This window comes from Melanostigma gelatinosum (assembly GCF_949748355.1).
Source record: "Melanostigma gelatinosum genome assembly, chromosome: 10".
In the NCBI taxonomy this organism is placed as follows: domain Eukaryota; kingdom Metazoa; phylum Chordata; class Actinopteri; order Perciformes; family Zoarcidae; genus Melanostigma; species Melanostigma gelatinosum.
The window spans coordinates 17545915-17606862 of NC_136643.1; the positions used below are offsets into that span (position 1 = coordinate 17545915).

At 41.8% G+C, this 60948-nt stretch overlaps 6 protein-coding genes and 1 long non-coding RNA gene across 13 annotated transcripts in view; 4 read left to right on the forward strand and 3 right to left on the reverse strand.

Moving 5' to 3' along the window:
- The window catches only part of myo10l3 (myosin X, like 3), a gene marked incomplete at its 5' end in the record, with an annotated part of 48156 nt that extends 31087 nt beyond the window's left edge, over positions 1–17069 (reverse strand). Inside the window, 2 exons of the mRNA XM_079276385.1 lie at positions 4471–4569; positions 17049–17069. Of these exons, the coding sequence (XP_079132511.1) occupies positions 4471–4569; positions 17049–17069 (120 nt within the window). The remainder of the gene's footprint in view (positions 1–4470; positions 4570–17048) is intronic.
- A 10309-nt stretch (positions 17070–27378) lies between these two features.
- Positions 27379–31992, forward strand: glb1l (galactosidase, beta 1-like). The gene is made up of 16 exons (XM_079277646.1): positions 27379–27562; positions 28150–28319; positions 28395–28545; positions 28736–28796; positions 28883–28977; positions 29059–29239; positions 29341–29399; positions 29496–29617; positions 29776–29816; positions 29913–30031; positions 30114–30188; positions 30275–30364; positions 30494–30607; positions 30769–30900; positions 31197–31424; positions 31520–31992. The coding sequence occupies exons 1-16, from the start codon at positions 27497–27499 to the stop codon at positions 31721–31723; spliced, it is 1908 nt and encodes a 635-aa protein (XP_079133772.1). The 5' UTR covers positions 27379–27496; the 3' UTR covers positions 31724–31992.
- A 120-nt stretch (positions 31993–32112) lies between these two features.
- ankzf1 (ankyrin repeat and zinc finger peptidyl tRNA hydrolase 1) lies at positions 32113–36700 on the reverse strand. Of its 3 annotated transcripts, none has more exons than XM_079277643.1 (16): positions 36635–36700; positions 36142–36283; positions 35900–36051; positions 35711–35813; positions 35425–35636; positions 35243–35352; positions 34885–35038; positions 34246–34468; positions 34046–34144; positions 33779–33943; positions 33547–33675; positions 33178–33445; positions 32948–33059; positions 32698–32865; positions 32548–32618; positions 32113–32457 (listed from the first exon to the last, which is right to left on the reverse strand). In XM_079277643.1, exons 1-16 carry the CDS (start codon positions 36635–36637, stop codon positions 32331–32333), a joined length of 2238 nt encoding a protein of 745 aa, XP_079133769.1. In that variant the 5' UTR covers positions 36638–36700; the 3' UTR covers positions 32113–32330. The 3 variants fall into 3 exon arrangements, with proteins under 3 accessions (XP_079133769.1, XP_079133768.1, XP_079133770.1); XM_079277642.1 differs by having other exon boundaries at positions 33779–33946; XM_079277644.1 differs by having other exon boundaries at positions 33779–33946; positions 36142–36312; positions 36635–36672.
- Positions 36701–37673: 973 nt separating this feature from the next.
- LOC306783453 lies at positions 37674–41113 on the reverse strand. Of its 2 annotated transcripts, XR_013772298.1 has the most exons (5): positions 41068–41113; positions 39658–40009; positions 39360–39514; positions 39133–39226; positions 37674–38992 (listed from the first exon to the last, which is right to left on the reverse strand). It is a non-coding gene; the product is annotated as an uncharacterized lncRNA (long non-coding RNA). The 2 variants fall into 2 exon arrangements; XR_013772299.1 differs by lacking the exon at positions 41068–41113 and having other exon boundaries at positions 39658–40665.
- A 3316-nt stretch (positions 41114–44429) lies between these two features.
- hce2l2 (high choriolytic enzyme 2-like 2) lies at positions 44430–46258 on the forward strand (the record flags this gene model as incomplete). The annotated part of the gene is made up of 9 exons (XM_079276634.1): positions 44430–44489; positions 44576–44618; positions 44692–44751; positions 44857–45012; positions 45138–45255; positions 45467–45645; positions 45828–45909; positions 45999–46132; positions 46239–46258. 9 exons carry the CDS (start codon positions 44430–44432, stop codon positions 46256–46258), a joined length of 852 nt encoding a protein of 283 aa, XP_079132760.1.
- Positions 46259–47370: 1112 nt separating this feature from the next.
- hce2l1 (high choriolytic enzyme 2-like 1) lies at positions 47371–48989 on the forward strand (the record flags this gene model as incomplete). The annotated part of the gene is made up of 9 exons (XM_079276635.1): positions 47371–47442; positions 47540–47591; positions 47687–47746; positions 47822–47974; positions 48064–48181; positions 48306–48484; positions 48586–48667; positions 48760–48884; positions 48976–48989. 9 exons carry the CDS (start codon positions 47371–47373, stop codon positions 48987–48989), a joined length of 855 nt encoding a protein of 284 aa, XP_079132761.1.
- A 4364-nt stretch (positions 48990–53353) lies between these two features.
- On the forward strand, positions 53354–57841 carry tra2b (transformer 2 beta homolog). 4 transcript variants are annotated; one of them, XM_079277473.1, is made up of 9 exons: positions 53364–53486; positions 54748–54880; positions 55327–55472; positions 55614–55776; positions 55908–56096; positions 56194–56309; positions 57012–57254; positions 57342–57412; positions 57500–57841. In XM_079277473.1, exons 2-9 carry the CDS (start codon positions 54839–54841, stop codon positions 57508–57510), a joined length of 981 nt encoding a protein of 326 aa, XP_079133599.1. In that variant the 5' UTR covers positions 53364–53486; positions 54748–54838; the 3' UTR covers positions 57511–57841. The 4 variants fall into 4 exon arrangements, with proteins under 4 accessions (XP_079133602.1, XP_079133599.1, XP_079133601.1 ...); XM_079277476.1 differs by lacking the exon at positions 54748–54880 and having other exon boundaries at positions 53354–53486; XM_079277475.1 differs by lacking the exon at positions 54748–54880 and having other exon boundaries at positions 53377–53495.
- Positions 57842–60948: the final 3107 nt, after the last annotated feature.

Below are 60948 nucleotides of genomic sequence, written 5' to 3' on the forward strand. Positions count from 1 at the left end.
CATCCTTCACATTCCCAAAAGCACTGGTTCAAAGTTACATTGAGGCGAATGTGGTAAAAGGACATGACAAGACAACAAGCAGCGAGGAGATGGTACACTCTCGATTACAGTGGGGACCTCAGGTTTCTCAAGAGGGAAACAAATACGGCTGCAGAAAAATATACAACAATAGAGAGGAATTGTCTCGTCATATCGTCGTGTGTGTGTATGTGTGTGTGTGCAGATACTCTGCAGTATGTCTTGTTTCTGTCTCTGTCTCTACATCATCTGATGTGACCTTTGTTGTTTTTTTATCTGCTCTGGATAATTTACCGTTCAGATTTCACAGAGCGTGCCTCGAGCGACATGTTCATGCCAGGAACATCAGAGATGCACAGAGAAAAAGAACTGAGCTGGAGTTTCCAGCTTCAAAAGAGGTTTCACATTCCTCCGTTTTTGGTTTCGTTGGTTGGTTTTATTCCTGTGAGATAAGTCACCGAGCTTTGTCCCAAAGCATTTCTCATCCATATCCATTTTTGTCTCCATACATTTGTTTCCAAATGATTTACAACACTTATAGCCAACAACAGCAGATACGGCTAAAAGGAAACTAAGATGTAATATGAGAGCAGATAAGGTCGAGACGCAGACTAATACTCTTTCCATTTCAATCCTTAGGAGGAACAATAATGTTCTGTTAGTGTCCATTACAAGTAGACACACTGGAACATTTTCCATACAAGGACTGTGGAACAAAAGCCTGACTAGCCCAACAGTGATGTAACACTGTGTCTACTGTTATTGAATTACAACTTCCCAAAAAAACATAAAACACACTTTGGATCTATGGAATTGCTCTGAATTCATGTTCAAAACACACTAAGTTTATTTTGAGCACACATTGGCTCTCATTAAAGTGGTTGTTTCATTTCTGCCCATGAGTTCAGTCAGTGCACGTCAGACAATTATCTCAGTGTTTGCAGCCTCATCAGTGTGAATGATCTGAGTGGAGATCATTTCATGCCACTTATAACAACATGTGACTCGCGATTGATAAGTGAAAATGTTCACTGTAAAAATCAATCTTCTCCAAATGGAGCCTGGTGTTGTACACTCGTACACTACGCCGCCGGCCACAAGGCTGGACGCAAAGCAGACAAATTAACAACACCACTCACTGAAGCTTTTGCTGCTGTATAATTCACAACTTTCTTTGAGTCTTGGATTTTGTGATGACGGTTTTTAAGCGTCTCAGCTGGGAGAGACAGACAGTTGTTTCTGCCTGTAATTTTATTCATTTCTCCTTCTGTAAGACAACAAAAAGCCACAGCCTCAACACAGCATGTAGACTCAGGGTTCATTTAATACATGCATCTTGAAATTTGTCATTTTGTACTTTACAACAGAAATCAATAGACAGATAATTATGATAAATATAACAAATTATGAAATTAAATATTTCCAGCACTGTTAGTATTAAAGTTAAAAAAATAAATAGCAAATAAAAGATAATCAGCAATTATTCCGATGATTTATCACCAAAGTCATTTTTCATGCAACAACATGAGCCGTTCTCTGGCTCCAGCTTCTCAGTATTGAACACTCATCACTCGTATTTGTAGATTGTGAAATGTTGATTTCAGTTGGAGCAGTTTTCCAGATGACAATGATGAAACGACAGCAACAATATTCATTTTAAACTTTGCTGCTGATGCAACGCTCTTCCCTTTTGTTCCCTCCTCCCTGAAACCACACCCTGCTGCTGCTGCTTTGTTCGACCAGCTCTGCTGAATATTCACATGTGGGCGGCGTCAGGCTCTGTCGCTCTGTGGCCTTTTACTGGCAGATATATTCAAACGACACATGGGCAGACACAGAATCACAGGCTTGTGAACACAAACACGGTCTTATTTATCTTCTTTTTTATTTTTTACTTTGACTCTCTCTCTGTCTTATGAATCCATCTGCTGATGGGAGATCCCACCCAGACCCCCGAGAGATGGCTGGATGGGGGGGGAGTTAGGCTTATTAATGGGGGAACTTGTAGAAACAAATAACAGAGAGTTTTACATAACATCCTGCTCACAAATCAGACGACATGGCATAGAGCTAGCCCCAAACCTAAAAGCATGCTCACAATAATGTTTGAGAGTGCATGCTATTTCTTGTGAATACACATCACTCGCATTAAGACTTACATAATGGCTCCATTGACCAATAATCCAGAAAAAAAACTGAGGGACCATAAAAGACCTATTTTAAAGCTCAGAGACTGTTTGGCTGCAGGCCGTGGACAACGTAGCACACTTAGTAAGAGACACATGTTGTAACGCAAGGCATCGACACAGAGAGTAACGTTTGTTGTGCAAATATTATTTTGTGCACAAGATGACAAGAACATGAGAACCAAAACCGAGGAGAGGAGCTCTTTTATCTGTGGTGTTGGCAAAATGACTGAATGAATGCATTTATTAAGGGCTGCAAATAACACTTCATTTCCTTCTCGATTCATCTGTTCATTACTCTCTCAAGTAACCGACTAAAATTTTTGAAAAAAATACAAAAAAGGCCATCGCCATTCCCAGCCAATTCTGTCATCATCAAATTGGTTGTTTTGTCCGACAAACAGTCAGAAACCCAAAGATTTTCAGTTTAATATCAAATAAGACAAAATTTAGAAACTGTAAGTGGAGGAAATTCATAGAATTTTTGATTGAAAATGTTCTTAATTGATGATTCAATTATCAGTACTTTAATAATAGATGAATCAACAAATGGTTTCTGCTTTGCATTTATTACAAATAAAGTCTTTTTTGACAATAAAAGCCACAAGACATGTATCTCAGCTTGAGTGTGTCTGCTGTATAATACTGGTCCACTCAGGTCTGTGGTGTACCGGGGATGAGACAGTGATGAATGCTGATATGATGGCTAATGTGACAGCAGCCAGGTCAGCCTGTAAAAGCCGATGCAGTGTGGGTAAAGACACACTATTGAGTCTGCAAGATGAGCACTCAGGCAGGGAGCTGCACCTTAGTGTGAGCATTGAAGCAATGGATAACGGTATATATCCCACCCCCACGAGGTAAAATGCTGCCAGGATACATTTACCAAACCACCTCTGACACTGCACACAGGAGTAAAGACACCGGGACAAAGACAAAGTGCGTATTTTAGTCACCAAATGAGCCTTTCTTTTAGGTGGCTAAAACACGTTCGGCTGCTTCCCCCGTCCACAGCAGTTCATTGCTTTGATCCCGAGCTGGTACTCCTGTCTATGTCTCCAAACTGGGGGCGGGCAGACTGTCATCTACAGGAGGTAATGCGCTGACTATGGATAATTATTACCTCGTACAACCCCACTTTAAAACATCCAAACTATCCCTTTCAACAGAGATTACAACTTCATCAGGAAATGCAAATAAACCTCAGCAGATACGTCATTCAGAAACAGGGGATCATATGAGGTCGGCCGGTGATCCTGAAGGTGGAGACGGGCTGTTTTTCAGTCTCACATTCCTGTCATTCCTGCTGCAGAGTCTCAGACCATATGCCTGGCCTGATGAACCAACACATCCCCAGCTTTACACGTGAGGGTCATATGAGACAGTCCAGCTTCAGCTCAGCTACATCCAGTCCCATAAAATGTGACGTCACGTCGACCAAATATTATTTTTTCTAATCCTACCGAGGGTGGTGAAAGCAGCACCCAGTGGTATTCTCCGGTCTTATTAAGACGGATTCATTTCTCAACCTCTAACCTGGTGCTGAGGATCCTCTCTAGCTTTGATAGATGGTGTTTCCATTGGTCGGAGTTATCCCCGTCCCTTTGAGAACACATGGTTGACTTCTCACACCACAAGAATCCCCAGTGCTGATTATAGAAACATCAAAACACATATGCTAAGGATGACTTCATATGTTCACTCTCTACCTTCAACCCACCGCCGTCAGCCTAAGCCTCCGCTCCAGCCATGCAGACCAACTGAGAGAACCAACATGCCAATGCTTGGCGACCTCTCTTTCATATGCCGCCAGTCTACATATGAGCATTCGAGGACTCCAGTGAATGAATAAAGCAGGACTTCTGCTTGTGGTTAGGACGACGGCCGTCTGGGTGTGGATATGATGTTGTAAGTTGAGATCCTGCAGAAAGAGTCCGTCAATACCCTACCCTGTTCCTTCCTGCAGCCCTGACCTCTCTCTCTCTCTCAGGATTTCCTCCAGACACAAAGACACCACCCTGCACTGCCAAACAGATAAGCTCGGGCCAATGACTTGACATGAGGAGCCCATTCCTGTCATTCTTGTTTTATTACAAAAAGGTGTTGATTCCACCGCTGAGCCTTTGAGATGAAACACGTGTGCAAACAATTAACCTTCTCACATGCACACTGGGCCACTCCTCTCCTACGTTACACTACAACCTTGTAAATTATAAATGAAATACGAGGGGAGGCTTCACATGTACATTACATCAAGTCTTCTTACCTTCCCATAGTCGGTGGTGAGGACCAAGGACGAGTCATCACAAGAGCTGACGGTGGAGGGGAGGAGCTGTTCTTTGTGTCTCAGCCAGACACGGGCCCCCTGCAACACAATAGCCAGAAAAACACATCCAGTTATCATATTGAAGTCATCGGTTTGAGGAAGAACTTTTACAATTTGAACATTTTAGGAACAAGAAAAGGCAAAGTTCAGTCAGAAGAGACTAGACATCTTCTAGTTTTCTTCCTTCTCTGTCTTTCCACCATTTTCTCTTTTTCCCAGCATTACTCACCACTCTGCCACACAGCAACTCCCTCACCACACTAAACTGGCACACGTATCCTCTTATTAGAGTGTCATTGCCTTTTAGTAGAGGAAAGATGTGTGCCAGGCCTGCATGCTGAGGGTGTGTCGGAGACTAAAACTACCACTCAGAGTCACACACTCCGTATAAAACTGTCAAAAAGGCTTTCAGTCTTTGGTTGTGAGGGCTACTTTACTCCATAAAATAGAAGCATATGTACCCAAATCAGCAAAACAATCAAAACAAGTGTGTCCTTGCCCCCCATTCTTTCATGTTTTTCTGTACTTCAATCAGGCAAACCACAACACGCTTCTTGCCACCGTCCCGGATGAAGTCCAAGATCCAGGTGGAGATTATCACCAGCACTAGCTGGTCTGGGCGGCCTGTTCCCCTGTGTTTGTGTGAAGTCACCGGCCTTCCCAGACATGTTTGTTAGCAGCTCAGTAACCAGGAGCAATAACAGGAATCTGAGACTGGTTGCTCAGACGGACTGTCATTTCCTCACAGTGTTGGAAGATACATTTATAGAACCGGCTGCATTTTAATGACCGTAGTGGAGGAGAGTGAACGCCTGTGCGGTGGAAATCGTAAATCTTTTAGGATGACGAAATCCACACTTGTCACGGTGAAAAACAATACATGTGGCCTTTGGTTAAACAACATAAATGACTGTAAACTATCTGATGATGAACGTATTACCTTTAAAGGAATATTTCTGGAAATGTGCTTCTTCTCTTGCTTGGCGAGAGTTAAATGAGTGTTGTCTGTTAAATATGAAGCTAGAGTCAGAATATCATTAGCTTAGCTTAGGATAAACACTGGAAACAGGAGGAAACAGCTAGCCTAGCCTAGCTACTTTGAAGGTAACACAATTCACGAGCATCTCTAAAGCTTACCAATGAACAAGTCATATCTGGTTTGTTTAAACAGTCAAAAACGGACAATTTGTGGTTTACGTAAGTGATCCTCTAACTTATCTTTCTGCAAAAAAGCGTGCTTTAAAAAATGTCTAACTTTTCCTTTAAGAAGCTTTATTTTCTTAGTTTATGGTCTCAACTCTAAATAACGTCACACAAATTGAATATGTTGGTTTTCAGTGTGACATTTATAGGATGTGCTCTTTGAAGAAATTCGGACTCACCCTCTCTTGTCTGACAAACTAAACACCATTAATCATCACCGGCATTGAAGTGGTCGGGGAACACACGCAGCAAAAAAGGGAATTGTGTGTCCAACAGAGCATAAAACAGAAGAGATCAATATGCATGGATTCCTCTAGGAAACCTGATACAAGGTCACTACATCCAGACATCAATCCTCATTAACTATTAACAGGCTGCCACGTGTGTGCACACATACTCTCATACGTGCAACACAAATGTGTTTGCCACCAGGGTCAGAGCAAGGATCGAGATGCTTTTGTTTTAGCAGTGAAATGCAATCTGCTCGTAACATTGCAGAATCACAGAGAAAAAGAGGAAATTGGTTCAGTAAAGAATTACTCAGAGTCCATTCATTTCACTTGCTCCACCGCTCACAGTGATGATTGGTCTCGATTCTCTGCTTTATTCTGTGATTTAGGTTTCCTTTTTGGACAAAGGGTCACTCAGTCCAACCAGGCAGTCTGCAAACCTACTTCCATCATCAAGTATTTTTTTTTTTTCCCTTTCAGTCGGCTAATGGAGCGCAGCTAAATGTAGCTCTCTCGAACCACGAGGGAGGGTGGTGAGTGGGATAAAGGGGGTCGTGTAAATTAGGAGGAGGCTGGGGGGGAGGGGGGGGGGGGGGGGGGGCGAGAGGGGAAAGAGGAAGGGTGCAGGCACCTGATAATGTCCCGCCTCCCATTGTCTGGAGAAAGAGGCAGACAAACAGAAACATCAGGGCACAAACAGAGGTATTCTCCAACACGTGGCCACAAAAATAACTCGGCTTCTACTTAATATGAGACGATTGGTGACTTCCACACTGGTACAAGCCTGGTATGCACGGCCTATTCAGGGAAAAGCTGCTTCACGTGAGTTCGCTGAGGTCCAGTGAGGAGATTTACTCTATAGATTTTAAGAAGATCACTTCTGTTATGTAACTGCAAATCACAGGGACTTGAAATCAGCAGAATATAGCTGGTACCAGCCGTCTCGTAGAGGTTGTTTGTACTCAAGAGTGCAACAGTGGAGCTGACAAAGTAAATAAACATGCAGGGAGTGGGTTATAACGAAAGGTAGATTATATGAGCTGTTACACAGTCTAAAGCAGCAGACAGGCCAGGACGTGGAAAGCAGTGTGACGGCTCATAATGCGGTGGTTTTTCTACACCACATGGTGGTTTTGCTTCATTTTCAGTGACGCAAATATTACAAGACAATTTTTCCAAGATTCGAATGGTTTTGTTGCTGAGTCAGAGTCTCATAGGTTTTCCATTCACATGAATATAGAGACGCCCCGGATACAATTTTATGGCTAAATTCAGATAAAACTCTTCACACAGTTCAGGAATTAAGAGACCCAATAACTCACATAATATCTGGTTAATTAAATGAGTCAACAATATATGGTGAAACAAAAGTCAGCAACGAGCTGGCCCATTAAGATGCCAATTCTGGCTTGGCTTGCTGCACCAGCGTCTGTGCAGAGTGACTTGCTCTCTGGAGAACTGCCCACCAGGCACTATAATCTAAATTGTGCTAAAAAAGCCACATCAGTAGTCGCCTAACAAACAAAAAGATGTGCTAGTACAAAAAGCTATGCTCGTGTTGTATCAGATTCAACCTCACATTTACGTTTTTATTGATTTTAACATTTGTTCACATTGTACCACATACAAAATACAGTCTTCTGGCTTAGTGATTGAAAGACTTTAAAATGTTATATATATATATATATATATATATATATATATATATATATATATATATATATATATATATATATATATATATATATATATATATATAAAATAATAATAATTATAGCTCACATTGATAACATTTCAACTCCAAAATGTGCACGGCTGCCACAAGCCATCGCAGAATGAGGAAGCATTCAATGCTTCGTCTCAGTAAGAGTGATCAGAAACGTCACGTTATCTCAGGAGTCAGCAAAACACCATCAGCTGTGGGGGATTGTCATTCACTGTAAAACTGTCTATTCCCAAAACATTTGGGTATTTAGGTCTTCCTCCAACATACGCAGGGATTTGTCTGGATGACTAAGAAGTGGTGTGGTTCTCCAGTGACCTCAGCGCTCAAGACAGACAACACCAGACGTGTTTGTCCATTTGTTTGCGTCTTTGTTTGTGAGAGCGTGTGTGTGTGTGCCAAAAGAGTCCGAAGCTGAAGGGTATAAAGTAGAGATGAATTGTCTCAGCAACAGATGGTCTCACCAGAACTCCTCCCCCTTGTGCCCTCCATCCTCAGGAGCTCCGTCACTAAAGTCAGGACAAAGGCAACCACCTCGGACTGAGAGCTCAGAGGTTAACCAGGCGGAAATATCCCAAACAAAAGCCAGCTGGGACCCAAAAGGGACATGGGTATCAGCTTCTGTTCAGTCCCCTCAACTTGAATCACCTGCTGCCGCACAACTAACCTGTCTGTCTAAACGAGTGAATCGGAAATGTTCTTGTTGCAGAAGAATCTTTGAAAAGTGCAGCGTTAATCTCATAATGAAACGCATCCTTCGCTGGATTTAATTACCGAGTTAACCCCCATGCCTCTGGTAACCAGATGTTTTAACAGCTCCATTAAAAAAGCAAAGCTGAACTGCTGCTGTGACATTTCCAGCCCAAGCTCATTTAAAAAGTCCTAATGCTGCACGTCACTGAGCCCGCGTAGCACTGCGAAGGCAGAACCCAGCTGACGATAGTAATCCAACCCACCAACACAGGCCGCACACTGACGTCCCATCATGCTCTCTGACACAGAAACCACCGGTTGGAGTCGGAGGCTTGAGTTTCTGCAGCCTGTCTCATGACATCCAGCTCAGAGATTTGCTAATGAACGAGCGTTAAATATTTAAGGGCACACACAGTAAAAGGTGCCACGGCTCTTTCGATGCAGTCTGGCGTAGCGTGAGCACAGGCGGGTATCGGGTGATCGGATCGGCCAGAACTAAAGAAAAGCTAATTAACTCATGCTGACTTGGACACGGTTGAACGGTTAGTTATGACAAGCCAATTTCTCGGATCACAGCATGGTTTCGAGGGGCGAGCGAGTGAACACCTGCCCAGCGGAACCAGCAGGGCAGCGGGTTCAGCTGACTGCTGGCCAGCACTGGTGCCTGGCTGAGGAGACGAGAACATCCGGCTGGATTCAGACCAGCATCTCATTTGTCGTGCCAAGATAAACGTAACACCGGAACATATTCGTCTCAAAGAAACTCGAGCTGTAGCTGCTTTCACTTGTCTCTCTCAAGTGTGCCTTCTTGTGTTCATTCAAGATTACTTGCGTTTGTCTAAGTTTGTCGGAGTAAACTCACATTTCTCAATGCCTCTCATTTAGAAGCAGATATTCAAAAACACATCTGGACCATCGTCCAGCACGTCATTTACACTTCAAATACCAAGACGTAACGGCATTATCATAACAATAAAGAGGCATGAGGCTGGGACCCTTTGTGACCTCACTTGGGCAGATGTGCAGTCCAGAACACTGGCTGGACGGATAGCCTGCATTTAAAAGGTCAAACGGCATATTGACACGTGCATGTTCCCTGTATGTGTGTGTGTGAGAAATAACTCTTTTTGTAGGAAAAATTATGATTTGATATAATCAGTATTTCCAAGGAACACCAAAGCCACATGAATGCATGTAGCCAGAAGAACAAACAACAGTTACAATGCAGGAGTTTATCGCTTTGTCCGTCAAAAGGGAGACGAGCCAAATTCAGGGATTGTAACCAAATCTCCTGCATGCCGAGTGAGTGGAATGAGGAAACGGCCAAGTAGCCGGTGAGATTAAAGAAATGGGCTGACGGCAGCTGAGAGGGGAATCTGGGCAAAGATCCCTCAGTCCATACGCGTTATCTGCACATTTTATATTTTCTACTGTTCTTCTGAGCAGCTCGTCTGGGCCAACCAAGGGTTGAGTGTCATTCTCAAGAGCTCATTAGTAGCAGTTAGCAACACGCTATCTTCTGTAACCATCAGGCAACTGTCTCATCACGTTGCATGTGATTACTGACCAGTATAAAAACGAAATCAAGAATAAATAACAGCGATGTAATACAACTGTGCTTCTGTGCGTCCCTCAAACATTTTCTTTGTTTCCTTGTTTGCACAGTGACGTCTGCCTGCTGAGGCCCACGACCAGCAGGAGGTGAGGGCGGGGAAGGGCAGGTTTATGTGCGAGCGAGGGCAGAAATCATATGATTAAAGGCAACCGTCAGCATCTGTGCTGGAAGACGTATGAATTAATGATGGAGGGAGCAGCTGATCAGAAATTAGCTAATGGAGGAGGAGGAGTCCCTTAGGGGAACAGGGCTTCCCCCTAGTCTGTGGTGGAGGGGGGGGAGTGAGAAAAAAAAAAAAAGGGTGCAGTTCATCAATTGTTCTCGTCTCCTCGAGGAGCTGCCTGTACCCCCCGCTGAGGAAGCTGTAAACTGATTTAAAGCAGGAGGGCCCCGGAGGCAGCAGCCTCACCAATTAAACCCATGCTTCATCTGCATATTCATAGACTGTTTTTGTTACAGGAGAAGCTCTCAGGGTGATGAAGTTATGAATGCAACTGTGTCACTGCGTTAATGGAAATCAAACACATGCAACACATCGCTGTCTTTTAAGCTATTTTCATTAACATACTAAATGGAATCACAAGAGCAAGTTAAGCAAATATGTGCAGGTTTGCGTGTGTGTGTGTGTGTGTGTGTGTGTCTGTCTCTGTCAGTGTGTGTCTGGGGGTTAAATAGCACCTCCCCTCTGTCATCGTCTCTTGTAGCTAATCTGCCATGTTGCTAATGAGTTTACTGAAGAGAATTTGCAGAACAAATCTTCAGTCTTCAGGAGCACATGAAGAAGAAGAGCACTTGAGACAAGCTTCTGTCACAGTGTCCTGCTTTACATGCTTATCCCGCACGCACGCATTTCCCTTTCACTACAGTGATCAAGGTATTCGTGTGATCCTGTGCTCAGGGTTATGATACATTTTCTAACAGCAGAATGGGTTCCAGGCTGGAGACGAAGAGGCAACAAAATGATGCGATTGCTGCAGGTTTGATTGGATTGTCAGCTAAGCTTCGATGACTTTGAATATATCTACACAGCCACCTGGCCTTCCTCCTCCTGTCGGACATCTACATATCTAGCCTCCTCTGAACTCATCTGTTGACTGTTGTGGGGGGGTCACACAGCGGGAATCCAAGAGCTATTCCAGGAATGCTGCTGTCAGGACTGTGTGTGTTTGACTGTGTGAGTCATCTGGAGGACAGACCAGTGGGAGGAGTGGTTGTTGAGGTGGAGTGGAGCCATCGCTGGAGGACCTGGGTCCTGTTACATTGACTTTAACCTTCACTCATACCTCACATTGTCCCGGATTGATCGTCATGGCTCATGGAGACCGTCCTGTCTTACACAGTTTATACATTTTGGACATGTGTTTTCTTGCCAACACAAATTACTGATGAATCAAATGACCAAAACTTGACGTCTCGCCTCAGCTCCTCAAATATGTGATGTGCTTGCTTTTCACCAAGCTCATCCTTTTTGCCATTGTGTTGACTCGTAGCAATACATTTACACACTCAAACACAAACACAGACATGAGTCAGTGATTAACTGCTATTTTTTATCATCAATTAATCGATTAAGTTGATGAAAAAGCCAAACACAGTCAAGCTTCTTAAATGTTAAGATTTGTTTTATTTCCTTATGTGAAAGTAATCTGAATATCTTTGGATTTTTAACTGTTGGTCGGACAAAACAAGCGATTTGAAGAAGTTACGTCAGAAAACTTAGTTGTTTTTTTGTCATTTTATAAACCAAATGATTAATCCATGTAAAAAAAAAACAAGTCGGCAGATTAATAGATCATGACAATTATGAAAATATAGAAACTACTTCCAATACTTGATTGGACACAGTGGAGATGTGCATGAGCTTGTGCAGCATTTGGAAATGCGTGTGCTTTCTTTAGGAATGTGGGGAGTATTTTATATGTAGGATGAGGATGTGAAGGAAGGTTTGGGCCGAAGTGGGAGAAATAAAACACTCAACATTGCTCCACATGCCCGTCTGAGTATCTCCGCGTACGATCCTACAAACAACCTCGAGCCAAACCACACACACTCACGTCTAATAAAACAAACATGGGAATGGATGGGAAAGCTACCCGGTCATGGCTGTGGATTGTGCCATGCTGCGTTGTTTGCCTCTTTAAGCACCAAGGTGCCAGTTAGACTCTCCAGGCCATGGCAGTAAAGGCTCATGCAGTGTGGGATGTATCGTTGGGCCCAGCGGGGTGTTCCTCCTGCAATTAGTTCTGAAAATACAACTGTAGCAGTCATTTTCTTTAAAGAAATCCTGCCGTGCAAAATTCAAAGCACGCTATTCTGATAAAAAGAGTCACCTGATTACTGGAAATCTTATCGAGACATGAAGCAGAGAAAGAACAGCACATTAAACACAGACAGAGGCCAAACAGATAACATGAGCGGCATTTTGAGAAACACATTCGCTGAGAGTAAAATGAGCAGATCCAAAACTCCCTTATGTCTGCATATGTGCAAATATGAGACAAGAGCCAGCAGCCGATTAGCTTAGCTTAGCAAGAAGTTAAACGAACGACACACAACATGTTAAATAGGTGGATTTTGTTACCGATGGCTATAGAGCCAAGCTGTTTTTGAAGTATTTGTGCTAAGCTAAGCTAACTGACCACAGGCCTCAGCTATTTTCATTTAACTTTCATGTCAAACTATTCCTTTAATTCGTTCACAAGTGTTTACAACTGGATTAAAATGTAAACAGCGGCATCCTCTCAAATTGTTGTTTTTCTTAACTCCCTTGAAGAAATACGCCTCCATGTCGCTGTGACACTGAACAAGGTGAGCGCAGCAAACCATGAGCTATTGCTTTCATAAACAAGCCCAGACGTAACTCTGCATGACTGTACAAACACTTCTTCGTGTCACAGATATAGCAGACGATGGTTGAGGATGTTCTCTTTCATCGTGACCTGAGATGACAGAAAGTTGCCAACTTGCGCAAGTGCTCCAAGTAACCTATGATGAATTATGTTTCAGAGGATGACACACCCAGGACTGCCCTGATATGAATACACACACACACACACACACACACACACACACGGGACGGCAGGAAGGATAGGTGTTGGAGATGGAGAGTAGATTGAACATTAATAATATGTTTCATGAGCTGCGTCTTGTGAACATATAGTATGTCAGTGAAGGTCAGCTGAACTGTTTTCTTCAGAAATAGAATAATTCTCTTGATGATGAAAAACGTTGTCACAGCACTTCAAAGAGCAACTGTTTGTCCATCATCATGAGCTCATAGACAGGAAGACAAGCTCCTGCGCTGCGTTATTTGTCATTCGTGAACAAACTCTGGAAAGGTGTTCTTTTCCTTCTAGCACAACAAATAGACAGCTTTGTCTGAAAAGCTCGCTAACGTCGCAGGTTGAAGCTAAAGTCAACAGCGCGGTGTCAGCGGGAGGTTATCACAGCACTGAGCTGTGTGACGGTCAGCTCGCTGATAGACAGGACTCAGGTTACTGATAGACACAAGAAATGCAAACACAAGGTAGCGAGGGGAAAAGGCTTCACACTATCACCAAACAGCTGATTCTAGTTTCAAAGCAGACCTTGAATGTAGAAAACTCTGTTATGTCAAAATGGAAAATCCAACTTTCCAACAAATTCCAAAATGTCATCATTCATCATTTTCATTAACCGCCTCCCCTAATAGCACGCATCTGCGTCATTATGAGAACGGATTATCCATGTTATTTTGCGTGTGGTCAGACAAATGGCTGTTGGTAATGAGTGCCAGCGTTCTTGTGACAGATTAAACCACCTCCAGACTGTTCCAAAGCTGCAGGAGTTCTGCTGACACACATAAACCAACTCCCTAATAATACCTCCCTCTGTTTGTTCATGAACAACCAGCGCTGTTCATTCACCACAACTTCAAGACAAGGCCACATCATTGTTTGAAAAGCCCCCTCGTTTGACGTGACAATGCACACAATAACCCCTTCCAAGTATAATTACATGCCAAGACAGGAAAAAAAGGCAGGATCCATTAGCCATTTGTGTACCTTTCCTTCCTTTCTTACATCCTATACTTCCTGACTTCCTTCCTTACTCCATCCGCCGTCTGCGTGGTTGGAAGCGGAGAGCGATGATCTCAGATTCTCAGCCCTCTAAAGTGGCAGCTGGAGGAAGTGACAACTGGGTAGAAAAGACCCCGGGTAGAGAAATAGTCCAGCCTCCGGAGCAGGGTGGCCTTTCTCACGTTACCCATTTCAACGCAGAACGCTTACCGAGCATGCGGACCCACGGCTCCGGCTTCAAAGAACGAGACATAAACAGCACATAGGGCTGTGAGCGATGTTTCAGGATGGGGAGAATGTGTGTGTGTGTGGGGGGGGGGGGGGCGATGGTGTGAAACCTAAAGCCTTGTCACAGAGGCTCCACAATGCAAGGCTGACAGGCCGGCCATGACCTGGGAATTTCAGGAGTCAGGGCTGGGAATCTGTGCTTCCCTCTGTCAGAGTATCTTTAAGAGAAAGGTATTCGGTGTGGAGTGCAGGGAAGTAGTTAACGGGTGTGGAAAGGTCCTTGTGTGGCTTTACAGTGTGTAACAGCTGATGCTATAAAGGAACTGATTACCAAGTTTAGAAAATTCACATAGCTGGGATTTTACTTCATCAACAGGAGGCTTCACAAAGACGTAAAGATTATATTTTCAAACGCGCATTAAAAAAAGCCACAGAAGTGGGAATATTACCGCAGGGATTCCTGACATATGAAAGTCTATGATGACCAAACCCAGCAGCCTGGCAAACGTTAGAAGGCAGGGGACAAGATCTGTAACACACTCCAGGTATGTGTGTGTGTTCAGTGGGTCGTATCCAGTCAGAGGACGGATTGGGTGTGGAGTGGAGGCAGCGCCGCTGAGGGTTTTACGGTGTCGTGTCAGCTCCTGAGAGGAAAGGCTTGGACAGGATGAGCTTTCAGGACAAACCTCTGAGCACACACCCTCGTACCTGCCACTCCTCTTTCTCCATCAGCACCTTCACCATCGCCAGTGACATGCAAGGATAAGCTCAGGATTAGGCCGAGATAAACTGACTTTTGATCAAGGCTGCATGGTCAACGTTTATTTCAATTAACCGGATTTGCACAAGAATCTCTTATCAGATCGAGAAGCAGGTTCAGATTCACACGATCATATAAGTTATGCGTTGACATCAACATCATGTTAGCCGTCAACATCAGACCGACTGATCCACTGGATGCGCAGTAATGAATCACGCCTGCTGCACTGAGTCTGGTTTAATCCTCGTCTTACTTCACTTCCAGAATTCCTCCTTAACTAAATCCACACTGGTTGCACTGAGGAGTTCAGGAAGCTGATTTCTTTCCTTGACCCAGAAGTCATTTTAAAAGACAGGCCAGTGCATTTATTGATTTTGATGCAGTTCTCATAAAAATGTGAAACAACCACCAGAAATACCCGTTTTGCTACTTTTTCTACAGTTGCTGCCAATAAAGACACGAGGCAAAAAACATTGATGAAATTTAACCAAACTACACGTTAAGACTTTGTCCTTTCCAAATAAATTTAAGGCACAAAACACCGGAAAGCATTTTTGGGTTATATCACAGGATAAAAAGCTAAACATATACTACATTACCACATTAGGAAAACAATAAAAACAAATGCACCCTGGATGAAATTCAAATACATGTTTGGGGATATCAGTTATTACAGAATGAAGGACGCACACCAAACAACAACAATGCTCTATGATGATCTGATCTGAAATCATAACCTTCCTCTGGAAAGCATATCACTCAAATAAAATCTGATTATGACCCAAAATCCAGTTCACCTCAATCTGTTCGCTACACAGTTGGTTTATGCAACAAAATATTGAAAACTAGAGTTTGCACGGGCTTTTTAAGGTTGATGTTTTTAGTTCTAGACTGAAGTCACAGAAAGACGCTATTTTGCAGGGAAATATCACTCAGTTTAACCACTTTCTTGGCAGAAAATGACACTGAATTTCACTGAAACAGCAGTTTCTAGAACTCAGTTGGACACCATGATGGCATTTTGTGAAGGTTGGTAAAACTCTGGGACTAATTCCTTGCTGTAATTATGAAGATGACCTCAGTTAGTCTTATAATGTCCCTATATATCGCTTTTAGAGCAATGTTTCATTGTGTGTACAGTTGTAAATATGGAGCAGCACAGTGGGAAACAGCATGAACCAGGAGTCCCCTCTGAAACGCTGTACCTACACGAGTCACAACACAGCTCATCACTGAGGGCCAAGTGCAGTTGATGGTAGAGATACAGGAGGTGAGTGGAGGAGACTCACATCTGCCTCTCTCTCTCTCTTTCTATGTGTGTGTGTGTGTGTGCGTGTGTGTGTGTGTGTGTGTGTGCCCTCCTCTGACTCAGGGGAGGGTGACAAAGCAGATCTACAGCTACACAGCCTCTATACGTGTGCGTCGGTGTCTGGGCTGATTTGCAGATGACACATCCAACCTACAAGGGCAACACACTCAGCTTTTACAGCCAAGTTGGTGGGTCACTGGATTCTCAGTCATAAACTAAAACTACGAAAGAGGAACCAGAGAATGGCAGAGATGCTTTCACATAATCCTGTATGTCTTTGGCCAGTAATAAGATTATCTGGGAATAATTGCAGGAGAGTATTTTTTATTTGGGCACAGCAGCAATAGTGTCCTTAAATATAGCTTGTTGGGGCATTACTGCTCCCATTACAGCTGCATCCTGTAGACCAGCCCGGTGCTACTCTGGGACATTTATATTTCAGTGTGTGAGAAAACATCACAGAGATCAAATTCATAGCAGATTGAGTCTCAAAAAGTGGTGCTTTTTTTGGTGATAAGTCAACTAACTCTACAGATAAGACGCAAACGGGACCAGCCAGACACAGGCACGCGCACAGCACAAGTAGAAAAACAAAACAAAGACCCTTCGCGGTTCCAAAACATGTTGGGAGTCACTTTTATAACAAAGAGCAAATACAAAAACAGTGTCGCTGTATTGGAGAAAGTCATTTGAACTTACCTCTGAAAAGAATGTATCCATTTTCAGCAGTGCCCAAACCTCTCGTGCCTTTGTAGTCTGAGTTCAGGGTACCACGGTTGAGGAGGAGAGGAAGCTGTACTCCCAAGTGATTTCCATCCGCGTCGTCAGGATTAAGAAAAAGTTCTTCCTTCCGTCCCCTCGCTCAGAAGACTGGAGCCATTTTGCGGTCCTATATTCTTACACTTCGGAGTTTTTCTTCCCCGTTTGACGAGTGTCCCGTGAAGGCTGTGTGCTGCCGTGCTGCTGTGTTTCTGCTGTCTAGTCGTTTCAATGAAGCCGGCACATTATGCAGAAAGGCGGAGCCTGCAGGGTCACAGCCCTCCCCTCGGCATACGCCCTTTTTGTGTCCATTCCTACAAAGAGTCTGATGGTTTTAAAGGATGTGCACGTTTCCCCTGCGTTATTCAACACACACACACACACACACACACACACGCACGCACATGTTGACACTTTAATGAATATAAGACAGGAATATGTGTACAGAGGGAGGAATTGTTGCAAAAATGAACAACAGGTCAGTTTCTGCAGCATACTGAATTCACTCCCAGTTGTCCAAGTGTGTGTGTGTGCTGTAGACTGAGGATGAGAAGAGTCATTACTTTGACTTCCTCCTTGGGGAAAAATAAACTGAGAAGGAAAAGGAAGAGGCAGACCAGCGGTAGCGAGTCGTCTCAGTCAAAGATGTTTACCAAGTGATGTGGGTCCCAGGATATGCAGAATTTTTATTTTATTTTATATAAATGCAATGTTATACAGACGTTTTGTAATAAAGGCTGACATTTATTAGACTGCTCCAACAGATGGGACACTGGCTGGGGTATTGTACTTAAATATGGCTGTAGCACCCAAGTACGCTGTCAAATTGTCAAAGTACTGAAAGATGGCATTTGAACTGGTATTTGATTATGTTGCGGTCATACATTTTAAACACAATAAACATTGAACTAAGCAATTCCAAGAACCAACTAAACAATAGCTTGCTAACGGCCAATTCTGCAGCTGTTAGCTTTTACTTTTAGCTCATTCTGTTGGTTTTCTGGCCCATAGATTTATTTTATTTATTTATTTGTTTATTTGTAAAGGACAGGGAAACAATGACAGTTGCACAATATAACCAAAGCTAATTTCCAACACCAGTCCCTTGATGGGTATTTAGCGTTGAAGTAATTCTTACAATTTCATGCTACAGTTTAAAATGCAGTGCATATATTAATCAAAAACATGTACAGCCATTCATGACAACACACAAACAAACAGTCAAAATGACAAATAACAGAACGCAAAACATTTCTAGTGCATAAAATGAATACATGAATTGTGCTTTTGAATCTCGTTGCTCATACAAACCCACACAAAGTTCTGTTCTCTCACTTTAGAGATAATAATTACCTCATAATTAATCCAGTGAGAGTATTTGCATCGTGGCAAACAATCGCGTTGGAGCATGTAGATAATTGTGCACAAGCGAAACTTAACAGAGCTTTATTATTATTGCTGTGCGCTTTCCCCACAGTCACCAGATGGAATCTTATTGGTTGTCTTTTAAGCTTACAATCAATTCAGAGAAGAAGAAAAAACGCAGGCTTTTTAATCTGCACCCTTATGCCAGTAAGATCAGCCTCCCACTCATGACCTGGGGATAACAGTGGATAGACCGACACAAATTAAGCTATGTGCAATAGTCATGCAAGAGATCCAGACTGGCAAATTGTGTCGCGTCTGTTATGTAATCAGTGTTGACTGTGTGGCAACTAAAAGAAGTGACATGGCAGAGCACATGCTCTGAAATTCCTTTGGTAATGTTGGCTGGAGCTTCCAAAGCTCTTCGTGGCTTTTTCTTTGCATTTTGTTCTCCCATCTGGATACTGTTTAAAAACAGAAATGCATCTTCTTCTCCTCTCCTCTATAAACTAGGTTGGACTTCTTGGGATTTGTGTTTTGAGAATATGGTAAAATGAGGTGATGTAGTTTTTTGGATGTATTAACAATAGTTCGTAGATCAACATTACAGTAATATACAGATGTGTATTAGTACTTTTTGTCGGTACAAAATTAGACAAGTTTAATGTACTTCAAAATGTAGGATTTTGAAGTAAGGAGCAGCTTTAATAAGAACAACCTCATCATTGTTTTGTGTTCTTGTAAAGACTTGAAGAGAATCATTTTGCCATGCCAAAGCTCACAGACTGTTTCACTGTAGCAGCACTGAAAGAGGGCTTGTCCCGACCATGGCTGTATACGGTTCTGGTCCAGACCAGACAGGTTCTCCTTTCACACTCACTGCAAGTTTTATTTCTGTCTGGATAATTACATTTTTAAACGAAGTCATTTCCTGTCAATACTCGTAAAACAGATATATATAGGAGCATAATGTTATATCATAGGACATAACAGATATGGACATAGCAGTAGCATTTGCATAATATTTAATACGTAAAAAGTATGGGTAACATTTCTTTGTAAAAATGGATCATATGCATTTTGCAGTTTATTTCATAGAATTTATAAATGTTTCTTAGAAGGAAATGATGTGCAGTGCTGGCTACATTTGCTTTTTATTTGTAGTTGCTATCTTCAAAAAGGCTTAAAGTTACAGTCATATCTGATCCACAGTTTATTACTGAAACATGCACAGTGTGCTTTGAGGACGTTTGAGGATTTATGAGTGGTACTGTATTGGGCAGCATTAGGAATGTACCTTGATGACCAAATACACTTTGTGCAGGAACAGTCCACATCATGTCTCAGGTGATGTGACCTTAATCATAAAATCCTGATGAATGTCAGCTCTGACTGAGAGGACTCAGGGTGGCATGTCGAGGATATTCAGCATTGCACTGACTCAGCATTACCCATTACACATTTGCCAAAACCAAACAATGGTGAAAGAAGTGCTCTTTGAGTAAGTGACTAATTTGACCCCTTAATGTGAAAATGAGTCGATTTTGAGAAAGGCTTTATTTCACTCTACCTGAGAGGACAAAGAGAGCAAGAACAAAACATCCATTTGGTGATCAAGATCCCCAGAGGGACCGGGGGAAGGGACGGGGATCATAAGACCTGCTGTTGTTCATTTCCGATATGGTCTCAACCAGTCAACATTTGCTGGTTTAGGGTCCTTTGAGGAGAACAACCGTGCAGGATTCAATATTGAAAAACACTTGTGAACCGTCGCAGCAGGACAATGGCTCCCCATGTTAAAGAGGGAAACAACCTATTTTTGCTCACACCAAGCACAACAGCATTATTTCAGAGCCAATAACACAAAATTACATTTTTCTTCCTATCTACAGCCTTTTAACTCATTGCTATCAGTGTCAGGGAGGTATTCTGAAAAGTGCACGTGACACTGTATATTTTTGCATTACGTTTGAAAACACATCTGTGACCCGATATATACTTACTGAAGGGGACGCCAGGCATACCAAAGACTGACCAAATGATCAGCTGAGTGTCAGGTCTGCAGGGTTCACACTGAACATTTGTGTTCAGCGTGAAATTGAAAACCACGAGCACATGATGGACGACGGTTATCAGTCCTTCATCGTGCAGGAGCAACAAGCGCCGTAAGGAGGTCACATTTGTATTATATAAGGGAAAAACAAGACACAGGAAGATGGAGTCGTAAGGCACATTAAACGGTATCAAACTCTTCTTAAAAGCTCTTTAATGTTGCAATTTGTAAGCTGTAAAATGAAGAGGCAGCACTACTATGGATCTACTTTACAATCGTTGCCCCCACTTCCTGCTCTTGCAGCATGCAGTACATTTGTGTAAAGATCTGTGGCTCCAGAAATGGTCTCTGTGCCCACATGCAATGGCACCAACAAGCCGATGCTATACATGTTGATGGTCTGCTCCAACCGGAGTACCAAGCCGGGGTAACGTGACTATTTCAGATCAACGGCTCTATTAATTACACATCTGATTAAGCATGAAAACAGTGCATGAATTGTGAGGGACTGTGGAGGGCTGATGGAGTGTGTGATGACCCTCGTGATAGCAGACGAGACCTCAGGCAAAGTCATTCAGGTCAGGTGAAGGACACTTCAGCCTCATGTCAAACAATGACGTCTGGCTCCAGCACATGTGACGGAGGTCCCACTGGCTGATTGTGACTGTTTGATTAGTCGCTCGACATCCAGACCTTGATGGTCACTTAACTGGAGGTTGTTTGATTCTGTAAAAAGCACCCATCCATGTATTATTGCCTGGACCCCGAGTGCCCTCTGAACAACAAGCACAAACATTGATCTATGCTCAGTTATATCATTATATCACCGCCTGCTTTCTTTTGTTATGACGTATATGATTCAAGCAAAGTCAGTGGAAACATGTCAAATTCAATAAAGTCCAACTACTGAAAATTCGGACACACTTTCTTTGTATTTAGCTGGAAAAAAAGAAAAGAAAAACCTCAAGAGAAACAAAATGATAATATTTTGTCAATGAAGTATAAATATATAATATTCAGTAAATATCATGTTTAAGAAGAGTCTAAAAGGATGATGTGTGAAGCTGAAGCTACACATTACGAGATCAGTCAAGTGGTCATTGCTTATTCATCGTTCAGGATGGGGACCGCTGTGACCGGGGAGCAGTGGTTTATTGGACACACCCAGGGAACAAAGCAGACAAAGAAGGAGGGAGGGAGAGGGTATACAATTGATTGAAATAAATGTAGTTTAGATAAGATGGATGGCAAGAGGAGAGAAGAGAACGTGAACATTGAGATAAAAATGGAACGTCTGACAATATCATTAAACAACGGCGATTCAATCTTTATTGGATCGCTTTCGCTGGCAGCGTCACATTAATGTGTAAATATGGTCGATGACAAATCCTGGTGCCACGTTTATTAAATTATGTGGCTGATCCTGGAACACCAAAGAGCCAACAGGTCTCCAACTGAAAGCATTACTCACACCTCTGTCAACGATGTCTGCTGTTTTCATGATGGAGGGCGAAAGATGATGGAACGAAAATATTCCGTAATTGGTAACGATTCAGTGGAATCAACTTTAAGTGTTTTCGCTTCAATAAACTGGTTTTGTCTTCTCCTTTTTTTTCAAGGTGCATTTAACAGAAAATAAATCCCAGTTATTAATGCGAGCAAAACATCAAAATCTGATCTACAAAATCGAAACAAACTTTTATTTTGCAAAAGAAAAATGTTAAAGATAAAAAGTAAAAAAGTAAATGATCGTGTGTTTCATGTGGCACCATATCGTCTGAAACCAAGGTGAAAACTGGTGTATTTGACATGTAGCTGTATATTCTTTGATTATGTACTGCATGCATATCTTTAATCTACAAATACAGCTCTGCAATACATGGATTTAATTTAAGGGAACATGAAAGCAAACATGTATTAAAAAAGTTATCTAAACAAATACAACAATAGTCTACAGCCATGCTAGCAGCTCTGTGAGGCTGCTGTACTCATGAACAGCGGGAATTCATGTAAATACAGAAGTTCATGGCAATCCTTTTGATAGATGTGTCAGTCTGAACCAAAGTAGTCGACCAACTAACACACTTCTCCATAGAGCCCTGCTGCTAGTATGGCTAAAAATAAAGCTACAAATGAACTGAGAAAGCTTATGGCTTGACAGAGCAACATATGACAAGGAGACGAGGAGGGTAAATAACGGAAGAGAGATGTTCATCACTGTGACTAATTTTGCCGAATAAGCCTCTATCAGCTTTGACAGCAGGGAGCAGGATTTCACAATATGTCTCACCACAAACATTCCTCCTCAGACATGCTTGCACCCCAAACACATACTGTACCTTCCTCGAGGCTGAGGAATGGGGCCCATCAGCTCACACACTTCCCATGCTCCCCCGCACCGTCAACTTCCTGTTTGTTTATAGAGCTTCATCTGCCAGTGCTCCCACAGTAAGATTGTATTCTACTCCCTATATCGGTTCCTATATTGTAGATTAATTGCTTTAAGAAACCTGGAAAATGAAGCCACGGATGCAAACAACTGCTGAGTTGAATCTGTTGTAAAATGCAAACGCGCCACTGGGCCTTTGTCGTGTTGCCGGGATGTTATTGTTTGTTGTTTCGTTTCTCAGAACAATTTTCTCTCAGCGTCCACAGTATCAGCATGAGTGAGCCCAGCAGTGACTCACTGGCCATTCAGAGCCTGAGAAAACAGACAGGCTACATTCCTCGGTGCATCCTGAGCTCGGGACTGATATGGAGAACGGTGGGGAATTCTGCAGCACTGTCTCATGGCATGTGATTCAACTGTGTGATTCACGGAGGATTGACCCTTAACTACGTCACCAATCAATGAGCTTTATATGTTTAGGATTGGCAAAGACAAAGATTGGTGTTTCACAGGGAAATGCATCTCTACAGGCCATGTAGAGGTTGTATGTATAGATGATGTATTGAGATCCTTCACAACGTTCAACGACTCTTTCACAAGTAAAAGTCCTGCATTCATACTTCCATAACAATTTAGAAAAAGGAGCAAAATAGTTTGTTATATTATGATTTTGAATTATTATTATTGCTGCTGAATTGCTGTTTGTGCAGCATTTTAATATTTGTTGCTGGTTATGGTTGAGATAAATTGGTGGATAGGTGGTTCGATCCCCGGCTCCGCTAGTCCCATGTCGATGTGTCCTTGAGCAAGACACTTAACCCCAAAATTGCTAGCTGTAGTGGTGTATGAATAATGTGATATAATCTGATAGGCACATGTCACTTAGCCCCTGCCATCAGTGTGTGAATGGGTGAATGATGACAAGTAGTGTGAAAGTGCTTTGAGTGATCGGAAAGACTAGAAAAGTGCTGTACAGACCATTTACTCCTCATGACAAGTAAACGGTCCTTTTGATAGAGCGCGCCTTTGACATCAGCAGTTCCAAACAAAGAAATCTGTATTTCTGAGTGGTGGAGGTATGTGGGGGTGGGGGATCGGAATACACCTGCTTCCATCATAAACAACAAAGAGGGCTTATTTGAGGGGTTGGTGGGGCAGGGGGGGGGGGGTGCTTCAATCTAATTACAGACTCTGGGGAGATGACATCATTGAGGTGACGCCCGACCCTAGGGTGAGTGTTTTTCTGTGTCTCCCATCACATTAGGAACAGGCCTCTTCAAGTAGTGTAGGCAAGCCCGGTCTGTATCTTTACACAGTAATTGAAAGGCTCACCACAGTGTTTTGCAAGTCAAATAAGAAGTTTTTAAAACCATAATGTAGTAAATGCAACTTGAACTTATCTCACAGTATCTGTGACTGCAGCAATGAGAGTGAAGTAGTCTCTGTGCTGTTTGTATTAGTCTCAGTCACTTCCTTTAGACGTCCAGTCTTGCTGTAGTATTTCAGTAAGTGGTGTTGTCCTCAGTGCATTATTCACTTGGGGTTTTGTGGTTTGAACATCCATTTTCCACAAGCTCAGGGGCTTCAAAGATGGGATACGGAAAAGCTATCCTCGGGCACCACCATGCTCATAACCAAATTACAAGCCTGTGTATGTCGTTCATCCTCTCATTCCCAGGACAATTAACTGCGTCTGACAGTGGGCTAATGAGCCAAAGAGCCATAGCATTTGTCCTATCTGCAGTTGAGACCAGTTTGTCATTAGCAATTGGGAGCACCCACCCTTTCAGTCTTCCTAAAATGGAGATTGGCAAATAATGAGACAGTGCAGGAAATGAGATTGCTGTATGGACAATCATTAGTGTTGAGGGGGTGGGACTGGAAAAAGAGTAAACGCATTGGGAAAAGTATGTGTGTGTACATATGACCACAATGACAGGCCAGCAGGCTGATACGCTCATTATTAACCCAAATGAGCACGATCAACTGCTTTGTGTTTACATGACAGAGATAAACTGTGGTTGCTATTCAACATCAGCCGCTTCACTACTTAGGGACTTTCTAGAACAGGGGTGTCAAGCACGTCATTTTATGTGGCCCGCGAATCCGTCAGATGAATAAAAAAAATAATTAATAATAATTTAAAGTTAGACTTGACAATCAAAATATTCCCATAGTCGAAATTATGAGATAGAAAGTCAAAATTGTGAGCTAGAAAGTCATAATTATGAGATAGAAAGTCAAAATTGTGAGATAGAAAGTCAAAATTGTGAGTTAGAAAGTCATAATTATGAGATAGAAAGTCAAAATTGTGAGATAGAAAGTCATAACGATGAGATAGAAAGTCAAAATTGTGAGATATAAAGTCATAACGATGAGATAGAAAGTCTAAATTGTGAGATAGAAAGTCATAATGATGAGATACTTCACACAGTCACAGAAGCAGCTCTTTGGCTGGTTACTGTACACTTGACATGGAAATGTATTGTGAGTTCATTGAAGACTACTTTAAACGTGGCTTTACAACACATGAAATACTTCACGTGGGATTGTGGAAACGCACCCTTGAAAGGATTTTAAGGTTTGAACAAAGTTATTGTAATAACTTGTTTGATATTTGTCTTTGATATTTTCTTTAATAGTTTGATCTTTGATAGAGTAATGTGGGTTTCTTAACCCCAAATTAAAAGGATTTAAGTTAAAACAGAAATGTGCTTAAATATATGTTTACATTTATGTAACTGCATGTACAATATTTTAACACTTGAATAAACAATAATCAAATGCAGAGACAGTTATTTACCAATATGTTAGGAGTAGTTACATTTACACAGTCTTACATTTACAACCGGCCCTTTGAGGCCGACCGTGATGCTGATGTGGCCCGGAGTGAAGATGAGTTTGACACCCCTGTTCTAGAACCATAATGATGTGCAGGCACCATCAGGACTCTTGGACACAAATGACTGCAACAGATGTAGTGACAAGACACCTTTTTTTTTTTTGTTGCTGGAAATATGCAATTAAACAGGCACAATAGATGCATTCAAGACCACTAACGTAAAGAAGAAAAGACAGTTTGACTGCTTAAGGATCAGTGAATTAATTCATGAATTCATAGCATATAGACATAAATCATGCTTGTTTTTTATATTCATATTTTTAGATACAACAAAAAGGCATTTAGAAAATAAAGCCTAATATAAAAGCACAAATCTTCTTAAGAAACAATTGTCTCATCTCAATCAGAACTCACTTTTCATCAGCTCACTTCAGTTCTCATTTAGGTATTGAAGCGCCATCTAGTGATTTATATAAGCATGTGACGTTATTGCACATTTAATTGTTATCAGAAGTCTAACTGCAAATGTACTTGAATCATTAGAAAGAAACATTACCAACTCATCACAAAATTGAAGTGTCGCAGAGTTCTGTTATAACAAGTGCCTTGAACCTTTGAATAAATATGTGAGCTTTATGATGAAGGGTTTTAACCATCATTCAAACAACATGAAAAGAAGAGCCATGTGCTGCAGGTATGATAAAGCAAAACCATTCCTGAACAGGCTGCTTTGTTATCTTGCTATGCCAAACACAATGGAATTGTTCTAAACCTACATAATGCATAGCATGTTGTGACAGCATCACTTGTTGGCTCTCTGTTTTTTCCTTACCCTACACAGTTACCTACTCTCATTTTATTTCATTTATTCATTTTATCATCATTTAACTTTGGTTGTTGACATGTATGGATACTCCATCCAGCTTTAAACAATTTCTTTACCATGCTGAACATATATGGGAGTATTAATATGTCACTTTATCTAGTTTAAATCTATTTTTCTCATAAGCTGAACAGTTTAGCGTGAACAGTATCTAATAACAAAACTGTAAACACATTATTTTTGTAGTTTTAACTCTCATTATTTTCATTATTTCAAAGTGAATTGAACGCCAACATTTCTATGGAAGCACATTTCCACCACTGTGATGACAAAATAAAGATCCTCCAAGTCAATATAATGAGAAACTTTCTTAAAATAAGGACTTAGCATCTCATAATCATGACTTAGTATCTCTTTAATAATTATGAGGTGCTAAGCCATAATTATGAGAAACTAAATCATAATTATGAGGTAGTAATAGGACTTAGTATCTCATAATTATGAGATACTAAGTTTATTTTGAGAGGTTTGTCATTATAATGACTTACAGGATGTTTTTTCATCACAGTGTCGGAAATGGGCTTCCATACATTTCTTTATTATTCATTCCCAAAATACCAAACAGAGGACTGTCTATGAAACTAATATCTTGAATGTGGTCAACCATGCAGAGCAGTAGAAACTTTTACAAGCAGCCAGGGCACGGCTGGAGGTGAACTTGTCGGTCTTTAGGACCCTGCGGATGCCCAGTTATTACCACGTGACAGTGCTTTACAGGCAGGACGTTGATGATGATTCTTCCCCCGCTGCTGACAGACTACTGAATACAGCCATAACAAACATGAAATAGTCCTCGCATAATGCTTATTAGTGATGCACTAGTTTAAGGTGAGGTTATCGCAGGAAGGCAGCGGACATGGCTGCTGGTGTCTTACTCTTCGTTGCAGTGAACGTCGCTTGTTTATCCGTCAGTGGAAACTTGGTAAGAAACTAAAAGTTGACTGAGGTTACATTAATTATAGAAAAGGTCACCTGACTACCCACAGCGCCGTAGTTCCTGGAACCTTTTATAACAGTTAAAGTGGAAACAGTTTTCCATTTAATCTCGGTTTTATAAAGCACACCTCGACGACAGATTGAAGGTGATAAATACCATACTGTATGCAGTGCAGGACTCAAATAATATATATATATATATAGTATATATTATAATCAAACAGCACCAGAGTGTACAAATAAAATTCCAGTAAGTGTATTACCATATATCTGGATTACATTGACATCTAAACCTGAAAAGTAAGTTGTGACAAAAGCTTCTAAATAAATTTAGTGGAGGAAATATTTACCTACAAAATGTAGTTGAGAAGAAGTATATAATATAATAAAATGGAACTACTATAGTCATACCACGTGAACTACAAGTGCCTCAAAATGTTACATTTGTACAGTACTTGAGTAAATACTGGTTAAATTCCACCACTGTTTGTATCTAATAGAGATTACAGTGTCAATACAAACGTCAAGCTTTTTTAAGATACACCTTACTAGATACCATGCCATCTCTTGCAGGTCTCTGGAGAAAGATCATTCTCTATCGACTACAAAAACAACTGTTTCCTCAAAGATGGGAAGCCTTTTCAGTACATCTCAGGCAGTATTCACTACTCCAGAATCCCACAGTACTACTGGAAGGACCGTCTCGTGAAGATGTACATGACTGGACTCAATGCTATCCAAGTGTAAGTTCAACACATTGCATATTTGGCGTTAGCTATGCTCTTTCTTTACAGCACATGTGTTCTGCCTCCACACAGATATGTGCCTTGGAACTTCCATGAAGCGGTGCAGGGGGTCCAAAACTTCAAAGGGGACCGAGATCTGGAGCATTTTTTGGATCTGGCCAATCAGACAGGTCTTCTGGTCATTCTGCGTCCCGGACCGTACATCTGTGCAGAGTGGGAAATGGTGAGACATTGAGCTTTTGAACAATTTGTAGTAACAAAATGAGTTTTTTGTAACATCAAAGCCTGAAGCACAATAAGTGATAAATGATCAGGAAAAGTGTCTTAAAACCAAGACTGACAATGTGGAAACTGAGAAAAGAGTATGCTTTATTTGCTGCATTCTTTCAGTGATGTTTGGTCTTTCTCCCCAGGGCGGATTGCCAGCGTGGCTACTTCAGAAACCAAACATCATACTTCGCTCAGCTGACACAGGTATGAGTACTGCACCTACTGTTTGTGCCTTTTTTTTGTTTGTTTTTTATGCTAATATGCCATCGATTTGTTTTCCTCTGCTCCAGATTATGTCCAGGAAGTCAGCAACTGGCTTGCTGTTCTTCTGCCCAAAATGAAGCCGTGGCTGTATGTCAACGGGGGCAACATCATCACCGTCCAGGTAGAGCAGGAAGTGGTTACGTTTTGTATGAATTAGTATTATAATATTGTTTTTTTTATTATTTATCTTCTTTGGCCACAGGTGGAGAATGAATATGGAAGTTACTTCGCTTGTGACTACAACTACATGCGTCACCTGCGGACTCTGTTCCGCTTCTTTCTGGGGGAAGACACAGTCCTGTTCACCACTGATGGAAACACAGACAAGGAAATGAAATGCGGGACTCTGGAGGGATTATATGCCACAGTGGACTTTGGCACAGGTTGGTATTTGATGAAAATGATTAACAAGATAGCAAGCACCCTGTACTTAATGTTATTCATACGGAAAGTTGCAATTTCTACAATGTGTCCCCTCATACAGACACCAACATAACTAAAGCCTTCAGCCGGCAAAGACGGTTTGAACCTCGAGGTCCCCTGGTTAGTTGTATATGAATTCACTTATCTTAAGATGCAGTTATTACTGACTCCTCAAACCAAGCATATGATGGGAACATGTTTTAAATGATGTCACAGGTGAACTCAGAGTTCTACACTGGCTGGTTGGACCACTGGGGAGATCAGCATGCTGTGGTTGATGCTCAGAAGGTCAGCCGAGTGCTACAAGAAATGCTAATCATGAGGGCCAACGTCAACATGTACGTCTCCCTAAACACTCGCCAACGTGCAGAAATATAGAAATATAGAATAATATAGAATATTGCCAGCCTTTTCTTTAGGATGCACCTTTCTGTGTGATGAACAGTAAGTTTCCCACACTGAGTGTAACATTCCTTCTCTCTCTCTCTCCTCTCAGGTACATGTTTGAAGGAGGCACTAACTTTGGCTACTGGAATGGTACAGTCATTGGTTTCATAATCAGTACCTTAGTTGTTCACACGATTTAGATAAAGATAAAGGCTCAGCTTGTGATCCTTTGTAACTCCCCCGAAGGTGCCGATCATGACACCAGGTTCCGCTCAGTGGTGACTAGTTATGATTACGACGCCCCGCTGTCTGAGGCAGGAGACCCCACAGAGAAGCTGTTGGCCATCAGAGACGTCATCAAGCAGGTAGCATCGATTTAACTGAGGTCCTGATTACACTTGTTGACATGTCTGAGATATGATTAACGCATCGCTGTTTTCTCTACAGTTTAGAGATATTCCCTTTGGCCCCATGCCACCAGCAACTCCCAAGTTTGCTTATGGCTTTGTGACCCTGAAAAAGGTAAAATAATCTCAGCTTGTGAAGTGCAAAAAAGTGTAAAGAGCCGGATGTTGTGACTGATGCCAATAACGGACACTTTTTTTCAGGTGGGCAACGTCAGCGGCCTGTTGAACACGCTCTCACCCCTCGGGCCAGTGAAATCCCAGTATCCTCTGACGTTTGAAGAGATGAAACAGGTATAGTGTGTCTGTCCAAAAGGCAAACAACAGGGGAGGGGACTAGTGTTGTAGTGGCAGTAAACCTCTTGAAATGTGGAGAACTTCTAGACCGTTGTGTCTGCAACCTGTCATGTCTATTGTGTTCAGTACTATGGATACATGCTTTATCGGACCACGTTGCCCCGGGACCTCTCAGAGCCTACGCCACTTATCTCTCCGCTGAATGGGGTTCATGACCGTGCATATGTGTCCGTCAATGGGGTAAGCCTTCACAATGAACTTTTGTTGTCTGGCCAATCAGATCTGTCAGGTCAGGTATAGGGAAAACATCACAGGTTGAAAACAGGCATGATTGTTTCTAAAATGTCAGGTGTGTTTTTAATGTCCACGCTCATTGAGTGTGTGTGTGTGTGTGTGAACAGGTTTTCCAGGGTCTGTTGGAGAGAGACACTGTGCTGGTGATGAAGGTAACTGGACAGCAGGGGGACACTTTGGACGTCCTCGTTGAGAACATGGGCAGGGTGAACTTTGGCAGCAAGATCAATGACCACAAGGCAAGAGAACAAAGTCCTGTAGACAGTGAACAATCACTTATTTAACGCCCCATTAATTAGGGTTCTGCAAACCTCAATGCTGTGTGTCTGAATCCAATTACTGCTAAATCAATATTAAATAAAGTTTTATATGATGGGGTGTACACAAACAATATTATCAGGGACATTCCTGACAAACTACAAACCCTAAAACAATGACGACAAATGAAGACTATTCCTATTGTTGATGGTTACTGTGTTTAGCCTGACCTACCGACACAACGTATACACTATTAAACAGAATGCATGTACTTCAGGGCCTCTTGAGCAACTTGATCCTGGGTCGAGATGTACTGACTGACTGGAACATCTACCCTCTGGACATTGATGGAGCCATCGCTGGAGGATGGCCTCATTCAGACAGTCAAAAGTCCTTCCCTGTCCCTCAAACGGACCCATCAGTCGGACCAGTCTTGTACATGGGGACCTTACAGCCCAACGGCCTGGCCTGGGACACCTTTCTCAAGCTCAGTGAATGGACAAAGGTAATTTCTTTTGAGTGGTGGGTGTTTATTCCTTGTGGGTTTACCTCATGATTCCAGGCAAAAAAAATAATAATTTTGTCTTTTTTTTATATCAGGGTCAGGTTTGGATAAATGGTGTGAATCTGGGACGATACTGGCCAGCAAGGGGCCCTCAACAGACTCTTTATATCCCTGGACCCCTGCTCAGCACCACCCTACCCAACAACATCACAGTGCTCGAGCTGGAGAGGGCCCCAGCACACCTACGGGCTCTTTTCATGGACCGGCCTCAGCTTAATGTCGTTGCTGAAAAGTCTTAATGGAGCGCAACATGCAGCTGAAGGAATGCTACATGCCAACATCGGAATGAAGCAAGTTTGACTGAATTCATAATCATAGCAATCCAATGTCCACTGCTTTAAAACAGCAGCCAATCAGTCAAACAGTGATGCAAAGAGGATTTTGTCTTCAACGTTCAACATACACTGACATAACAGTATTACAGTTTTTCTTTTTTTATTGCATTTGCTTATTTACCATTTCCATAGTTGCTGATACTGTGAATAAATTATACATTTATCATGTTTAATACGGTTTATTCTCCCAGTTGTCTTGAGATCATCTGACGTGATAAAAAAATGTAATCTCAAATCCATGTTTTGAGTTGAAAATTAAACTAGCACATTGGCAAGACACACATTAGATCTCTATCTAGGCTGCCAAATCTCACTTTAGCTTTAACGAGGGAGCTTCCTTCCAGCCAAAGATGATTTTCTTTTCTTTCATCATTCTTAGTTGTTTATCAAAGGATTATGAAATCATAATCTGAAAAGGGAAGACAGAAACTTGCTTTCTTCCTTCTCTTCTTTAAATAAGATTTGTTTTCCCCCCAATTTGCATTTTCTTTTGTACATTTTGTTGAACTTGTTAGGTGTTGCCTGGAAGAGCGTGGGCTTTTCGATGTGCTTGGACACAGCGAGGGGAGCAGAACGAATAATCCAGGTACTGAAATGGGATCTTCCCGAGCAGAGACTCTCCACACGACCAGCACCTCCTGGAGACAAAGAGCACATTGTCATATTTTATTTTACATTTTTTCCTAGTGCAAAGTCCTACGTGGCATTATGACGAAACTCAAACTTACTTGACATTAGATAGGCCATCTCCTGCTGCAGATACTTGCACTGCTAGCCTCCGCTCTGCTGCCAGAGCTCTCTTTAACAAACAAAAGAAAACGGTTAACATTAAAAAAAACATACCCTGAATATCAGAGATTAAATACACGTTAACTCACCTTTTCACGATCAGTCAGAGATGCAAACTTCTTCTTTTCCTCTGCCTCCGACTCTTGTTTCCTCTGTTCCTCCCTCTGCTCTTTCTCTCGCTGTTTTTTTACTGCCTTTTGTGCCTTTTTCTTCTCCGTCTTTTTCAATTCAATCTCTGCCGTTAGGGGCCCAGGGACCTAGAGGTGCACAGGTGTAAAGAACGAGTGCTCCGCTTGTATTTAAAGACATACGTGTAAGAGTTAGACTGCACATTCTTACCTGGGCCTTGACGTAGTCATATTTATCCGGATTCTCGGCCATGTATTTACGAAAGACATTCCTTGTGTCTTTGTCAGGGCAGACAATATATGGCGTCTGCCCTTTGTTACCCCTGTAAAGGAAGATTTCAGAAGTAACGTTTAAGACCGGGTATAGAATCACTGCAATTGCTGCAGATTGTCACACTGACATTTGAACCTTTACCACGCTTGAAAATATAACTTCTATACCTGCAGGCTGGGTCAGCTCCTGCATCCAGGAGCAGCCTGATCACGGCCTTCTGTGCAGCAGCTGAGGCAACGTGCAGCAAAGTGAACCCCGACGAGTCTATGGGCTGATTGAGGAGCGTTAGAGGACGTGGCACACCAGAAGGGTCTCCACTCTGTGCCGTTTCTCCAGCTGGCTGAAGGAGCCCACGTAGAAATTCCACATCCCCAACCTTACAGGCTGTGAACACTTCATCCCTCAGGCCGTACTCTGACGACTCATCAACACTTTCTATAGACGCAGAAAGCGAAATAATAAGTATCTTAAAACAAGTGGCAATGTTGAGTAACAGGTGCAACATGATGAATAGTGAGAAAGAAGCACTTGCTCACCTTCTAGTTGCTTCTTGCTCTGCGCTTTCCTCTTCCTCTTGTGCTTTGATTGGGTCTCTTGAGGGGCATCTTCTGCTGGTGCAGCCTCCAGCACTTCTTCTTGATTGTCTGTTTCTGTGTGACTCAATTCTGTGTCACACATGGGTGTAAAATTTCATAAATCTTGCGGAACCTTTATGTGATAAATAAGCATATCTTGGGGTTCTGTAACACCTATGTGGACCAGACCTACCCTCATTCTGCAGTTTGGATTCCTCCCTCTTTCTCCTCCGTCTTCTCATGTGCCTGGAGGGATAGATTTCAGACTCCCTGAGGTCCAGAGTTCCTATTGTCAGCTCCACCATCTCCAGCTGGATGTCTCCACCCTCTTCTTCACCAGAGCTATCGTGGTTTTCATCTTCTGATGCCAAAAATAAAGAGTTCACAGTCAATATTTGACCCACATTGAGCTCAAAAGAATGTAAGCCCATAGTGTACACACTGTGCATATTCAGCTCACCTTTCTCTTCAGCTGTATTTATCTGTGCTGTGGCTTTGATACTTTTTTTCCAGGCCTTCTTAGATGGCGCAAAGACTGCAGACATGTCCGTGTCTTTCCCTGCAGCGAGATATTTTGCACACCGTATTGATTATACCCCTAGCTGTACGACAATGAGCAGATAACATGTCATCATTCCATGGATGTATAATTCAGCTTACCATAAACACGGACGGTGGAAAGCACCTCGTGAGCCCTCTTTGCCTCCCGAAAGGTCGCCCTGCGCGTGGGAAAGGGGAGCGTGTGGATCCTGGGGTCTTTTTTCTCAAACGGAGCTGCACGGCCACCAAAAAAGATGCTCTTATTGTAGCTGGGAGCTCGTACAAATATCGCAGAGGCTTCCGTCAAGTGTTCGGCCCAGCTGACCAGGAGATCCTGGATGTCCTGCAAAATGTTACACAAGTGTTTGTGTGAGCACATGAAGAAGTTGCGAGCTCACCTTATAATTGAGTTGTGGACTACGCTGCAGAAAAGAAAACTCCTAAGAATGGATTACATCACAACATGTTACATAGGTTCGTTTTCTAAATTTAATTGAAGTGTTGAACGGTCATAAAAGGAGCAATATGTGTTAAATGAGAAAATTGTTGCTGGAGATTTTCGGTAGTTCCTTTTGGAATCAGTAACCTTTACACAGAGAGCAAACTGTTTTTGTGAATAAGCAGCACCTAGGATGGATACACTGACAGAAACTTATTTGGTACGAGAGAAAAACATAATGGAAGTCAGCAGAAAGCAAAAGTAAACTATCATTGTGAAGGAAGAAATGACAGCGGCTGTTAAGTGAACTGTGACCTTGCCTTGACTAGCGCCCCCTCATTGTATCGCCTCAGAGCAGCTCCTGCAGACTTCGGCGCGTGGCCGCGGTTCTGCGAGTCTCTGAGTCCTTGCGCGGTGCCGCGCTTCGCTCGCACCGTGTATCGGTGGAAGGTCTTGTGCTGAAGGACTTCTTTTCTGTAATTCAACACGTTGTGTTAGTTAGACCATTCACAACCTATTAGTACACGAACGCAACTGTATATACACTTTCACTCCAAAAGTTAAGTTAGTTATTAACCAGGTTTTCTTGTTCGTGACAACTCTGCTTTTACCACTTATAATTCCAGCCATAACGTGTAATCTAAGGTCCTGAAAGCAAACAAACACCCTCACACTCACCCATGGAACACAGCGCCAGCAAAGTGGCCTCCACCCGTCATGAGAATGACCCACACAGTGTTCACACTCATGAGTCTCAGGAAGGATCCCACTTCTTCCTCGTCACCTGACTGAAATAAATAAAATGTCTGTTAACACACACATCTCGCACACCGTACCGTACTGTACCTGCTGAGCCTCACCTGTCCCCGTAGAATGCAGCGGTACGCCGTCAGATATTGTCCGGCCGAGTTCTGGAAAAACACCTTGTTGGGATGCCGGCCGGTAAATAAACTGGTCTCAACCGAGCTCTCGTTATCGGTGCCGGTGACATTGCTGCTTGTTCCGCCGCTCTCGCTATCCGAGTCGTCTTCCTCTGAATCCGACTCGGAGCCCGAGATGCTCGACATGTCTCCTGTAAAGCAAGAACACGTGTGTCACAAACTATACGGTCGCTCTCGTTTCGGCGTAGGACTCCGGTTTCCTCACCAGCTCCAGTCTTCCTTTCAAACTCCTCAGCTGTGACTGGTGGCATCGCCGAAATCTTTAGTCTCAAGTTGAAGCGATGCCAGTCCAGCTTGTAGTGCTCCATCTGAAACATGAAAGACAATGTCGTATGTAAATGACGACCCATGCTCATGTACAGTCTTAATGGAGCAAAGTGTGTTGTGTTGTCACCTGTTCCTCTCGACTGATAAAGGGGCATTTGCAGGCTGAGCAGACCATCTTGTCCGACACCTCTCTGACCAGACTGGACTCCCGCTGTCTGTCATCTCTGACCAGGCTGGACTCCCGCTGTCTGTCATCTTCTGGGGATTTGTCTTCCAACTCTGTGAGGAAAGCAATTGAGATCAGCTTCAAATAGACAGAACATTACCGTCTTTACTACAGAAACCAAAAGCTACAATTCATACACACACCGTCTGAGGCTGGGCGAGTGTTTACAGCCTGCCTCAGGACGGACTTCACTTCTCTCAGTCCGCTCAGAGCCTCGTCATTTGGGGACAGAAGAAAGATGGAGCGGTACTCGGCACCAGTCGTCATGTTCTGGACCTCATCGGCCTGTCAAGTTAAGACACAAGTAGAGAAACCTACCCACTGTTGTGATCGGAGTTATCCAAAACAATACGTTTCGTATATTGCCACAATAATTAAGTACTAGTCTGCAGTTAACAGCTTAGTCTAGCTCTTACAACATTGTTGTCATGAGATGGCGCCAGCTTATAACCCATTTTTACCCTCTTGTGAAAGCTAACGTTTTAACATGCTCTTTCAACGCCACACGTAGTAGTGACTAATAACCATAATCTTCTTTACAAACGTGTGCAGTCCACCTTTTTCTAAAAGGTAATTTAGTATATTACAGCTACTGTAAGTTACAATTAGCTCACTTAAAAATAGCAAACAACTTACCATAAAAATGAGTTTCGAAAAGTAGTGCTAATGTTGTGTTGCCTCGCTTCGCCATAACAAACCTACGGAAGCGCGGAAGTGACAATAAAGCGTCAACGAGACGTCTATGGGCTGCAGCGGCGGAAAGTAACCAAGTACATTTACTTTTTAAGAAGAAAGCTACCATTTTACCGTGCTTGTACTTTACGCATTTCAATTACTCCCCTACATTTTGAAGCAGACATTAATACTCCATTACATTTATTTGACCACTTTAGTTTTAGTTACTCTACAGGTTTTGATTATTAATACACAAAAATAAACTAATACATTTTTATTATAGGGGTACTCAGTAGTTAAGTAATTTACCCCAACCCTGTACACACAATCACGAATTATATTCCAGTAATTCTGAAATGGGCAATTCTGCACGATGACAGTTTTACTTTTAATTTGATGCCAATACCTTTGCACGTTTAGTTATTGTTTCAATGCAGGACGTCAACTTGTAACAGATATTTTTATGCTGTGGTACTGCTACCTTTACTCGGTGGCCATAGACCTTTTATTTATTGCACGAGTTCTGGCCTTTCTTGTTAAAGACTGCTATAAAAGTGAAGGTGGTGGTTTCTTATAAGCAATAATCAGTTGTATGCACAGTGAGAAAAGAGTCATCAATAGAAGTTTATATCAGGGCTGTTTGTATAAGTCACTATTTAAGCAAAAATATACTGTATATTGTGTGTCTGCAATGAATCAACTAGACACAAGTACACTCAAAAAAATAATTCATTGGATGAACTCAATTAAATTGTGGGCAGGTTTTCCACCGAGGAAATATAGTTAAACCTACCTTAAACTAAAAACATCCATGCAATATAATTAAATTGAGTTAGTCCGACTCAATTTTATCAAATACAACCTAAATAAAAAAATACCATTCATGAAATGAAATTGATTTGTGTTAGTCCGACTCAATATAGTACAATTCATTGGAAATGAATTAATCAGGTAAAAAACTTTTTTTTATTTGACCCCCAATTAAGACACGAGACAAAACCTAGTTCAAGTGTTTTTTATTGAAAATGCTTAAATACATTAAATATGGTACAAATCTGACCATCCATGATTCTAGAGCCTGCATTTCATTTTTTAAATATAATTTGTTTTTTTTACAAAAACACTGATCAGAAAAGGATAGCAAAAAAATTCCAAAAGGATCTATACAGTGCATCTTTCATCGTTTTTAAATATTAAAACAGTAGTCTTGTAACAGCTCCACAACTGGTGACAAATAAATACCAAGCTATCCCAAATCCCTTGGCGCCACAAACAAAGACGCCATGAGGGTGGAGGCTATGCACTGCTCTCCAAACAGGGAATATCATTGCACTGCAGTGTAGTCACTCACCATAAACTATCATTTCCAAAAAGCACAAAACTTCCTGCAATCGATATGTACAACCACTATTGCAAGTGCTAAATTCCCACTACTTTGGTTTGTCAAGAGCAATACAGCTGTTTTCTTTCCTACCAGTACAGATGGTAGTACAAAAGGACTCCTTTACACTGAAGAATAGCCGATGATGTGTTATCATGTGCAGAAACAGGCAACTTGGACCACTTTTGGGCTACAACAGTAAAATCACAAAACATCCACAAACTAAAACTTATAGATTATAAATAACAAGGATACTCATAGTCAATGGAAGTTACAGCGTATTGAACTGTGTTAGGGTCCATTTCAACTCGAGTAGAGAGTCATTCAATCAGACAACGAGGAAAATGGACGTGCAAGTTGACGTTCAAGCGTAATCACACTCGAGTTGGGATGTGGAGGTGAATTGGGCAAAACTTTCTGCGGGTAAACACTTAACCAAGCTTGCAGTGACATGTAAAAGTTCCGCAATTTACAGTCTCTGGCTTGCCTCTGTGCAGCTTAGTCAATTTTTTCAAAATGTCAGAACCAGGAAAACATCCATGAGGTCATGGATTGTCGTTGACTGGGCGGAAGATGAAAGTAGAAAACATCCAAAATATCTGACAAGGTTCTTTGGCTTTGTCACTTGGTGTTCACCTCTTGTGCAAACATCTTGATTTTCAGCTCCTGTATCTTAGAATTCAGCTTGTGCCCATCCAAATTCATTATGACCTTCTGGAGAAGCTCAAAGATGTACTTGAAGTTGTCTGGAAAGCTTAGATTAAGGGCACAAATTAGCCCAAATCATGATGAACGCCATGATGACACCGTCTACGTTGTTCAGGACTTTAATGCAGTTGATCAAGTCCCACGTCCTCTGGCTCCCAATCTCTTTGGATCATGTAAATCCTTATGACAGTGAATGTGATGTCCCTCACTGCATCCTCAGCGGCGGAAGCCTGACAACAACACAAACACAGAAAACTTGTGTTTAAACTTGTGATTAATCCACAAACATGTGTGTGTATATATATATATATATATATATATATGGGTAACACTTTGACGCTACATGGGAAACATATTGCGATAAACTTACCAGATTGATAAAGAGTCTGGATCTTCATTGAGGTAGATGACAGGCTTCTCAGATGCCCTTCCCTTTTGGTGTTGATGTCATCACACTAAAGGTTCTGGATAAAAGCAGAATAAAAGCAGGCCATTTACTATTCATCAAATGTTTTAAAAAAAGCAGATATGGACAAGAAAATATTACAATAACCACCCCAATACAGTGAAACTAATATTGTATACATATGTACTAACCAAATCATTGATGGTCAGGACATCCTTGACCTTTTCTCCTTCACACCTCCTTTGCTCTTTAAGCCCTGTATCAGGGAGTCTGAGAAGAGGTCCAGCTGTGACATGAACTTTGATTGAAATGGCTTGGTGGTGATCAGCAGGAACTCTGCATTGACCTGAATAACAAACAAAATACAGCTGTTTGTTACTTGTTTATTATAATTACTATCACATTATGTGGGATTATTAGATTCAAATTGCGATTGTGAAGCCATTAATCATCAAAATGGTAAACACATAGAAACACACATTTACTTACTTAACTTTGCTGGAACAGGGAAGGGGCCTCTGCTCCACAATCTCTGGTTGAATGTGCAGTTCAGCATGTGTGATTTAGAAGCTTACTCCATGTATTAAATGTACATGGGTAATGTATGGACATGTATAGCGATAACTGCCCCTACAATGCCCATGCAACAAGAAATACCTGCTAGCTAGTTCCAAACTGCATTCTTTACACTGCCACATGCAGAGTCCTAAAGAGAATAAAGATAATTAGTACATATCAAACTGAACAAATAACAATGAGAGATCAGCTTGCATCGAGCATATAACCTATTACGTGCTATCATTAGGAGGTTGCCTCAAGAAGCTTGGTAATGCTGATCAAACTGCAAAAGATGAGATAAATATATTAGTGGAGGGAAAGGCTGGAATAATCCAAAGTTCACATAAAACAAAGTCAAGTCAAAAGTGCTTTAGAGCACTCACAAATATAATGTTACCATTTAGAATAGACTAGCAATTCACCTTTTACAGCAACACTAAAGCTACATACAACAGCAATCAAATCATGCAAGCGTGTTAAATAAGATTAAGACAGTCATTTTAATAAAATATCAAACTGTTTGCCTTGAAAACTCATTCGCACTCCTGCCTGCGTTCACACAGTGTAAGGTCATAGAAATACAATGAGTAGAACGGACATCGATGTTTGTCTTGGTCGTTTTACTCGTTCAAAAGAAAATAGTGCTCAACACTGCGCATTGACCGTAGTATAACAGAAAAGTTAGCCCGCTACATCGATCAGTTCTTCACAATGACGACGGTACACGTACAAACTGCCGCTGCTCTGATCCAGTTACATCGGTTTGAATGGGAATGTCCGTTCTACGCTCGTTCTATTTCTATGGCTGCTGCGCTAAAACGCCGCTGACTTCCGTGTGTTCATGCATCAGGTGCCCGCGCGAGTGAGAGGAATTCAGCGGTTTTATGAGCTCATGATTTATTCATATTAAACATTTTTCAGTGACGAAAACGTGGCTAAACCCACTACAACTGAACGCCCACTACTAGAGAGAGTGGCCTTCTGCCTGCTCTGCCTGCCGACATTATGGCGCTGGAGAGGGGGAGACCGTAGTCTGCTCGTTTAACTGCTCTCCTACTGTTTTTTAGTGCACACAGTTCATAAGGAAGCCTTCGGCGCTGCGTCCAAGCCGTATTAATGACAGTACCCTGATCTCTGGTCTGCTCTATAATGCAAACCACGTTGGCTACCTAGCTTGCTAGCTAGCCTGTGTTGCCTTCGATCTTATTAAAAACGGAACAGTCGTGTGGCTAAGTTATCACGTCTGTTCCACACATTGTGGTCATTATTACAGAATGGAAGCCTTCATTGACAGCGAGGTACAGTCTAAACTACTACAACAAAATATATAAAGTTACTTACCAAAGAATGGACGGTCGGTTTGAATCTTGCTGCAGTCGGAAAGGGGGGAAAGACACTGAGAGCACGTGATCTGGTACAGGCGCAAGGGGTAGTCCCCCAACCAAACACATTTATTTTGAGTTGATACACACCATCCAACCTAAATACATCTAATAAATGAAAGTATTCATGCATTTTATGTTAGACCCATTAAATATAAATGTGTTCATTTTTTAACTTGATATATTTAAATTAATCAAACACGATTTAAATGTGTCACCTTTAAGAAGGGCTTGAATCGTTTTTTTGAGTGTAGATTTTAACACTAATGTTAGACAGACAAACAAAAACAGGTGCATCAGTGACCCAATTATCCTTTTAGCTGAAGGATATTCATATTTCACAGTATTTAAGCCCCTTACTATCATGCATTTACTTGGGTTGACAGCCACTGTGACAGTTGCGTACCACCACTTGCTTTTTGTTTTTAACAAACCAAATATGCATATCCAGAGAGCTATCCTGCTGAGCTATTAAAGTGCTCCTGGGACAAGATCAAGTCAAACATGTTATTAAGTGAAACAAAAAAATGTACACAATTTAATATGAATATCAAACGCATTGAAAAATAAAAAAACAGACATGCCTGTAATCTTTAAAACAAATGTTACATTTTTGATTCACTTGGGTTTGCGTGGATTTCTCTTTGATTTGTTAGTTGATGCTCGGATCAAAGCTCGTGCTGTTGGCAAAGAAAGACAGCAGATTACAAAATACTGCATTTCAAATCCAAGTTAAGCTCCAAGCTCCCCTTACCAGCCATATTACGAGCCTTTGTCTCTGCCAGATGCTTTTCCACCTCCCGAATTTCAGCAGCAAGGCTTCTCGCTTTGTTTGTGATGTGCTCACTCCTTTCCTGCAAATCATTCCTTTCGTTGCTGAAAGACAATAAATGCAGTGAAATCATTCTGGATAAGACAACAAGTTTGGTTTATGCAAAGGATACACTCTCTCTCTATGCACATAGCACAGCATATTAACCTGTCCACAGAGGCTTGTCCGTTCAGTTCTTCAGAAAGGTGCTTTTCCTCTTGCAGCAGATGACCCAGTGCAACCAATTTACTCACAACTTTACCTTTTTCCATCATCAGATCCATTCTCCGCACAGTTTCTACCGTACTGTAAAAATGAGAACAGGAATCATAAGAGAAATACAAATGAAACAAAGTCATAACTGTATGATATAATAGTCTATAAAGTATTGTTTGGTCAACCTTAAATGAAGCTATAGAAACTGTTGGGTAACAGGTCAGGACACTGAGGTTTATCATGTAAAAAGGATCTATGGTCCGTTCCTGGAAGCATGAAGCAACACTTCCTTCTCGTGGAGGTCATTCTGACTATTTCTCTGCCATATTATGTAAAAATGTCTGTTGTGAAAAAAAATAAATACATGTATATATATTTGACATGCGGCTGTCTTTACATTTGGTAAGCATGCTGCATATTAGAGAGGCAGAGCAGGTGACTCACTTCAAATCACACTCGATTAACAAATATAAAAATCAAGTTGAAAGACCTGCAACTCATCTTGACTTGATAACAACTTACAAAGTTAAGAGTCTCAACATGTTCTGCTTAAGCATAGTTTTGTACAACCTCCCCTTTTTGACAGCTGATAGTGGTAGCCTTGAGCGAATGCCACTACTCCTCTTGCTGCTGCTCCTAAACTTTGTCCAAAGAATGCTTCAATGTAGCCTACATTTGTTTAATTTTATAACTTTAGTGTTATCACGCAAAGTAGGCTACTTCCTCTCACAGATGGCATCTGTTTAAATTTATACTATTTTTCTTTTTCTGAAGGACATGAAACATTTAGGGGGCCAAATGTAACAAAAAGCTGAACATGAAAGCGAGAGTCAATCGTGTGCTTTTCTGTGTTTGTTATTTAAAACTTCAACAATGATTTTGTACCCATACCAATAACCACCGAGTGACTTATGCAAAAACGTCACAGAGAGGACACAGGTGGAGACTAAATCGTGTTTTTCCCGCATTTTCATCCAGAGAGACCAACTTCAATACACCTCGAGTTAACCAAACCAACGCTACATACTCGGACTATAACACCGGTAACGTTACCATTGATTTATCTCTTCTTCAGCATGCAGTCTTTTTTGCCTGACTTCGGCCAGTCTGCGAGTGGTTTCTTGGATGGCATGCTGCAGCTCTCTGATCTGCTCCTGCAATTTAATGAGGGAATCACAACGTTTAGTTTTCTGAGAAAGAGATAACTAACGCTAACACGTGCTGTAAAGTTTTCATTAGCATCAACCTACCATAGGAGACAAGTGCGACTGAAATGTATGATTAGAAAAAGCGGGCATGATGTATTTTGGTACGAAAGTGTTTCCTTAAATCTCTGCCGGTACACCCCAAGTCTCTTAATTGCATCGTTTCCCTCACACTTGGGTCTTTTCCTTGAGTTTTAGTCCCTCCCACCAGGGTCCGATTGATAGGATTTTTTCTCAACATCACTGGAGTTTCATACCAGAGTTAAGACAGACAGATTAAATACTGACAGCTGTGATCCGCGACCGATGTCATCAGAAACAGACGTCGCTTCACGTGACACTTTATAAGGAATGGACGTCTCATTTCTCTTAACGCATTTCTCTTCATTCCTCTTTCCTTGCAAGACGCAAGTGAGGGGAACGTGGAAGCAATTAAGAGAGTGATGTAGACCTGTGGTACCGGGAGTCGAACTCGCGGCCGGCTTTTCCACTTCCACCGCTTTATATTAAGCACTTCCGGTGGTGATGCCAGAGCCCGGATAGCTCAGTCGGTAGAGCATCAGACTTTTAATCTGAGGGTCCAGGGTTCAAGTCCCTGTTCGGGCGGTAGTTTTTTCTTTTCTTTTTGAAACCTATTTGGATGAGAAAATGTTATTCACAAGTGTGTTTTGCAATAGTAACTGATCATCTGAAGTTAGCAGCGCAGCATAGCATAGCATGCCAACTGTTGGTGAGTTTAGCTTCAGTAGAGAGAAAACAGCCCTCCTGGTAGATGTTAAGACATCCAAAGCCTAAAATTGCCCAACAACCAGTGCCAAACATTAAACCATTTCATTTTAAGCTCGTCATTGAAGTGGAGCTGTAATTACCCACAGTGAGACCTCCCATTATCCTCCTGTTGGAGTTGTTGTTTGTGAAAGAATCAATCTAATATGGGGATTAACCTCACTCACAAACAAATAACAGTAACCTAGTAATTTACCTGATATAATCATGGGTATTATCTCTGGACAGAGAGTTGGAACACCTATAAAGCGTGGGTGTTTGTGCAGGTAAAATGGCAACACTGAAGACATCTGACTGGCAAAGATGGAGCAGATTATCCTCTTGTGCCTGGCTTCCACCTTTCTATCGGCCGTACATGCTCAGGTAAATATTCATGGGATTGGAGTGGGACAAGTTCAGCAGCAGACTGCAACAGAATTGCAAACAACTTTGTCCATCTTTTTTTGCAGACATTTTTGTTCAGCCCAAAATGGGGTCCCGTTGGCTATAAAGGTAAATGCAATTTGGATTGGAGCTTAATGTTTATACGAGACAGCACGCTGACTAAAAGCAATTTTTTTTTCAGAACGGGAAGAGTATGATGGGACAGCAATGGATGAAATCATTAAAGCTAATGAGTTCCAAGGCAAGTTTCACACAATTTACTTGTATTCTTTTGCAGTTTACACAATAAATGCGCTCCTGTTTGCCATGTCTAGAATGATTTCATTTTCACTGATATTTGTCTCAGCTTCCCGAATTATAGACGGCACAACCAGTCTCCGAGAGGGCGACATTGCTGTTTCTCATGGAAGGCGCTCCAAAGTCTGCTTTGCTCGTAGCTGCCTCTGGGCTAAGTCAGTGGATGGACATGTCTATGTTGCATATAAGCTCTCACCTGAATACTGTATGTTATTTGTACTTTTCTAAGTGTAAACAAATGCAACACAGTCTGATACTTTTTGCAATTCACTAACTTTGTATTTGATGATTTTGTCTGTTCCTCACCGCTCTGTCTTTACAAATATACAGCGGAAATGGAGACAAAGCTCATAAAGAAAGGGATGGAAAGTGTAGAGAAAGGTACCTGTGTGCGGTTTCTTCCTTGGACTCACCAACGAGACTACGTCGACATCCAGCCGAAGTCCGGGTGAGAGTCAAAATGTTACTCCTTTGGCAACATGTTTTTCTGTGTGGAAGAGATGTGAAATGCAGCAGCTTTTAGAAATATAAGTGGACTTTAAATGGAAAGAATTATCATTTAATATCAACTATCCTGCTCTACGGTACAATACTAAACTCTCTCCTTGAAGTTGATCTAATGACATGTGCTGTGTGTGTGTGTGTGTGTGTTCATCCAGCTGTTGGTCCTACCTTGGTGCGCGTGGTGGAAGACAGACCGTGTCTCTTCAGAGTCCCGGCTGCCTCCGTGTTGGAGTGATCTCCCATGAATTCATGCATGCCCTGGGCTTTGTGCACGAGCAATCTCGCTTTGACCGGGACAACTATGTCACCATCATGTGGCCAAACATTTGGAGGGGTAATGTCAAAGGGGCAGGAAGGGATGTGGGGGGGGGGTAAATTAATGGTAAATTGAAGAACAATTATGATTAACTGTATTTCCATACCAATTTAAAAACAAAAATGTGAAATCAACAACAACACATATCAAAATGAATTCTCACATATATTTAGTATGAAATATTTTCCAACTTCTAACAGATCGGTTGAGGAACTTTGAAAAATTCAAGACTGAGAGTCTGGACCTACCGTATGACTACGGCTCGATCATGCACTTTGGGATGTAAGTCATAATTTGATGTGGATCCCTCAATAATATATTATACTGTGGTGTATGTATTATGATGTAACACATACTATTTATATGTTCAGGTATGCCTACTCTCAGGACGGGGAGCCGACCATCATTCCAAAGAACAGCCAGAACAGCAAGGACATCCGGCTGGGCCAGGCGGCAGCTCTCAGCCACATTGACAAGATGAAAATCAACAGGCTTTATAAATGTGGTCAGTAACAAACATCCTGAAGTAACTATTGCAGAGCCCACCCATATTGCAATATGGGCTTATGATACCAACCATGTCACTTTTTTCTGTCTCTCTCTCTCCATAGCTGTCAATGATGATAACTAACCAAACTGGACTGAGTTGAAACAGGAATTTGCTGAACGCTAATACAATAAAACAATGTTAAATCATCGAAACAATTTCAATAAAGATTGATTCAAGCGTTTCATCAGCATTTGCCCCGTGTGCATGCAGTCGTGTTTGTTGAAACAAGACATGTCGCTGATGTTCAGAAGGCTGAGAATGTGAGCGGGGGTGTAAACTATCATAGTAAAGAGAGAAGTAGTCATCCAAGTGTCCTTACCCACCCAATATAAAGTATACAGCATGTCATTTCATGAATCAGTAACAGATGACTCGAATGTCAATATCATACTGCAGTACCACACATGCTGGCATACATAATACTGCAGTAACTTTTTGATGCATGGGTCATGTGATCACATTGAAGGATAACTAGATGGAAGTACGTTTTAATTAGAGGAAGACCGGAAAAACAAATACCTGGATTAATAAAGACCCAATTTATGGTTTGCCAAGACACGAATGTATCCATACTTGAAACCATGCACCCTTAACTTAGATATATTATCGTACTGTAATGTTTTGCAGTGACGGGGGCAAGATTTCATAAACGTCATTGTTCTTCAAATTGGCCCCTTGATATAAATAGAAATACTTTTTGGAGATGGATAAGGGTTTGTTTTTATATATTTACCGATGCGACAAAATGATTGTTGTCAAGACAGTTATCATCTGATAGTTTATCGCAAAATCACTGGTTGCTGGTACAGTCAGACACAAATTGCTGGTCTGTTGGACTGGGTGGACAGTTATTCTCGTGATAGCAACTGCTGAGTTGTAGCACATCCAACAGCAAAACACCCTGAAAGTATCTTCATTTCTGAAAGTGCTGAATCTTACATGCACTAAGTACAGGGCCCAAGTCCAGGTCAGCATCAGGACCACCTGTTAAGGATCAGCAGTGGACTTGAGTAAATTACACACACCGGATGATAAGGGGTCTTAATCGTGCTTCATCGCAGAACATGTGCCCAATCAGTACAGAGCAGAGGAGGAGAAGTGCCTATATAGATTCAGTGGAGGGGAGGAATTCATTTAGCTCTTGCATCGCAGGACCGCAGACTGAAACTGGTACACCAGTCTGAAGCACAATAATGCATTCTACCATGATCCTTCTGGGTGTTTTATTGGGCTTGCTGACCCAGGTGTACACTCTACCCGTTAAGGTCAGTACCAAGAAAAATGATTTCAGAGGAAAAAAAACCTTTTAATCTCATCATGCTTTGCAACCAGAATGTATTTTAATGCATCTTTGTATTACAGAATTCTACTGGAGTGCACGAGGGAAAAGTGAGGTTGAAAAGGAAATACTCAGGTGGGCTCTTAAATTAACTTCACTTCATCATGATAGTACTCTACATATTGGAAAATCGAGGAAGAATGTAATGATCTGTCTGTTTTTGTGTTCAGATGAAAATACAGACCACGATGAAATGAATGCGATGGATCAAATCCTGGAAGTCAACAGGAGTACGTAAGCATGTGAATTGGGTAAAAGTTGTTTAGCACACCCTGGACTAACTCAATGTTATTGTCTCCCATCAGGATTGCGAGCCCCCCGAGGACTGTCCTTCAGAGAGGGAGATATTGCCACCTCCTATGTACGGAGTGCCATAACCTGCCCAGGCAATGCCTGTCTGTGGCCAAAATCAGTTGATGGATTTGTTTACGTTCCCGTCATGCTCTCTCCACTATATGGTATGAATACACACATATAAAGAGGTGTTGAAAAGGCACTGGGAGTTCAAATCTTTCCGTTAAACTCAAGTGTTTTTTTTCGGTTGTAGACGACATGGACAGAATCACCATAGAAACTGGGATGCAGGACATTGCCTCTGGAACATGTATTAAATTTGTTCCACGCACTCATGAGGCCAGCTTCCTCGATATCCAGCCTAGATATGGGTGAGCATAAACAGCGACGCGTGGCTTTTTAAACGTCTTGAAATTGACTGTGTATGTGATTCTTACGTGGTGATTTTTGCATTGTGATGATGACACATGCCTTTTCTGATTATGTACCCCCAAGCTGTTGGTCGTTTCTGGGGCAGACTGGAGGCAGCCAGGTGCTGTCGCTGCAGACTCCTGGGTGCATGTGGTCAGGAGTGGCCTCCCACGAGTTAATGCACGCCCTGGGCTTTGTTCATGAGCAGTCTCGCTCAGACCGAGACCAGTATGTCTCAATTGTATGGAGAAACATCATGCCAGGTTTGGATGAATGATGACCACTCTACATTATGTCCTTACATTCAGAAGAGCCGTCTCTTTACCTAGTTTGTGATTTCCTTGTGTCTTTTATGTTTTGACAGACCGCATTCATAACTTCAGGAAACAGGCGACAAACAATCTCAATAGTCCATATGACTACAACTCTGTCATGCATTATGGAAGGTGAGCTGCTCTTTGAGGCAACATAATTATTGGTTTTGAATGTCTTTGCTGGGGCGTCACAATACCATATACTTTATGTGTCCTTCATACAGATATGCCTTCTCTGAAGATGGTGGACCAACAATAATCCCCAGACCAGATCCTTACATTCCCATTGGCCAGCGAGATGGACCCAGTAACCTAGATCTTCATAAAATAAATGTCCTATATAACTGCGGTAGGTGAACGTACACATATTCTGACTGAAAAAAAAATCTTTCTTTCATTCAAAATCATTGATTACATTTTTTCTCTACTCCCCACTACAGGTGTCAATGAGTAGCTGGATCCAGAGTGTTATATTCTGTCATATTCTGTTGTCAGATGTGTGAAGTGGTTCATTGTAACTTCTGGTCTTGAGTAGATAAGGCAATATTACTCTATAGCAATTTCATCTTTCCATCATAGATTTATTATCAGAATTCTAGTCTGTACTTTTAGATTGCATTCAGTCAACTCTGAGGACAATCTGCTAATCTGTGATAAAGATAAGCATGAATAAAAGGGGCTAGTAAGAATTGAAAGCTGCTTTTCTCTAACATAGCTCAAATCAGCACTGTGATTTGTGTGTTTCGATGTGCCTGCTGCTGCCAATTAGATCACTGCATCTGATCTTCAAATCAGTTTGTTCCATTTTCTGCCTCCTTCTCTGCTTCTGCTCACTTAAAATAAAGAAAGTGCATCTGTAATGGAGAAATAGTCTGTTTCATACATCTTTGGTCACATCTCTGTCCATGGAGTGTCTGACATTGCTTTCAGGTGGACATACATTCGACTGAAATTCAGTCTGACAAGAGTTACGGTAACCTTTTTTTTTACCCATTCACCCATGTGGAATGATGTAGGGTTTTACTTAAATAAAAATAAAAATGAATACATGTTTACCTTACCCTGCACTAAACCTTGTGAAATATGTCAGGAGTTTTAAATCAGACTAATCAATGAAACAAAAACTAATTATATTAGCACCTCTGTTTTTTAGGAGCTTTCCTGTACCCCTGGCTGTCACCTTACAATCACTTACAAAAGCTATAAGTGCTCTTACCCTGAAATAAAACGCCACATCTTAGTTATTATGTTCTGCTCTTCACTGCCTAGTTGTAGTGGAAGAGAAAGGGGAGGAAAGGCAAAGAAACACTAACAGATAGCAGGAACAGACAGTTAGCAGTCTGATGTTAATGGTGTGTATACTGTCAAAAAGAGTTGAGATCCCATGAAGCTGCCTTAAATGAGGGAATACATGTTCGGTATGTAAATTAGGCTAAAGGGACATAAAGCGTATGATTATAGTTTAAAAGATGAGATCAATAATCATTTTAAAGCAAGCTTGTATTACATAACAAATGTAAAGTGATTTTAACAAATGTCAATCTGATAATAACAATACAGTAATAAGTGTATCTGAGTAAGAGTGCAGTCTGTGTGTGTGGTGAAAGTGCGGAGATAGAGGAAGTAAGCAGAGTGTTGGCTTGAAGGGATGGGGACATAACAGAGGTTGAGAAGGAGCTCGTGCAGGGTAGCGGTTGAGTAGAAAAGACACAAAGCATAATCAGGATGAAGGATGAGATCAATAATCATTTTATAAGCAAGTATGTACTAAGTAAAGTGATTAACAACTGTAACTGTGATTATGATAACGAATCTGTGTTAGAACTGTATGAGTGTGGGAAAAGGGGAAGTGAAGAATGCAGAGACGTTAGGATTGCAAGATCAGGCCTACGGAAGGCAAGGTGATTTCCACACCTCCACAGAATAAGCACACACAGATAATGATGAAGAATGAATCATGTGCCGAGTAAGGGGAGGGGGGGTCCAGATAACCCAAAGGCATTATAAAAGAAGTGACTTGCAAACAGCCAGCGGGATAACGTCGCAGGAGCCACCCTAGTGCTCCACCGGAGAAGACACTGGACTTCGCTCGACAGGCGCATCGGTGGACTTCGTCTCTGCTCAAGAAAAGAAAGAAGAAAGAAGACAAAGAAGAAAGAAGACAAAGAAGAAAGAAGACAAAGAAGAAAGAAGACAAAGAAGAAAGAAGACAAAGAAGACAACCCTTCGTGAGCAAAGATTGAAAGATGGAGAATCACCGATCCCCCCTGCTCAACTTTAACAACTGGACAACGAAAGAACCACAGCCGCCCTAGAGACTTTGTACTGAGCCTCGAAGATCACTGAACGGACTTCGTTTGCCGCGCAGGAAGGAGCGAGGAAGGTCTGGCAAGACCCTCGCCCCTGACAACTCCAAAAAATAACTTTTCATCGCACCTTTGAAATCCAGCTCCAACCGAGCCGACTCTGCATCAAAACAAATGAGTATAACCAGAGAATTGAAGGTATGGAATCAAGTGTTGTAATATTATTTTATGTGAGCTGTAGCTTTGCCCCTGCTAAATAAATACATCCTGCAATAAATATCTAATCTGCATTTAAAGTAAATTTCTCAAGTGCATTCATTTTGCTTAAGTAGTAAATGTTCCTCGTGGCAGTAAAAAGTTAAATCTATTGTATGTCTAACAACTGAGAGTTCCGAATGGTTATCCTAGTGACCTATCCACTTAACAATCCCTTACGGTTTTAGATGTAATCCTAGCCGTTAAAACCAAACCTGGCAATTTACAAAGAGCCCGGATCCAAAAGAGGGAAGCTGCCATAACTGACGCGACTGGTAGGAGCGCCCGGGGCCAGGAGGAAGCAGGGTAGACGTCAGGAGTAACGGTAGTTAGCAGAGCCAGGCGAGTTTCCTCGCAAGAACACCAGCTCGCCAATCTTTTAACAGAGAGCTGAGTCAGTAGGTAGCCCCGTATCGGGCCAGAGAACCCCCGGATCTAACACGTGGCGCCCAACAAGAAGAAGAACCCCGGCAGCCGAGAGAGGCTGTCGTTCGTGTACGAAGGACCCCAGGAGAAGAGACTTGGGTAGAAAGTAACGCTGCCCAACGCTCAGTGAAGTCCGATTGCGAGACATCCACGCATCGAAGCTGTGCGTGGTATTTACAAGCCAGCACAGGAGAAGCCGCAGACGTCGGAGGACCATCGACCAGAGACATCCGACGCTGTGAGGGGCCAGAGCCTGACCCCATCCCTTACTCAACGTGCGACGAGAGGCTTTATGAGGAAAGCAACTCGAGACAACAAAGACAAAGACAAAGTCCAAGGTGCAAGAGCAGCAGAACGGACCAGACGTTCCAGGGACCGGCCGGCAGACGGAGGCGACCCAGCGGGACGAGCCAGCGGCCCCGATGAAGGATCGCCACCAGACGGCAGCGAGGACCAGAGAGACGACGCGGCAGAACGAGCGGCATCGGGAGAACCGACACCGGATGAAGACAACAGAGGCAACGTCCAACATCAGGTCATCCTGTACGGAAGAGGATGGACCACCTGGGACGCTGCCATCCAACAACACCTAACCGACCTACATCAAGAAGTAAGTAGGGTGTCGGTTGGAGAGAAAGTAGAACAAATGTGCAAAAAAAGAAGGGGGGTACCTAGCTCCCCTCCTCCACAAGTCTGGGGTGGCTGTGGCAGTGGTAGAGTGTCCAGACCCCCCGAGAGGCAAGAAGCAAGTGGGAGAATGGCTAACCTGGTGGCTTGTGGTAATGAAAACCATCAAGGGAAAAATAGTCACCGTGATCAGCCCCTCAAAAGACTACGATTCGATTGTGAAGATCCTGGCAACAGAAATGGGAGCGAAGGGCCGAGAAAGTAATGGCTAAGCGGGCGCGGGAGCCCAGGACAAACACCACCCCCGCCTATGGTGTTGACTTCTCCATGGCTGCAAGGCGCTCCATGACGCGCTCCGATTTGGAGGGGCGGCCTTAAAAATGAGAATAAGACTACCTCCGGCTAAGCTTGCTATGCTTAAAAAACGCGCTATAAAAGTAATAATTAATGAAATCTTTGTGTTCACCATCATTGCAGGAGGATGCCCACTGCATCTGCTGTGGAATCCTCACGGAGCAGACATTGCACCTATGGGAGGTAACCCCAGCTCTGCCACATTGGGATATTGCCAACAATGTGGGAAACATCTTTATTTTTGAAAACATGGTCTTAATTGCTCCCGTGTGAATGTATAAAATTGCTTGTTATATCGTTTATATTACTTTTTTTTTATTCATTTAAAAAGCCCTTAAATATAACATTTGCTAAATGTTCTGATTTAATTTCCTTGCTAAAAGAAGAATTACATAAAACATGCAGATTCTCTTTGAAATAGTGCACATTAACATGGTTGATTGTTTTCATATAGATAGATAGTTACTTTATAAATCCCACAAGGGGACTATAGTTTCATAAACCAGTACATCTCCTACTGAATTTCAACAGTATAGCATTTAATGTTTTCATTTAGATGACACTGTCGTTGACAGTAGGCTTGACTGTAAATCCTTCAAGGTTCATTCGCAATCTCAAACTATTTACAACCATTTCCCCAATGTTTGTGTTTCTCAGTAGTTTACTATGTTATTTGGATATACACAGTCAAATAGTCAATATGGATCTAGCTCTTCAAGAGGCTAAAATTAGTTGAAGAAACTATAAGAGTATATGTTGGAAGAAAGTAGCTTAATTGCTTATCATACTCATGTGCCCGGCCGCTGCATGCATCGCGGAGGAGGGTTTTTATTATAGACCCTAGTCTAGTAGCTGCTGCAGCACACACACACGCGGTTGTAGCTAGCTAGCTGGTTAGCACAGCGGAATTAAAAACCTGATATTGTAATATATATTCGGTGGCACTAAAAATGAGCGATAACGGCAAAGGTTACGGCGAGCGGGTACGTATGGTCTCTGTGAAGGCTTTAAAACGTTTTAATTAAGCTAGCGTTACAGCTGAAATGATAACACTAACGTTACGTTAACAGTCTTCACATTGTGTGGACTAACGTTAGCTAGCTAGCTAGCTAGCTCCACTCTCCAGACAAAATATCACTGGATTATTTTATGAAACATGAACATGTCAATTTTATTTTAGATTTATTTATATTAAGGCTAGATGTCTCCACGAGGGCAAGCCAATGTAACGTTACTGTAAATTATAACTGCTGCTAATACCAGTTAGCTATCTCACTAGCTAGCTAGCTAACGCTCGCTGATCAATGTTAGCTAGGCCGCAACCATGTTGTTAAAACCCAAACCGCTAATCGTTAAAGAATGAGTCATTTGGAACCAGACATTTAGCATAACGTTGGCAGATCTCGTTATTTAAGCAGTCAGACGTACGAGCTGAATATCTTGAATAGCTAACGATAATTCTACAGTGTGCAGAAACTATAACGTCAAAGAATACCATTTTATATCGGTATAAGGCTCATTCTGTATCTGAATCTGCTTATGGCAACTAACGTTATATGTCAACAAACGGCCTCAAGATGTCTTCTTATCAATTTGCATTAGGTAACTCACACGTTCAGCCCTCGTGTTGCATAGTAGTTTTAGTTAAAGTAAATGGTTAATACAAGGTCACAATGTGTATATGTGTTTGTGTGCATGTCAAGAAAATGTATTTTTACTCCCAAGATGTTATGTCTGCGCAGATGATGCATGTTAACACAAGTGATTGGCAGAAGCATCTTGAGGTCGTTAGGGATAAGTTAGGCCGAATTGTTTTTGTTTTATCAATGTTTGTGGGGTTTAATGTTTAGTAAGTATTATACACATTCAGTGGTTTGACGTACATTTGGATTCCTTAGAGGCCACTTTACATACATTCTTTGAACACAATATATTTATTGCAAAGGGAATTGTAAGTTAAAAATATGAGGTAAACCTAGCTCATATTAATCTACAGGTGTTTGACATTTAAAAAACACAACCAAGATGCCTCTTAGAGGTTCAAAATGAAAGTGGTCGATATGACATATCAGTAAATATAGAACCACTGAATGTGAAATATTTATTGAACTTGACATTAAAGGATTGTATTGTGTGGTCTTAAACATTTCCATGCATGTCATAGGATATAATAACACTAAGTTGAATGAGGGTGCCGTTTTTAATCGTAGTCATATATTCTCCATCCTTTTCTTTTTCATAAAGGTTAAGAAGAAAGTGCGGAAGAAGTCCACTTAATTTTCAATAATATGAAGCTCTGATGTGTGAAGCTCAATTGTTGAGTGCATGCTAAAACATGAGGAGGGAAGAAGTATGGGCAGTGTGTGAGATGGGGGAAGTAAGAAGAAGTAAAACAATTGAAGAAAGAAGAATAATGTGAAGTAATGAAGTTACAGAAATGAAGTCGGTAATCTGGATAAGGCCACAGCGCTAAGTAATTTTCTGGTCTGTTTGTCAAATGCGTGCATGTTCTTGTTATTGAATACAACAAGCAGTTTAAATCATTGCAATTTTTTTACACAACTGACAAATTCCTGTTAATTCATCATGTTTCCAATATAATTGAATTGATTTAATGTAATTCTGTTGCTATCATATTATCCATGTCAACCAAATAGCATTTACCTGCATTCCTAATCCACTATCCTGTTTTCTGTACTTTTCACAGGATAGTCTTAATTACTACATAGAATTATTTAGGCAAATTTCTCAGTCTGTCCTCTCAATGACGCTGATAAGAGGTGTGTTGGTGTGTGTGTGTGTGTGTGTGTGCGGTTCGTTCAGGGGTCTCGCTCTGCGTCCAGGAGTGTGAGTCGAAGGGGCTCTGGGAAGTCGGCAAGCCAGTCACCCGCCCGGTCACCTGCCCGCTCGAAAGAAGGCTCCCGCTACTCCCGCTCTAAATCTCGGTCTCGGTCCAGGTCAAAATCAGGGTGAGCGACTCCACATGCATCTATACAGTCACCATTGCGTATATAGATGCATATGTGTCTCTTTTAAGCAGCTGTAGAGAAATTGAAGATGAATATCTCACAGAACCAGTGTGAATGTTAGAAGTGATTCTGTCTACACAGGTCTCACTCCCATCGGGGCTCGCGGAGACACTATAGCCGATCTCGCTCCCGCTCGAGGTCCTATCATCGGCGGTCTCACAGTCGGTCCTACAGTGGAGAGCGCCGGCGCAGGAGTCACAGCCGCTCACCGATGTCCAACCGCCGCAGGCACATCGGCAATCGCGTAAGTCAGCTTTGCTTGTGCTCTTTCTGCATAATGTCTGACTGTATTCAATCTCGGATCCTAAACACTACTACCTTTTATGTTTTGTGTATGAAGGACTCTTCAGAATGTTAATACCTGTAAAATTGCAGGCTAATCCGGACCCAAACGGTTGCGTGGGAGTGTTTGGCCTGAGCTTGTACACCACAGAGAGGGATCTGAGGGACGTCTTCTCTAAATACGGCCCCCTGGCGGACGTCTCTATCGTGTATGACCAGCAGTCGAGGCGCTCCAGGGGCTTTGCTTTCGTCTACTTCGAGAACAACGGTGACGCTAACGAGGTATAAGAACATGAGTCGTGAAAAGTCCCCTGACTGACGTGTTCCTGGAATATGTTCTGGGTCTAAAGAGGCCATTTGTATGTTTGTTCTCTGTCAGGCAAAGGAACGAGCCAATGGCATGGAGCTGGATGGTCGTAGGATCAGGGTGGACTTCTCCATTACAAAAAGACCTCACACCCCTACCCCTGGAATCTACATGGGTCGGCCCACATAGTAAGGCGTCTTAGTGTTTGATTCGATTTTCTTCTCATCTATCAAAGATGAATACTTATACAGTTTTTTTTAATGCTTTATTTATATGTATTTTTTATTTATCAGATAAGACATTGAGATAAGCCATCTCAAGGAAAAAAACTAAAACTATATATATATACACGCACACACACACACACACACACACAATGTGCATAATAATGTGTTTCAAGCATACATAGGATTGACCATCTGTAAAGAGTTCATAGTTCCAAGCCAGGCTATTCACATAGTTTGTAAATGGATACCAGGTTTTGTAAAATCTATTACTGGAGCCGTTGAGGGTGCATCTGATATGCTCTGCTTATAATTTCTACAATATTACTGCCATTTATTGAATTAACTCAGCTCTGGTTACTCTAGTTTGACTCAAATGAAGTGACAAATATATTGGAAGTGTATCATTACAGGTGAGTAATCACTTCTTCAAGACCGGTACGTGTCATGACATAAACAGAATTTGTCTTTTTAATTAATTAATCTAAATCAAAGTTACAAAGTAAACACAGAATACTGCCTTTAGAACCAACGATGTAGAACTTCCAGCTGCAGAGCTCAGTCAGGAAGAAAGAACAGATTATGTGAAGGAGCACTTAAATTTAGTTTATTTAAATCCAAATAGGTTGTAAATAGAATCTCATCTTTGCATTGTCTTCTGTACAGCGGTGGTGGAGGCAGCGGCGGTGGTGGAGGAGGAGGAGGAGGTGGTGGCGGCGGCGGCGGCGGTGGTGGTGGCAGTAGTAGTAGTGGTGGTGGTGGTGGTGGCGGCGGCGAAAGTAGTGGTCCACGTGGTCCTCGCCGCAACTCTCGTGACTATGACCGTGGGTACGACCGTGGATACGACCGTGGATACGACAGAGGGGGCTGTGACCGCTATGATGACAGGGACCACTACAGATCATACAGGTGAATATCTCACATTGTTTTGATGGTAGTCGTTCAGATTAACGATGGGAAAGTAATTGTTAAAATGTTAATTTTGTCTCATTTCAGAAGGCGATCTCCGTCCCCATACTACAGAGGGGCTTACAGGTCTCGGTCCAGATCGCGGTCTTATTCTCCTCGTGAGTCCTTCTTTAGTAAATGATCCACTCTTCTCATTGAGGCATTAAACAGGTTGCAATGGGTTTAATCACTTTTTGGTTCCACAGGTCGCTATTGAGCGTTGCTGTGAAGCCCCTCCCACTCCCACAGACGGACAAGAAATGTTTGAGTTGAGGAATGATTGATTTCACAATATATCTTCTTTCTTAAGGAGATCTTCATACTTCTGTTTGCTAACGTATATATGACGAGTAAATGTATACTGGGATCAGTTTTGAAGCAGTGTCATTTGACATGACTAAGCTGTCCCCTCATGTTTTTAATTTTAAATGTATAGGCAACAACTGCCATTCAAAAATATATGTTAATGTTTTTATTAATGTATTTTTTGTACACGAGTGAACATTCATCTTTGAACCGATTTAAAATAAATATGCTTTTTATTTTCACTTTGACTCGTGTCCTTTCTTACGGCTTTTCTACAGTTAAACCATTTTCTGCTGCAAGGCTGTTTATAACACAAAGATACAAAGCCTTCATCTTATCGCATTGCTTTGTGTTGATTTTTAGTTCTCTCAACTTTAACAGTAAAAATGGTAGCTCCTTACCCACTTCTAGCACCCTGGATCGGACAACAACAATCCTCAAATTCTCAACTACACACCTGTAAAGTTTGGCCTCAGCATCTTGCACGGTTGTGACACCGTCAGTGTTGACAAAATCTGTCCACAGGTGTAAAGAAACTGGCAAAGTATCCAAAACCACTTCCTAAGTAGTCCCTGCTACAATAGGTGTCTCCAGAACCACATTTTTCCATGGTTGCACACAGACTCGCTAGGTGAAAACAACGCTGCGTTGCTGTCGCAGCTGGTAATGAACACAACTCAACGCATTTATAAAGTTCCAGTTTAAAACTAGACGACTACATATTCCCTGAGCCTGGTTCCATATCTTTGAATCTTTGCGTCTCTGATTCTTTCAGTAATTCAAGTAATGACGAGAAACAAAATGGCAATTTCTTCTGATTTTCTGACTAATACTCCCCGACCAGAAACAATCAGTTTGACTAAATGTCACTGTGAAGCACAAGTTTAAACTATACATGGGTTATTTTTTGTCACTTTCTATAGTCATTGAAAGTTATTGGGACGGGTAATCCATAAGTAAATGCTGCTAAACCAGTTAGTTTCACAGAGTACAGTGTTTAAACTGCTAATCAACATGTGGTGAAGCAAGATCTGCCAAGTCTCACGTCTACCCCTACTGGTCACACGTGGTACATGATAAACTGAATGACTTGTTGACGTCTCAGTTTATTGTGTTCTGTTGATGTAGTTAAAGGGTCTATTCAACACAATTATTGAAAGAAATATCTAGTGTGATCAAGCAATGCAGATCACTTTTGTTTAATTTGTGTTTTGAAATGTTCTGAAATTCCGCCCTTCACCCCAAATACAGTAGGTGAATGGATTTTATTCATGCTCCCACTATTCACGGTGAACTAACCCTCTAAATGTCTGATGGTATTAGCAAATATAATGTAATAGGTATCCTGTAGTTCATTGATGCACCATAAGATGTATTTGAATGTAAATGTTCTCAATTATACTCTTTCTTTTGTACTTTATAAGGTTGTAGCATATGTTTTGTCTGTAAATTTCCTCCTGAAATACAGGCAAGGAAAGAAATCGAACAAAGAACGGTAAGAGTGACACCGTTCTGTTGTCGTGTGCAATACTTGACTAAATCAAGTAAATAACTACTTCACACATTCTATTGCACAACAAAAGAATGGCCCTTTGAGACAGTCTAGATATTAATAGGAATTAGTAAACTGTTATTGGGCCATGTTTGATCCCACAGGGGATGCCATACAACCAGACACGTGTTGGGAAGATGTAAACGGTATTATTAATTCCACGAGTTTGCTATTGTCCTGCTGTGTGGATTGTTCTTTTATCCAACCCACCCCCTCTTTTTAACAGTTTTTATGAATGTAGCTGTGTGTGTGTTTTATCCATGATTTTGTTCATGAACATTTATTTCATATGTTGTGGTTATCAGCATTGGTTTATTAGAAGTTGTTTTTTTTTTCTTCTGACAGACAGTAAAAGAAGGTTATATCATTAACACAGGGAATATAATACAGAGGTATGACAGTGAAAAGACACCAGTCACACAACTGACCGCACCTTTGAAACAGCATCAGCTCATTTCTTTCCCTCTGCTACTTTTAAATCTGGATTACGTGTGTGTTGTTTATTTTGGTCAGCAGGTCACTGCTGTTACCGAATGTCACATCCCCTTCAGTTCTGTTCCTTTCTGAGTGGAAGCCATTGTGGGTGGTTGCAGGAGGAAAGGGGAAATTGTCAATGCAATTTTATTTGCTTTGCGTTTATGTACTTGGAAAAGAAAAAGTAAATGCCACATAAATGGTTATGCAAAGGCAGGTAATGCCATAACTAGGCTAGTTTAATTGACACATAACACATGTCCAGAGTAAATGAATACAGACGTGTTAAGTGCAGTAAAGAAAAGGATCGTGTCATTTATTTGAGCTCTGAATGAGTCCCAGCTGACAGCAGAGAGGTCCTGCAACAACTGTGTCAGCATGTCATCAGGAAAGTAACTAAAGAGCTGTTTTGTAAATAGGCCACAGATTGAACATTCCTCTGTTCACACACTGACGTAAACGAGGAACGGTCACTCCTGCTGCCGGCACTCCCTCCACCACTGTAGGGTGGCAGTAATGTTCCAGTCACATGTAGACACACTCAAGTGCTGTAGGCAAGAGGCTCCGCCCCTTGGTAACTGGTGTAGGTACACATCCATGCATGAGCACTGCAGCCTGCCCCCCCCCCCTCCCCCCAATCGCCATGCAGCTCCACAGCCCTTCCCCTTACATTTCAGCTTTTGTTTTGAATTCCTCCTTCCTTACTTTGTAGCTTAGGTGCTATGTTGCTTCCGCAAACACACCCACATGCGCACACCTACATCACACAAAAACAAGAATGCTACACCATGTTTGTAGCCTGGAGTATGAGCTCAGACTGGCTGAGTGACACTGCATAGAGGGCACCTCCCCCATGCAAAGATAAAACCGAGAGCCAGGAATCACCTCATGTCTCCTTATCGGCATCTAAAATAAACATTTTCTTTGTTTTACACTTTGCAATTGGATCCATTATCAGCATTCACGGGCTAAACGCAAAGCAAAAGTGGCATGGCCTTTAATAACATTGTGTAAAGCCGTGGGTCCGAGGCCCTAATCCGTGGCCCCTGATAAGGATGCAAAACAATATTGTTTATTTCACTGTTATTTCTGCATGAGAGGACAGAATGTACGAGACTGGCTGTTTCAAGGTTTCCCCTTCTGTGTTGTTTTAAAAAGAAAGCTTCAATTGTCTGTTTTTCTTGTTTACAGTTTCATAAATGTAGCAAAATCCTAGAATCAGAAATATGTTCACAGATGTTTTTATTATAGGGTAATATCTCGTGCAGGCACCCGTGGCGAGGTTTGGACCCCCTGCGTCAATAGCTCCATAAATCCATATTT

What these genes read in the sequence shown, in the direction of transcription:
- glb1l (XM_079277646.1), top strand. Translation starts at nt 27,497, where the DNA reads ATGGCTGCTGGTGTCTTACTCTTCGTTGCAGTGAACGTCGCTTGTTTA. An exon ending in GCAAGATCAATGACCACAAG is followed by an intron (nt 30,901 to 31,196) that starts GCAAGAGAACAA and finishes CATGTACTTCAG; the next exon opens with GGCCTCTTGAGCAACTTGAT. An exon ending in AGCTCAGTGAATGGACAAAG is followed by an intron (nt 31,425 to 31,519) that starts GTAATTTCTTTT and finishes TTTTTATATCAG; the next exon opens with GGTCAGGTTTGGATAAATGG.
- ankzf1 (XM_079277642.1), bottom strand. An exon ending in ATGACTACGTCAAGGCCCAG is followed by an intron (nt 32,866 to 32,947) that starts GTAAGAATGTGC and finishes GTGCACCTCTAG; the next exon opens with GTCCCTGGGCCCCTAACGGC. An exon ending in GATGGCCTATCTAATGTCAA is followed by an intron (nt 32,458 to 32,547) that starts GTAAGTTTGAGT and finishes CTTTGTCTCCAG; the next exon opens with GAGGTGCTGGTCGTGTGGAG.
- tra2b (XM_079277473.1), top strand. Translation starts at nt 54,839, where the DNA reads ATGAGGAGGGAAGAAGTATGGGCAGTGTGTGAGATGGGGGAA. An exon ending in CGGTCCAGGTCAAAATCAGG is followed by an intron (nt 55,473 to 55,613) that starts GTGAGCGACTCC and finishes CTGTCTACACAG; the next exon opens with GTCTCACTCCCATCGGGGCT. An exon ending in GCAGGCACATCGGCAATCGC is followed by an intron (nt 55,777 to 55,907) that starts GTAAGTCAGCTT and finishes GTAAAATTGCAG; the next exon opens with GCTAATCCGGACCCAAACGG.